General features: G+C 40.3%; 3 protein-coding genes and 1 non-coding gene across 4 annotated transcripts in view; all 4 read right to left on the reverse strand.

Moving 5' to 3' along the window:
- LOC113048716 (phospholipase B-like 1) overlaps positions 1-4,568 on the reverse strand; it is a 15,822-nt gene extending 11,254 nt beyond the window's left edge. Inside the window, exons 1-3 of the mRNA XM_026210538.1 lie at positions 4,112-4,568; positions 2,718-2,940; positions 65-148 (exon numbers count right to left, since the gene is read on the reverse strand). Coding sequence (XP_026066323.1) covers positions 65-148; positions 2,718-2,940; positions 4,112-4,172 — 368 coding nt within the window. The 5' untranslated portion in view covers positions 4,173-4,568. The remainder of the gene's footprint in view (positions 1-64; positions 149-2,717; positions 2,941-4,111) is intronic.
- Positions 4,384-4,456, reverse strand: trnar-ccu (transfer RNA arginine (anticodon CCU)). Its single transcript has one exon. It is a non-coding gene; the product is annotated as a tRNA-Arg (tRNA).
- Positions 4,569-9,108: 4,540 nt separating the features above from the next.
- LOC113048728 (PRKCA-binding protein-like) lies at positions 9,109-14,541 on the reverse strand. The gene is made up of 13 exons (XM_026210548.1): positions 14,407-14,541; positions 14,144-14,225; positions 13,794-13,905; positions 13,052-13,180; positions 12,228-12,297; positions 12,039-12,128; positions 11,709-11,762; positions 11,559-11,621; positions 11,299-11,432; positions 11,063-11,155; positions 10,924-10,974; positions 9,960-10,104; positions 9,109-9,888 (listed from the first exon to the last, which is right to left on the reverse strand). Exons 2-13 carry the CDS (start codon positions 14,182-14,184, stop codon positions 9,644-9,646), a joined length of 1,227 nt encoding a protein of 408 aa, XP_026066333.1. The 5' UTR covers positions 14,185-14,225; positions 14,407-14,541; the 3' UTR covers positions 9,109-9,643.
- Positions 14,542-38,962: 24,421 nt separating this feature from the next.
- LOC113054083 (interferon-induced very large GTPase 1-like) lies at positions 38,963-48,003 on the reverse strand. The gene is made up of 3 exons (XM_026219397.1): positions 47,572-48,003; positions 45,968-46,726; positions 38,963-43,840 (listed from the first exon to the last, which is right to left on the reverse strand). The coding sequence occupies exons 1-3, from the start codon at positions 48,001-48,003 to the stop codon at positions 39,032-39,034; spliced, it is 6,000 nt and encodes a 1,999-aa protein (XP_026075182.1). The 3' UTR covers positions 38,963-39,031.
- Positions 48,004-72,089: the final 24,086 nt, after the last annotated feature.

Here is a 72,089-nt window from a genome sequence, read left to right on the forward strand (position 1 = left end):
CTGTCAGAAACACGTCCTGTACAGAGGAGATGAACACACACACACACACACGAGCCTCACTCACCCCATGAAGCGCTTCACGGGCGCCAGCACTTTGGGATTCTGTATCACCTGCGGGTACATGTTGGCGTAATGATTGAAAATCTGCCTGAAACACACAACACAAAATCATTGTCATTAATAATAGATATAGTGAACACATGTTCAACATACTGTTCCTGTGGCTCAGTGGTAGAGCATTGTGTTTGCAACGCAAAAGGTTGTGGGTTTGATTCCCACATGTTAGGTAATAATTGTTAGCCTTAAAGCACTGAAAGTTGCTTTGGATAAAAGCAATTTTCATATAAAAAAAAATATTTTGATGAGAACAGTTTTGTATTAGTATCACTTACATACTATATTATTTTATATAGTATATATAAACATTAGTTTGTTGTAATTTTGCTGTGATGTTATTTAAAACAAAATATTTCAATATAGTTTTAATTTATTTTAGTTTTGTGTTTTTGTCACTTAGTATTTTTCTTATAAATATTACAATTTGAGATTAATGCACTTTTTATTAAAGGTTGCCGTTTAGTTCAGGAATGGGAAAAACAAGTTTTGAATAAAACACAAATAAAAATCATTCATTAAATAATTTTTCATTAAAAGTATGAAATATTGTATAAATAAAACAAATTCCTAATGACTTAAACATCGAAAAATAGTTTTATAGTTAAAAATCATAAAAAAAAACTGTTTTAGGTTTTTTTTTCAGTCATTTTAGTACTTCAAACTAAATGTCATTAAATAATATATTGATATAATATGAGAATTTCACAGATACATTGTCAGAATTTCTCACCTAAAAACACGCATTTGATGAAGTGTTGATGCAAATTTAATGCAAATATAACTTGTTGAGAAGGGTGTCATTTTAATATCATTTATATAATATTATATAGCTCTTTTACATATACTTAGCAGAAACAGTCAGTTTAAACAGTAAAGGTCAGAAAGGTGGTATTAAATGTTCGTGAAAAACTGAAATGATGTTTTTTTTCCTACAAGTAACAAAAATTATAAAGTGCACTTCATAGAAGCAGGAAACAGTGGTTTAGCGGAAAATTACTTCTGAATAAAATTAGGAAGCGACTGGCTTTCACAACATCTAGTTCTAGTTCTAAAAAAAAAACACAAGACTTTTTTAAACTGTTGTTGTAAAAAACAATTTAAGGTCACACCTTAACCAGCTCGCAATGCAATTGTTCATACACTTCCCCATTTTATCTGTATTACTGACAAATGCTTTGTTAATAAATATACTTGTATGTGCTCTATGTATGTTTTTGACTCAACTAAAGCATAAATTACCATAATATGTTTGCAGATATTTCAGAAAAATGCTACAGTCAGTTATTTTACTTTGAAGATTAATGCGGCAGCAAGATTCATTTTCAAAGTCAGGTCAAGTCAAGACACCTTAATTTATGTAGCACTTTAAACAAAAAACAATGCGTCAAAGCAACTGAACAACATTAATTAGGTAAATAGTGCAAAACGGCAGTTAAAGGCAGTTCATCATTGAATGAGCTGAAAAGAATACATATCACACCTCTGTTTATCAATTTGCACTAGATACAATAGCTGCTCGCATAAAATTCAAGGCGTTGAAAGAAGCCTCTAGAAGCTTGTGTTCTGCAAGTGAACGTCACTTGATTGTTCATCCCAAAGAAGCACTTTTTCTCTAACCATTAGGCCACAGCTGCCCCATTTTTAGCCTAGTGATTTTATAACTGTTATTTTATACTTGCAAAACATAAAGGAAAAGTAGCTTTAAATGAATGTCAATAAGCTCCCAACTGCTCCCCGGGCTTTAATAAAATCTAGTGAAATATTTTATTTACAAATAAAATTGGACAAGTCTAAAATCTGGTAAAATGTTACACATTACTCTTTGTATTGTTGTATATGTATATGTTCCCTAAGAAGAAACGGTTAAATCGAACAATTCGTTCAGCAAGCGTACATCACTACTACAAAGGAAAAGATACTGATACATGGTTATATCTGTGCGTGGGGCTCAACAATAACAGAATAGTACAAAGCTCAAACGAGCAGCGGGATTTTTTAGCTTTCGTTTCGTTTGCCATTTAATGATTTTCATTTTGACAAAGATGGCGAATTGAACAATGCAGCAGTCACGCCAGTGCAACCTCGCACAAAAGTTACTTGCACCGGCCGAAAAAAGGGTCGCAAAATGCAACTATTTGATGGCAGTCTGGAGCCCTGAAACATGTTTATCAAGAGTGAGCCAGTTATCCAAAAGAACACCAAGGTTCCTGACACACTTTGATACAAAGACTGTAGTTAAATTTGAAATTGTGAGATGGGCCAAAGACAATAACCTCAGTCTTGACTAGCCAACTAATGTTTTACCCCATCAAGACATGCAAATAAGGCTTGAATGGCTGAGGGGTTGTTTATTTTAATAGGCTGATAGAACTTGTATATCCACAGCATAAAAGGGGAAAGAAACACACTGCCTTCTCAGATTTGAACCTAGGAGAAGCATGTAGAGAGAGAAGGGCAGAGGTGCTAGGATAGATCCCTGGGGTACACCAGATTCGAGGTGGGCAGCAGAGGGAGTTAAGTTGCCAATTCTGAATGAAACAGGTTGTTCAAGGCATGAAGGTCTGAGAAGATGAAGATGGTCTGGTGTTACAGACACTCACGGCGCAGTGAGGAAACCCTCCAGATATCCCGCCGTGAACATGGTGATGGTGTCCGGCTCCGCCGTGTGTCCGTATCCAGCGCGGATCTCCAGCACGCCCCATCCCGTCGAAGACAGCGTGTCATTATAATAACCGTACGCGTCGCCCTGCGGGTCCAGGACACCTTCCTTCAGCAGAACGGTCTTTTGGGTCGAATCCCAGTACACTGTGGCCTTCAGCAGCTCTGGATTAAAAACACATCAAAACACATGACATTAAACAGAATAAGGTTGTGATTCTTATGACTCATTTGGGTGCCTGTTACTTCTTTAAAAATACTTTATGCCATTTTTAAACACAAGAGGAACTTTTGAGGATGTGAGAAGAGAAATTAATACTCAACATTTATTATTTTATTTGCAGACACTCTGTAAGATATTAAAATGAATCTACATTCAATCAGTAAATTTAAAATAAAAGCTATAAAACAATAAAACGCACTAAGTTTGTTTTCAAATTAAATACATTTTTATGTTGTCAATTTAGTTTATACAAAATATTATATTTAATTTTTTAGATAAATTAGTAAAATTTTAAATAAGATACATTAACTAACTAACTAACAATGAGCAATATATTTGTTACAGTATCTTTGTTAGTATTAGTTAATGAAAGTACAAGTGTCAGCTGAGATGCATTACATATTAACAGAAACTAAAAAAAAAGTATTTTTCATTGTTAGATAATGTTAACTAATGTAGCTACAGTACTTAATGTTAACAAATAAACTTTACTGTTAAGGTGCCAACATTTGCACACTAAAGTTTTTCTGAAATTTTCCACATTTAAAAGTAATATGTAACATAAAATGTAAAAATATTACTTTAAATAAACACTTTTAAATAAATGTAATGTAAGTTGCTTTGGATAAAACCTTCTGCTGCTAAATGCTTACATTTATGTAAAATATAAATCTTAAAGCAATATGTTTCCAAACTCCCATTTTTTTTTTTTTTTTACAATTCCTTTAATAATATTAGTATACTACCTTATAACTTGATCTCTTTAAGTAACCATAAAGTAACTGGAGTCTCATATCAGTTTCAGAATGTGTTTCATAGGATCATGTGATTCACCAGTCTGCTCAAACAGACCTGCAGAGACAAGTCCATTACTTCACTTGTACACTTATGAGAAGAAAAAAAAAGAGAGGGAAGTGTTTTAAAGAGATCAGACTCAGATTTGCCCTGAACACATAGTCAAAGTCGAAATCATTAACTTTATTGTCAGGATTGACATTCCCTGGTGTAAGACACCAACATGACCCAGACAAGTATAAAAAAGAACAACATTCACTTCAAGGTTTATAAACAGGAGCTTTATTAAAGTCAAGGTTAAAAAAGTGGGCTACTTACTGCCGCTTCTCGCTGTTGCAGCAAAACAAGCGATAATTAAAACACAAATGCTGTTGTTCATCGTGTAAGTTTCGATGTCCAGTCACATGCAGCACAGAAACTGAAAACGAACTGGGAAACCAGTCAGCAAAGAGCTTCCTTTTGACAAAACAACAAGACTCACTGCCAACGCGATCCTCACGAATAAAGACGAGATAACGTAAAACTACGTTTATACGACGCGACTCACACCCACTGGACACCGACAGAAGCCGAAGTAAAACAACTACCTCCACCCCAGATGGGACTCGAACCCACAATCCCTGGCTTAGGAGGCCAGTGCCTTATCCATTAGGCCACTGGGGCAGCCTACGCCAAGGAAGGGCGAAAACGGTTATAAAGGCGTCCAATCAGATTCCAGAGAGATATCACATGACCAACGCTGATGTTCGACGTGGAAGCGAAGTCAAATTATTAAAAATTACGTTACTCAGGTTTAACTGAAATGTCAACGACCAACTAATTTCGCTAGGCCACTGCTGCTAACCCCCGCCTGCGTGGCGATCACCGATGTTTAGGCGGCATTGTGAAACGTATGAATCGAGCTTGTTCCTGAAATGAGACGCTGCTTGTCTCAGTATAAAAATGAATGGCGCGGTTAAACTCAAGCTGGCGGTGATTGATTTCAGCGTCTGCGTCTCAGTAGATGAGTGACGTCACATCAAATTCATGTCCAGAGTCACTTCACCGCTCTACACCGTTTACTGAAACTGAAAGCAAAACTAAAAGTCCTTCACGACAACCGTCAATATAAAAGTCCGACTTTATTTTTAAATTATTACACATATATTACTGTTGTATACTAAAATTTTATTCTCAGGGAATATTAATAATATTAATTTTAAAGAATATCATACAACCAAAGCAGGTGCGGGTCTGGAAAAATATTGATGGGGTGGCGAGAAGGGGGCAGGAATTTTTGAGGGGTGGCAACATATGGCAGACGTATATATACTAAATTTAGTCACAGTTATCACAGTTTGATGATAAATATATGTGCACACTACAAAAGGACACAGGCTATCATTTACAAACTTAATATCATGCAATCAATGTCTTGCATTTGAAACAGTTCATATAAGGAATAAGTGACGATACCCCATAAGCACCACACACTCACTAATGCATACAGTATGCATCGACATGTAATTAAGAGCATTATAAAAGTTTCAGTGTTATCAAAATGTCAATGTTATTATAAGAAACAAGACTTTAACAGCCAATGACATTTACAGATGGGGAGACTCAACTGATTTTCTACTGTTTAGTGTTAATCATCATCTAACTCAACCAGTTAAGAGCTACATTTAGCCTTAGATGTTATATGAATATGGTCCTGAAGCATAGCTTTTATTTGCTGACAATAATAATAAACAAATAAACATTATAGGCACAAATACAAATGTACTTTTAGAAATTGTTTTTTAAAAATATGGTGTTATCATTTTGGCAAGCTTAAATTAAAACTTCAAGGAAAACTTGTGTCATATTCCTTTAAAATAATGTTTTAGTATATCTTTTAAAAAAAAAATATATTTTACTGTGCAATTTCTTACATAACTTCTTTGAGTTAGACCAAACTTTTATTTTGGTGGGTTGTAGAAAGAGTTTCTGTGTTTTTTAATTAACTAATATTATTAGCTAATAGGAAGTATAGCATATCAAATATGCTAATACTTGAAGTATATCATACTCTACTGTGCAATAGTACTATATTTCTGTTTGAATTTCTTCAAGTTATACCAAGATTTTATTTTGACAGATTGTCATAAAGACATTGCTGTTTCTGTCAGTCTGTGTATACGATACGAATGAATGACGATAGTTTTATCAAATGAGAAATCCTCTCATAGCGCGCTGACGTGAACATGTGTAGCCTACATCATGTGTTAATATAGTGAAGAGCTGAAAACACCATGCGTGTTTCAGTGTGTGTGTGTGTGTGTGTGTGTGTGTGTGTGTGTGGTAGAGCACACATTCCCAGAGACGTGTATAACAACACCTTCAGGGCCGCTGATGGCCGAATGGGTGTCCTGAGCAGGATTGTAATGTTGTGCCCCCCTTCCTCAAATATGATGATGGAAGGTTGAAAATAGCACTTTAATCAAATAAAAAATTAAATTAATAAATTATTAATTATTTACAAATCACAATTGTAGCTCTTGACATTTACCTATGGCTAGAAATCATGCAAAAAGAAACTAAGCAGTTTTACTATGATAAAACCATGGTTTATTTTTGTAAGGGTTGTGATATGCACGTTTTTTGTTGAAGAAATTATAAAGTCTGTGTCATCTATAGCAAAAAGGTGGCCAAAAATGAAAGATTAAGTGAATATGAATTAAATGTGAATTAAATGTTTGGTCAGTAGCCTAAACAAGGATTTGATTGTCCTGTAAGAGTAACAGCAGAAATTACATGGCATTTGGCTCCCTTTGCAGGCATTTGTAATAACATGTACATAAATAGTTTCTTTTGTATTTGCCTACATTATGTATTTTAACAGTGTTATTATTAAACAATCATTATTGCCTCATTATTTTTTTTATATAATGCATTTTAAGTCATTTTAAAGGCTATTGGTGGCTTAGGTCTGTTTTTATAGCGACAAAAAATATTGTAGACTTTTATATTGCAGACACTAGTCCATATCGAGATTTGATTAAATGCTCTACTTTTGATTTATTCATTTAAAAATGTCCGAATTCTGTGACGTTCTGCTTTATTCAGCAAGTTCCATTTCCGCGATTCAATCCCTGTCACTTTTCAAACACAAACGGGGTGAATTTATGAATGAAAGTGTGAAAGTTCTGACACAAACCGAAGTTGTTACGTATCCTCACGCTTTTTAAAAGTGGGTAACGTATCACGCAGTAGACTACACCACTGTAACTTTAGTTATTTATCATCTCAAAGTCTGTGCTTTCATTAAAGCTTCATTTATTGATAGTTAGATATTCAATTTTTATCAAAATTTTCCTCCTGAGTCTAAGGCCGGTGACACACTGGCTGCGTGTCGTGAGCGTGGCGGTTCTGCTGCGTGGCGGCTGCTTGCGTTTTCACCAGAATCGTGCCTGACGCGGCGATGGCGCGCTGCTGCTGCTGTAAGTGACATAGAGGGAGGTCGCCGACAGACCAGGATCTCAACAATATCTATACTTCATGTTGAGCATAAATATAAAGCTTACTGATAAAGGACACCGTCAACAGTATTGACGGCAAAATAGACTATGTTTGACAGGTGCAATATTTGAAAATCGAAAATTATTAATTTATTTTATAAATTAGGGGAGAGTGGGGTCGAAAGAAACTTGGGACGAAAGTAACAAAGCGATTTTCTCTGAGCTTCTTTCTGCATTTGCATTCCCAGCTATGACAGCATATTCAGCATGCAATCCTGAGAAATATCACGTGATTTCCTCATCGTTTCCCGAAGTTAGGTCTGTAGAACTGTTTTCGAGTACAAAAAGTAAATTATTGAAGCGGTAATTTTTATTAGTCATGTTGTTTTTCTTGTTTCATGTGTCACAGTAATGATCAATCTACAGGTTATTTAGTGCTTTAACACATCCTAAAGTTTGCATTTTCAATTTTTTTTAAAATATAACATTAAATCGAGTTTAAATAACAGCCAACCGATGGGGTCAAAAGTAACAATGTGCAACTTATGTTCAAAGTGAAATTATACTGAAGTCTTTCTAAATTTCTACAAAATACCACCTGGTATTGTTAGACCACACTTCTGAGTTACTGGCCACAGCAGAAATATATCTCTTTATACAACATTATCTTTTAAAATGATGTTTTTTTGAAAAATGGGTTCGCGAATCATTTGAGTCAGTTCGAGTTTGGAGCGGGATCGCGAAGGAGTCAGTTCGGGAGTTCGGAGCGGGATCGCGAATCATTTGAGTCAGTTCGGGAGTTCGGAGCGGGATCGCGAATCATTTGAGTCAGTTCGGGAGTTCGGAGCGGGATCGCGAAGGAGTCAGTTCGGGAGTTCGGAGCGGGATCGCGAATCATTTGAGTCAGTTCGGGAGTTCAAATCGGGTTTACGCGAATCATTTGAGTCAGTGGGGATCGCAAATCATTTGAGTCAGTTCGGGAGTTCGGAGCGGGATCGCGAATCATTTGAGTCATTTCGGGAGCTCGAAGCGGGTTCGCGAATCATTTGAGTCAGTTATTGGGATCGCGAATCATTTGAGTCAGTTATTGGGATCGCGAATCATTTGAATCAGTTCGGGAGTTCAAAGCGGCTTCGCGAATCATTTGAGTCAGTTTGGGGATCGCAAATCATTTGAATCAGTTCGGGAATTCGGAGCGGGATCACGAATCAGAAAGATGTATGCCCCTGAACCATGGTTTTGTCTCCTTTTCTGTTTGATTCAGTCACAGGAATCTCACTCCAGCAACTCTGTTCAGACGCTGTTTTTATGATTATACTTTACATTCTCATAGCACTGTAAAATGCTGAAGTCCAAATCTGAACTGGTGACCGATTTAAATTATTTCAATTAAAAGTAAACTAATTGAACCTTTAAAACATGTTTTATTTATTTATATATATATATATATATATATATATATTTATTTTTATTTTTTTTTAAGAAAGACTAAATTAGTTTTAGTTTTCTTTTGTTGAATACTTAAATAGGTACACCACAGTAATACAAATTTAAAACTCAAACGCCTGATAAATAAAAACGTGCAGCTCATTTGGCTCATGAAGGGTGTTACACACATTTTAACCCATTAATAATATAACCAATAATGTTAATGAGTTTTTTTTTAAAGTCATTAAACAGTAACTTTGGGAGTCAAAACATGTTTAAAAGCAGAGATTAAAAAAAGTGCTTATGAGTACATTTTCAAACCTTAAGTTGTGCAATTTAATCATTAAACCTCTGATTCAGACATTTAAAGGGGTTAATCCACTACAAAAGAGGTTAACACTACAAATATTCCTGAAGCTCAGACGTTTAATGAGAAAGTCCATCACATTTTTACTCACAAGGCAGTTTTTTCTTCATCAAACCTTTTGTTTTATACATTTCAAGACATCAGAATCTTATTAGGATGTACATAAACTTCAGTTACACAGCTGAAATTAAATCATATAACCCAAAACCAGCAACACACAAAAAAATAACAACAAAAACAGTATTCATCCAGTGTTTCAAAGGCATAAAAAAAGAAAGAAAAACACAAAGTAGTTGTGCAAATAACTTCAGGTCCTGTTCATTTGAAAAGTTTTAAAGCAAAACGTGTTTGTTTACAAGTTTGAGTTCTGTCAACATTCTATTCTAAAGAGCGTAACCTGGCAACCAGTGATTCCGTTTCCCTTTGATCAGTGATTTGAATTAAAGTGTAGTTTATCAATATAGAACTATTAAATATCTCATATATAATGTATTTATTCATATCATTAATCATCTTTCATTGAACACACACTCTCTCCTCTGTCCTTCTCAGCTGATAATTCCTTCGTTCGCTCGCTCACTCGTCGTCGATGAGTTTCTCGTCTCCGTTCTCAGCCTGTGGAGCATCTTCCTCTCGTCCTCCCGTCTCGTCCTCGTCCTCTTCCTCGTAGGAGAGGCTCTGTCCGCTGTAGTTGATCATGGAGCGGGACAGATCCACCTCGATGGGGAACACGTCAGCCTCCTTCAGCACGCCGTAGCAGTCGTTGTAGTAGTGTGACATCCCCGAGACGAAGCGCTGCAGCTGGAACACGATGTCCTGGACTGAGAGGAGAACGTGAAGGGTTAAACCGGCTGTAAAACAAACATACGTGATGTTTCTCAGCTAAACAAACCGTGCTTCTGGTCCAAGAGCTCGATTTTCTCCAGAACATCTTTGCGCATCTTGGCGAAGCGTTTGCGAGCGTCCTGTCGACAGCGCAGGATCAAGCGGTACTCGTAGTTACCGGTGCTGACGCGGTACAGCGGGTCGCCCAACGCCTGCAACATACAGACACACAGAGGGTTACATAAGCAAACATTATTCATTTCCATTAAACAGTTTTTGCTCATTTTCACATTATTAACAGTGATACATATTTAGCAAAACCTGGCTTTAGTTAGTATACAATAACACATATTAAACATGTCATATGCATTCATGTATAACAGGGTGAATGCATTTGAACTTTTATACATGCTTTCTGCATGATCATTCACACATGATTTACAGTATTAAACAGTTATTATTTGTGCATGCAACATATTTATACAATTTGGGTCTTTATCATGATTAGCAGTAATGCACTTGTGTAGAATCATAATTATGTAAAATAATCTGCCACAACTGTAAAATTATCTAACAACATTACAGAGTGCATTTTAATTATCTTTTATATATTTATCTAAATTTTATTTCTTACTTTTCTTTATCTGGCCATAACGGACTAATTCCTTTTAAAACTTAAACATATTTATCATTAATATAATCTAATTTGTGTATCTTTTACACTTTGGCATCAGAATAAAGAATTTTGTTTTCAATGCATATTAAATTGTAATTTAAAACTTGAAATCTAAATCTAGGATGCGTTTTAATGTCTCTATTGCAGCATTTTTGTGATTTTTTGAAAATATATATATTCCTGATCAGTGTGAACTGTGACTGTATCAGGGTCAAAGTTCAACACTTCTCCTCCAAAACACTCATTTCAATCAGTAAACAGGCTCAGGAGGTTTAAACAGTAACAACACAAGAAGAGTCACATGATCTGGAGCTGATCTGCTCGTGGACTGTTGGTTCGTTAATGAGGAACTTACGATACAGCTGTACTCTTCATCATCCATCTCCTTCACCTTCAGACAGTACGACTGAATGAACACAGAGACACACATCGATCATCTTCAACAGAAACACTCTTATTAATGCAGCAGCTCATTTCAGCAGACTGCCTCGTACCAGGTACTCAAACTTGACGTCCAGGTATTTGCGGATGGTGAGTTTGGTGTCTGGAATGGCTTTGTTAAGATACGTGTTCAGATCATGCAGCATCTGCCAGACGAACAGACAGAATCTCATTAAATCAGGATTCACTGTGTTTTCAGCTGTCCTACACCATTAATGATGTCTCAGCTGCTCTACATTCATCTCTATGACGGTTAAGAGCACAAACTGGTTCAGATCTGCTCTCTTACGGGTTTGATGGTCTTCAGCAGCCGGATGCCGAACTTCTCCATGTTTCGATGAGCTTCAGCAAACTTCACGAAGGCTTCGCTGGCGGCGGCCTGCGGCTCACGGACACCGATGACGGAAAACACGTCGCCAAACGCTGAGAGAGAAAAAACAAACATATCATACACCACATCATGGAGTGATCTGAAAACACATTGCAAGAAGCAGCTCATACTGAAGCGTATTATGATCACGGATCGAGTCGATGAATGATCTACTGTACCTCTGTGAGTCTGCGAGAGCTCATAGAAAGCTCTTAACAGTCTCTTCGTGTGCTCCATCAGTCCTAAACACACACACACACACACTCAGATTATTTCCAGGTTAAACTCTCAGTCACTGGTTTAATGCAGTAACAGTATGAAAGAATCACCTTTATAAAGCTCAGCCGTTTTCTCCAGCTCCTCCAGCCTCTTCACCAGACCATCTGCAACACACACACACACACACACACACACACACATTTCTCATGTCACACGTTATATCCTCATATGAACCTGTCAATATTCTCAATAATGATGCTGTTCCCAAACAGAGGTTATATGATGCTACACATCTCTTCCTCATTATTTAATGACTCTGAATTATCACGGTGCTGTATTCATTAATCTGCTGCTGTAGTTAGTTCTTGAGACGTCTTTTTAATTAGTGCAGAAACCTGTGTTGTAATGCATTAGAGAAGAAACATAGGTAAGGATCTGACCGTTGCACAGAATGGCTCGGCTGAGTCCCAGAGCGTCTGCGGTTCCTGAACTCATGTTCTCCACCAGACGATGCTTCACCTTCTTCAGCACTGACACACACACACACACACACACACACACACACACACGAGTGATCACTTCTGCATCCACTCAAACACATCAAGCTGCTATAGTTTGACAGTTTTTACCGATGTCCAGAGATTTGCCCTGCTTGGGGTCGGCCTGTAGTTTATTATACTGGATCACGACCGGATCATCCTGCAGATCACACACACACTCATCAACAACAACTAACCTTTCTACTGCGAGAGATCATGTGATGCTGTGTAAGAACAGAGGAAAACAGCTCTGTGACAGAACAAGACAATGATGAAGTGTGAATATCGCTGCTCTTGAGATCCCTGTAGCGTTCAGTACTGTAATGTGTAACTTCAGACGTCACGTAACCATTAAAAACTATAAACATGATTTACATTTCCTGCATTTAACAATGTAAAACAAGTCTCATCTGAAGGGCTTTCACATTGATTCTTGCATTATTGACACACTGTTTTGCTAATGAATGTTGTTCAGTTGCTTTGATGCAATGTATTTTGTTTAAAGCGCTATATAAATAAAGGTGACTTGACTGATGTTCTCAAAGTTCACTAAATTAACATGCTATATATGAACTATACAAATGATGTGCAATTTTAATATTTAACAACACCGTTATGACCTAACCCTTCAAAAATAAAAAATTGCAATCAATCTGTCTGACAGTGTTGCAAGCTTTAAGTGAACCGAATTATACATTATAGTAGTTTTACTATATTATGACAAAATTTGAAGATATTTCCAAAAACAGACTGAACTGATACGGACGGATAACTTCACAATATAACACTGTTACATGTCAGTAATATATCAGCTCCACATGAAAACGGCCCAATCATCCAGCTCAGTGTGACTAAGATGTCAGAAACAATGAGATTAGTAAACCGTGATGACCTGAGTTGTGCTTCAAGTGTACCTGCACGGCCTGGATCATCTTGGCCACCTCGACTTTAGTCTTTCCCTTCACCGGTCGGCCGTTCACTCCTGTGATCTCGTCCCCGGCGGCCAGAGTCCCGTCCAGAGCGGCCGCGGTGTTATCAAACACCTGAACACACAGAAACCACCACAGGTCAAACACTACACCGCCGGCAGGATCCATGCACATCCACTGAAGATTCAAGACTGAAGCTGACCAAAACAAAAACATCCCGAATACAGCACACTAAATTATCTCATTCAACATTTAATACAGTAAAATGATGAATTTAAGACATGCTATTCCAATTTAACTGACCAAATAACAAATTCAGAGCCTGGAAAGCATATTGTATAACAGACTGAAGCCTTCTGATGCACTTCAATAAGACAACAACAACATTTGACCTTTCTTGTGCATTTCATTAAATAATTAAAATACTTGCATCCTTTCACAAACATACAATACAAATACTTATATAAGTCATACGCACACAGACTATTTTATCTGGGTAAAACTTAGCAGATAAAGACACCGGGTCTCATTTACACATTTCAAAAGTCACAAATCTTCAGTAACATTCATATTTAAAAGTGTAGAATCAATTGAGAAGTGTGTGGAAACAATGGGAACTGCACAAATACATATTTTTATAGTTTGTAAAAAATCCACACATGTATTGAGTGTGATGCATTGATTGAGAGGATGATGATGATGATGATGATGATGATGGAGGTCTGACCTGTACGATGTAGAGACACGGGCAGAACTGAGCTCCACCCCCAATACTGATCCCAATCAGCTTCTGCGAGTCTTTCTTCAGAGTCACTGTCCCGGGAACTGTGGGAATCCCACTGGACACACACACACACACACACACACACAATACTCTCTCACATCAGTTTATATTTCTCTCTAATTGAAACGAACACTTGCTCGATGCAGATTCTTTCTGTAGTAAAGTGTATTAGTGTTTGTTAGCATTCAGACATTTATAAGTGTAATTAGCACAGACACACGTCTATGTTCTCCCCACCGGAAGTGACGTCATGTAAACCGCTTGTAATTGAAGTATGTTGTCCTGACACTCACAGTTTGTCCTCCTCGAGCTCGTAGTCCATGTCTGTGAACATCACGGATCTGACGATCAAACCTCTTCATTCATTCAGATGCTCTGAAATACAGCAGCCTTCATCAAACTCACTTTAAATCATCTGCACTCACATCATAGCACGAGACTTTTTAGCGTTTAAAGTCGCTCGGTGTTATCCCTGTCATCTTTATTATTATTATTATTATTATTATGACTGGCGAGAGGTGTTTAAGAAGATGAATAACGCAGGTGTGTCTCTTACCGTTCCGTCGATGAAGAGCTGCGGTATAAAGATGCTCTTAACATGCGAACATATTAAAACAATGTTTTAGTCTTATTTTACCTAGATATTTGGATAAGCTTTCATCTGAACACCAGACTGTAGGATGTCGTCTTCTTCTTCTATTAAGATTTATTGGCGGTTCCTGGTGCATTACCGCCACCATCTGGACTGGAGTGTGGAACAAAAGTCTGGCTGAGAGTAATACCAGGATAAAGAAGAGAAACAAAGGACAAAACTCCTACTATTATTTGATATTCATATTCGTTTCTAGGAGACCTGTCTCTTTCAGATATTTTTCCTTAGTGCTGTTCCAAGTATATTTTCCAAAGTAAATTTAAATTTAAATTTTTCAAATACTTATTTTAATATTATTCTCTTAATTTCATATGCATGAGATTGAATTATTACAGATTTTACTGATTCAGGTTGATTACAATGTGTACATAAACCATTTGTGTGTTTATTTATTAAATGCAGAGTCTTATTGAGCCCTTTGTGTCCTATTCTGAGACGAGTAATGACTGTTTTTACCCATTTCTCTTCCTTACACCAACTTTGCTTTGAATATTATAAAAATGTCTCCCTGTACCATTAATATCCCAGTATTCCTGCACTAGATTTTTTGCGTGTATCTTTATTATGGTCTTGGCTTCAGCCTTACTTAATTTAACCTGTAGATCATTATTTGGGATTTGAAAAGATCTACCTCTTCATTTCCTTTAACACCTACATGCACAGGAACCCAGATACATTCGTATCATATGTAATCTAATTATTATGTGATATATTTAATTTTAAATGTCAAATCTACAAGATTTCTCAGATCCAAACTTATGAGAGCAGATAAACTATCAGATGCTTCTACTACATTATTTTTATTTCTTCATTCTATCTATTTCTATAATCTATATTTCTATTTCTATTTCTACTGTATACACCGATTAGTCATCCGTTGATCTCTTTTTAATATTTTCATTGCATTGTGTTATGTATACTGCAGCACCTGTTGAGACCATTTTCATAGTTACTCCATTTATTTTTTAATTATTCTATAAAGTGGGGCAGTTCTAACTTTGCAAGGACAGTCTGTCACTTCTGACTCACAGTCTGTAAGTAAGTTTTTATATTTAAAGAATTTGCCACTGTAGAGTAGTGCTTGTTGTTTGTTATTTCTCCCGTAACAACAATAACAGCCATAATATCCTTTGCCATACCCATTTAACCCTCACTTCTGACATGCTTAATGATATACATATATAGTTCAAAAGAAGTTAAATAAAAAGCATGCATCAATAAAAAAAGTGCATCACACGGCTCCAGGGGTTAACAAAGGCATCATGTAGCAAATTGATGCATTTTTGTAAGATAAATAACCATATTTAAATAATACCTTAATCACTTTAATCTAGCCTGGGCTCACTGTTGTACAGGGAAGCAGTTCTGCAGGGATGACGTATGAGGACGGCAACACCCACTGTGTGGCATTAAACAGCTTGAAAGATCAAAGACCATTTTTTATATAACTCCAACTGGATTCGTCTGAAAGAACAAAGTCATATACAGGTGAACCTCAATAAATTAGAATGTCATGGAAAAGTTCATTTATTTTAGTAATTCAACCCAAATTGTGAAAATCGTGTATTAAATAAATTCAGTGTACACAGACTGAAGTAGTTTAAGTTTTTGGTTCTTTTAAATGTGATGATTTTCTACTCACATTTAACAAAATGTGGTTTCCTGAGCTTTCCTGAGCCTTCAAAATGGTCCCTCGGTTTGGTTCACTAGGCTACACAATCATGGGAAAGACTGACAGTCGTCCACAAGACAATCATTGACACCCTTCACAAGGAGGGTAAACCACAAACATTAATTGACAAAGAAGCTGGCTGTTCACAGAGTGCTGTATCCAAGCATGTTAACAGAAAGTTGAGTGGAAGGAAAAAGTGTGGAAGAAAAAGATGCACAACCAACCATGATAACTGCAGCCTTATCAGGATTGTCAAGCAAAATCGATTAAAGAATTTGAATGTACTTCACAAGGAATGGACTGAGGCTGGGATCAAGGCATCAAGAGCCACCACACACAGACGTGTCCAGGAATTTGCTGAGACACAGACAACGTCAGAGGTGTCTTACCTGGGCTAAGGAGAAGAAGAACTGGACTGTTGCCCAGTGGTCCAAAGTACTCTTTTCAGATGAGAGCAAGTTTATTATTTAATTTGGAATCCAAGGTCCTAGAGTCTGGAGGAAGGGTGGAGAAGGTCATAGCACAAGTTGCTTGAAGTCCAGCATTAAGTTTCCAAAGTCTGTGATGATTTGGGGTCAATGTCATCTGCTGCTGTTGGTCCATTGTGTTTACCAAGTAATCTTGGAGCACTTCATGCTTCCTTCTGCTGAGCAGCTTTTAGAAGATGCTGATTTCATTTTCCAGCAGGATTTGGCACCTGCCCACTCTGCCAAAAGCACCAAAAGTTGGTTAAATGACCATGGTATAAGTGTGCTTGACTGGCCAGCAAACTCACCAGACCTGAACTCCAGAGAAAATATATTGGGTGTTGTCAAGAGGAAGATGAGAAACAAGAGACCAAACAATGCAGATGAGCTGAAGATCACTGTCAAAGAAACCTGGGCTTCCAGACCACCTCAGCAGTGCCACAAACTGATCACCTCCATGCCACGGCGAATTGATCCAGTAATTAAAGCAAAAGGAGTCCCTATCAGGAATTGAGTACATGTACAGTAAATGAACATACTTTACAGAAGGCCAACAATACACTAAACATTTTTTATTAGTCTTATGAAGTATTTTAATTTGTTGAGATAGTGATTTTTTTTTTGGTTAAATGTGAGCCAAAATCCTCACAATTAAAAGAACCTAAGACTTAAACTACTTCAGTCTGTGTGCGTTGAATTTATTTAATACATGAGTTTTACAATTTTAGTTGTGAAAAGTAATTTTTCCACAAGATTCTTATTTATTGAGATGAACCTGTACACCTAGGATGACTTGAGTTATTTATGATGTAATTTATTAATTTAGCATTTTTGGATGAACTAACCCTTTAAAACAGGGGTCAGCAAGTAAGTTTGGCATTGGGCCAAAAAAAAAAAATTGCCACTAGTTGGTGGGGCAGAACATAGTCAAAGGATAATTTAAGAAATGAAATGATTCACGCAGCAAACATATTTGGTTTGTTATCAAAAAAATATCTACTCTAGAGGGACTTGGCTGTTGTTATTCATTCTATTTGGAAGTCTCCCGGAAGTTAAGTTAAAGGGTTAGTTCAGCCAAATATAAAAATTATGACATTAATAATGTAACAGAAATGAGTCGAACCAGACAAATTAAAGGGGGGGGGGGGGGGGGTGAAATGCTATTTCATGCATACTGAGTTTTTTACACTGTTAAAGAGTTGGATTCCCATGCTAAACATGGACAAAGTTTCAAAAATTAAGTTGTACGTTTGAAGGAGTATTTCTGTTCCAAAAATACCTCTTCCGGTTTGTCACAAGTTTCGGAAAGTTTTTTTCGAGTATGGCTCTGTGTGACGTTAGATGGAGCGGAATTTCCTTATATGGGTCCTGAGGGCACTTCTCCCGGAAGAGTGCGCGCTCCCGTATAGCAGAGCACTGAGAGCACAGACATTCACTGATCAGAGCAGAGACATTCACTGGTCAGAGCGAGAGCGTCGTGAAATGTCACAAAAGAAGTGTGTTTTTGGTTGCCAGGGCAAGACAACCCTGCACAGATTACCAAAAAAAAAACAGCATTAAGGGACCAGTGGATGGAGTTTATTTTTACAGAGCATCAACGGAGTTGTGCAAGTGTTTGTGTTTGTTCCCCTGCATTTCGAAGATGCTTGTTTTACAAACAAGGCCCAGTTTGACGCCGGATTTGCACATCGTTTATTTCTTAAGGATAATGCAGTCCCAACGAAAAAGGGTCACGATCGTGTGTTGGAACCGCATGCGGTGAGTAAAACTGCTTCAAACATCTCTGTGTTGTTAACTTAGCTATCGGCGCGTAAGCACATCAAGTAAACAACATGCAATGTTGTCATCAAACTGCACTTTCCACATGTACACCTTAAAAAAAAAAAAAAAAAAAAAGGACGACAAAGTGGAACTTAGTCATTTTCCAAAACCGCTAAGCAAATATATACAGTTTCAGTACATACCACATAGAGACGTCGTTGCTGATGCTGCTCTTGTTAAATTTCAGCCTCTGGATCTGATTCTGGATCATAAGTAAACGGCTGAATCTGACTGTTAGCCATAGTTTGTTTTGGATGTTTTTTTCCTCACGGTAATGTCACAGCTTCCAAACGCTCTCAACGCAAAAGCCTACTGGCGCTCGTGATTCTTTAGCTCCGCCCACACGTCATGCCTCCAACCGGTCGTGTTTTTCAGAGAAAAATCGGTACAGACTATCTTTCTCTTATGAATATAATAAAACTAAAGACTTTTTGGAGTTATGAAGGATGCAGTACTACTCTATAGGTACTCAAGATTAACAGGATATTGAGTGAAAACGAGCATTTCACCCCCCCTTTAAAGAGTCTATCAAAGCTGTGTCTGAAACACGGAGCCAAATTCCTCAGGAAGTCATAAAACATTATGTGCCACAAGTCCCAAGCAAGATGAGCAACCAACTTGTTAACACAACAGCTTTCAACATTAACACCACTAGAACAATTATTTACAATTTCAATTCGAAGGAGAGAAATTTTGTGTCAAATGTGTTGTTTCTTAATGGAAATGCAACGCTGGACATCACATGTAAACCCATGAGATCTAGTTAAACACTTCCCCCCACCTAGCAGAACCAGACTGAAATTCCTAAGGGGGTAGGGCTTTGGACCAGAATGAACTCAAAAAGACTTATAAATGAATCAGTCTATCGCATCACTCCATATTCATTTATGTGTAACCCACACATTTGACTATCATGTTATAATCACTTATTGTGTATGTTTTTTTTTAATAACTATGGCATAGCTTAACGATTCATAATTGTGTTTGGTATTTCTGTGATCGAATCTGCTTGCTTGAATTAATACAGATAACAATTTTTTTGTCCCATGTATCATATTCGTGTTATAGGAATCATGTCCAAAATTAGACCCTGCCAGAGCAGGAAAATTCGGACCACATGCTTGGTAAGATAAACATATGATTTATGATACCCCCGAGCCAAGACAATATCTGATTGGTCAAGACAACATTTGAGGTGTGGCCAACAGGCCAGTTTAAATACTTAGGACACCATAAAATCTTGCTTTTAGTCTCTAGCTAGGCTGCTGCTATTAGTTTTATTTCTAGTATTCTCTTTTGGGCTTAATTATTTTAGGAATGAATAAGCTTTTAACTTTGAAAGTTTAAGTAAACTTATTCTACTTAATTTATTTATTACCCATCTGAATATATGCTATTCAGACCTTTACTTATTTGATTGCGTTTTACCCCTCTTCCTGTTTTGGTTATACACTTAACCACTATTGTTTTGATTTCCTCTATTTAATTTCATTTTTGCATATTTTGCCCATTTATTATTTTTTTTTAATTTTTCTTTTTCTTACCATTTCTTTACTTTGTGTATCCTAGCTTGGGAACGACACACTCGAGCCCTAAAAGGAGACATTGTTATCCCTCACTACGAGTTCAAATAAACTAGAAAGACAACTCTCTTTCACTTAAAGTTTATTTTGTTTGATTAATTGTATAGCAACTAACACAACGCTCTCCTTGTAGTTGAGATAACCGCTATTGAGACTTACTGTCTCCGTCCTCTCTCTCCTTTACTTTCCTCTTCTCTTTTTACATTTATAGGACATGTAAGAAGACGACAAATCATCCTTATGAATTTTGATTGTAATCAACCTCTCCTTTGTTCTTCCTAACCTCCCTACATTTGGAAACGCAATCCAAGTTTTAGCATCTCATCCAACGTTGAGATCAATTTAATAGAGATACGTGTTGAACAACTGTCGCCTTCGCAGCCTCCCCGGTGAGCGGTCCAACTATAAGGTGTACGGTGTCAATCCTGTCAGACTAAGAAAAGAGGTATAAGAATTATTATTGTATTCTTTTGTCCAAAACAAGAGATTTAATAATATTGTTTAACTTCTTGATAACATTTAATTGGGAAAAAATAATTTTCCTCATTTGAAAAACATAAATTTTGGCTTGTAATTGAATTTGTTTTTCACCTCTGTCTCTCTTTTCATCTTCCACATTAGAGTGAAAAAGTCTTCGCATCTCTAGTCTACTTAGACCCCCTAAGACCAACACAGTCATCACCACATTTCACTAGTGGTTCACAATCACTGATACAACACTTAGTTGTCCCACCACACAAAGGCTTTTACTCCACACAGATCTGTGTCAGTCTCTCTTCTTCCCAGCGTGCCAACATGCAGCAGACTGCAGACCCCATTGCCCATGGGGAAGATGTGAATATTTGGCTGAGAGGCATGACAGACAGCCTCACCCCAAAGACATTTGAACTGTTATTATTTTTAATAATAATCCTAATCCTGAGAAGATTCCTGACACAAGATTCAAGCCAGAACAACAACCACGAGGAGCTAGTCAAGATCACGAGCTCACTAAGCTATGCCTTCACAACCCAGCTGAAACTGAGCGACAAGCACATCACCCACCTTCAAGAGGAGCTGACACGTGCTCAACGTCGCATAGACAAGCTGGAAGTGAAAGTTCAAGATCAACTCAAAGCACCCAGCGAGAGGGAGCAGGAAACAACGGAACAAGTTATGAAGCTCCAAGCAGCCCTGGCAGCAGCTCAGCTCCACCAGCAACATACAACGGCTGCTCAGAAAGACCTGGTAAACAGACTCCAATATGCCGAACAGCTACTAGAGAAAGCCAAGTTAGACATCAGAAACAAGAATTCTGAAATCATTGCTGTGAAGGACCACCTTGAAAGGTACAGAACTGAAATGGACAATCTGACCCAACAACTAGACGATACCAACAATGAGCTCTACATGGTCAGAAAAGAACTCCAATATGCTTACAAGCACAAACAAGAGCCAAGGAAAGAGAAACCTCTCTTAGCCTCATCACTGCTGAGCAGAGCAGAGTCCCACGTCCAAGAACTGGCATATGACGAAAGGTGACGATGACGATTTTCATCTGGAAGTGAGACCTCATGTGACTGACAGAGACTGGTTATACCTCCTTAGAGCCACGTCCAGTCCCGAGGTACGAAACTTTCTAGATCGACAGCCCAGTCAAACCAAGTCAAACTACCAGCGACTTCGTGAGGTCCTGATTAAAGAGTTTACAGACCCAGAGTCTGAACATGGACTGTTAACTGCCTTGGAAACCAAACAAGGTCGTCGAGAGACTCCACAAGCTTACTACAACCGACTCCGACAAGCCTACTTTGGTGCACACAACCAACCTGACCTTGAAGAGGATGTGAACTTTAAAAGCCTCTTTCTAAAGAATATGCACCCTGGAGTCAGTCACCATCTAGGTGTCATGGCCTTTCCGAACTCCATGACCATTCAACACTTGCGTGACCTTACACAGAAGGCCTATAACAAGCAGAAGATGGCCTCAAAGAAAGGTAACAGAACCTCCACACTCTTGAACTCTGTCAACAAAAGCCTTGCACTGGACGACACCCAGTGGCATCACAACGCCAGAGTCTTCCATCAAGAGCATAGAGAGCGTGACACCCATATCCACAACTGTTTTTAGCCCAACTGCTGGAAAAATCCATGGGACCAGCCACGCATCTCAAGAAACCAAAAGGATAAGAACATCCGGAATCCTAACCAGATATCCAAAAGTAATCACCCGACTCATCCAAGAGCAACACGGGTGGGTAAGCGACAACAAAACCCACCTCAGCACCACTCAGACATGCACAGTGCTGAGTATGCACAAGAACATGACAGATTACCATCAGAAGACATGGAACAAGTCATGAAACAACTGAGAGAGTTCTTTCAAGACAATTTACATGCATATGACCACAAAGTTGAGTCATGCTCGCTGTGACCAGCGACAGAACGGAAGGCCAGTGATCACCTGCTACACCACATCAGAGATGACAAGCACATGTTCAAAAACGACCCGTAACGAACAAGTCTTTCACGGCCAACCGTTGATGAAAAATCTGAGGTATCAAAGGACATCACCTCAGTCACCTAACACAGTCACTAACAAACTGTCAAATTAACTCCAACTCCAAGAACCACATTCCCTGTCTTTGCAATAGAAACCACCAGAGCACAGAAGGTCAGAAAGTCTACTACAGCCAGAAGGCACCACAAGAAGAATGCAACATAGGAGACAAAGTTTTGCAACCCAGCTTCACACAGCCATGCCATACTGCCTCCAACTGTCTGCTAAAGAACTTCCTGGCTAAAGATCACCTAGCCATGCTGTTTAGTCATCACTGTTTGAGCGCGGTTCCAGCGTGCTTCGGCCTGCAAGCCTGCTGCTACTTAGCCATGATGAGAAGGAACACAACCTTGTCTCGTCAAACTTTATTTATTTTCTTTTCCGTTTGAGAGTTTTGTTTTCTGAGTTAAGTTTTTTAACGTCTAGTCTCCGACGCCTGACCTCGGGTGCCCGTTCAACTTCAACCAGCGCACATGACTCTGCACTTTCAGCCAACGCCTAACAACCACGGGCTTCCCAAGACGTCACTTCAGCGACTACTGAACTTCCAGCCAATCAGCGATACCGGGATACCCCTTTCAACGGGACTCCCTTTCACAGGAAACCAAGGCAATGTACCCTCAGACATTTGTGCTGGTGTATCTAATATAATTTTAACCCCATTGAGGAACTCAATGCGAGCGTTAATTAAGTGATTGATGGTTGTTCATGTCTATGCAATTTAAAGGTGCCATATGCAAAAATTTAGGTAAAAATATCCATAACATGACCTACACTCATCAAAAGAATGAGAAGAAATAAAGGCGATGATGTCATTAAAAAAATGTGAAGTTATAGTGCTGCAGAGATATCAACCTTAATTAGCATTAGCATTACTAGCCCCGGCCCGACAGGTGTCGTAATACCAGTTTCGGCCATGGGAGGCGGTATGTGGGCAACATAACCACCAGTCAACCTGCAATACACGAATAACTCGCACGGCTTGTCGGCGTGCCTTAACCTGATGTCAATCATGTGGAAAGTACAGCCCACTACATCCCTTCAGTTCAGGGAAGAGAGAGAAAGGATGACTGAAGCCCTTGGCAAGAGACCACCACCGCGCTCGGAATCACAAATCAAATCCGATAAGAAAAGGAGCCGAACCAGAGTAAACATCGGCACTGCTTTTAATCGCTGGAGACAACTGATGAACCTGAAAAGAATGAGGTTCGACTCCGAACTTGCAACATTTCTTTTGCATTGGTAAGTTAGATTCTGTTAGTATTTCGCTAGAAGTTTGTTTTATATGTTTGTGTATTTGTTTTCGGGAAGTTATAACATAGAAATGTATCGAAGGCTGTTCGATAAACGTGCTAATGTTAGCGATGGCTAACCGTAGCTGCGTTTGATAATTAGCTAGCTATAACTTAACATTACCCATTTTATTATATCATAACTAACCTGCTCTGTCTAGTCTGTTGGTCTCCGTGTCCTCTTTGCTTCGTGGCTTTTCTGTGTGTGAAAAAATTGATGTGTGGCGTGAAAGCGTTTGAAAAGAGTCAATTGCGTGTGTCTCACGCTGAATGCTTGAGAGTTGGCACATTATTTCCCAAGCAGAATAAAGGACAGGTTGATTATTGCTGTTTAGCGTTTGTATTAATCTATGATGTGTTCCTGTTTGCTTACAGTTACGAATCCGCTTAAATCACCACTGGATTGTCCTTTTGCCTTATTTTCGGCATTTTTGTCAGTTAAGGTATCATAGTAACCTATGCTACCTAGGCATAGGCCTACATTTTTCACAGACTGTGAAAATGTCCAGAAAAACATTTTCACTACAAGGCCTTGGCTATAAATAAAAAGTTTGACTTGACTTGATAAAGGCTAGTTTCAGTTGGAGCAATGCATAGGCCTATAGGCTATAGCTGAAATAAATCGTTTTAATGATTAAAACGCATACTAAAACAACGTGAACAAAGTTAACAAACACAGAATTAATGACCACGAATTCAAATATTTAATTATAAATATCGAACAACAAAGTCACGAACAAAGTCAACAACAAACACAGAATTAATGGATAAAAAAATGCACAGGCTATAAACACAACGTGAAAAAAAAGCACTTAAACAAAATCACTAGGTGGTTGCTGTGGCAGTCTCTCCTGTCCGCCAAAAGGGCAAACCACCTTATAGCATGCCTCCATATTTCAGCTTCTGTTGCAGTTGCTGTCAGTGAGCATTTGCGCACTGCACCTGGAAAACAGCATTACTGATTAGGTTGAATGAGACATTTGGATCAGTGCTAGTCCTACTTGACGACAAAACAGGCAGACGTATATTGCATTTGCTCAAAATGAAGATATGCCCATCCTTCTCGGCCTACTTCTATAACGGTTTGTGCATTAGTTGATGGAACTGTAATAAAATAATAGCTTAATAATAATAAAAAACTGGTCATGTAAAACTAAATAAGACAAATGAACTATATCTAACCATTGAGGTTAAGACGTAGCCCCAATTAGGCCTAATAGTAATAAAAAGAATAAGAAGAATAAACATAAGGCATTATTGTTGGTGTATGCTGTTTTACGAAGAAGTCAAAACTGGAAGAATTTAATAAATGGAAATCTGTGCGGGAAGGATCGATTGTCTTCCTCTTTTGTAAAGGTAGCCTACTGTATATGTCGTTTATCCTCGTACTTCCTAGCAAGTAAAAGTAGGCTACTTCACTGATCTCCCTACAACTAGGGCTGTCACTTTTGTGAAAAAATAATTTTTGATTTTTAAGACATAAGGTTCATTGAATCGATTGTTTCCTTTTTCAACATCAAATAACGGACGAACGTAAAGAGAGCGCTAGAAACGCACAAGTCAGCAATATTTCTTATTTATTGGAATGAAGTTTCGTGCAGAATAACAGCAACAGGAGTGCAACATTCTCTAAAAAATATATATACAGAGGGGACGGCTGCCATAACAAAAGAAAAACATAACTGCTGGCTTCAACCTGGCTGCATTTATGATTTAGGCAATTCAAAAATCTCCAAGATTATTTTAAATAATGATTCATTTCAAACAAGTTCAAAAAATGAAACTTGGACTTGAGAAACAAGCCATGTGTGTTTTTTTATTGAACGTAACCGACACTTAGGCTAGGTGCGCACTAGGCAAGCATATTGAAATGCGCAAAAAGTTTTTACTCGTCTGGACATCGCTAAGACTAACTTTTAAAATTCAGCACATTAGCGCAAATATATGCTATGATATTAAAAAGTTAAAAAGTCTATTCTGTGCTACACTCATAGGCTATTTGTATAGCGCAGTAGCGCTATAGCAGATGCGGCTTTAACATAACACAGACTGGTGCGCAAATAACAGCCTGTAACTGCTATCTATGAAGCAAACAACATTTCACTTGCACGTTTAAGTAATAGAAATTAAATTAGAATAAACGCATAAAAATAGATGTATATAATAAACACATAGAATAGACACATAAAAACTTACGTGTGGTAGCCTAGCTGGTCAGATAAATTTCCGTTGACAGCTTGGTTTGATGATATTTTGTATAATTTTTTGGCGCTTCTGACTGAAGTCCGTAGTACGGATGTGGACCGTATCTGCAAGACGACAGTCAAGCGAGACCCAACGTTCACTTGGCACTTTTGGCGCTGTCGTAAAATGGACCTTTGCTGTAACGGACCTTATAGCATCACAAAATGTTGCTGTATAGTTTTTAAACACTGAAAATATTGTTCAGCTTAATGCATTTATCTCATGGTCTAGATAGAAAAAAAAATATGCAGACAGGTAACCATGTTGTTTTGAAAATGTTTATTCCACGGAGTTCTTCACACAGTTTGAGAAAAGTATTTCGGATGTGGTCCACATCAGGTAGTCTCTGACAGTCTATGGTCAAAACAGTGTTGGCTCAAATCCGTTTTTGCAGATATGGGCCAGAGCAGTTTTTAGCCCTTTTTTAAATGCAGTCGGCTCAGATATGTATCACAGATTTGGGCCACACCAGTGTAGCCTATGTGAAAACAGTATCGGCTCAGATTCATATTGCAGATCTGGACCAAATCAGTGTCAGACACAGCTAATGTCTTTTGGTAACCTATGGGAAAAGTGATCTGGGCCAGATCTGTAAAATGATATGATTACTGAACTGATGGCAGTTACAATGTTTAAGCTGAAACCTTTATCTGGCACAGATCTGGTTCACAATCAGAAAACGTCTCTAAGATAGAAGCGAGGGAAGGGGCTTAACACGGATCCGGGCCAAATGTAATTGCTATCTGGGTGATATCAGTTCCTTCTATTAAGTATCTCAGTTCTCAGTCCCGTTACACATATCAGTTCTCAGTCCCATATGGAGAAAAAAAAACAGTCTCTGTGCAGGAAAAGTTTTACCTTGAGCAGGGAAAAAATGAAATCAAGTTACTCTCTGGGTCCTTTAAGATGAATTTTCTTCTTTCTCGTCCAGTATCCAATTAGGTTGGCTCGCCATCAATGAGAATCAACTCCACACAGAAAAAAAACCTGACCACATCTGGATATTCACTTTCCAGCAATTTGACGATGTAATTAACCCATCGATCGCAACAGGCGTAAAATGACTACAGAATCCACTCAATATATTCCTCTTTCAACTATTTTAAAGAAGTGTAAATACTATTTTTGTAGTTTTACTAAGTTATATCTCAGTTTTTCTCGATCGCTAACTAGGCAACTTCTCTCAGACTTCTCCACTCTCTGGTCTCATGCATCTGATCAGAGGGCGGATCCTATCAATAGAGTTCTGATTGGCTGAACCAATTACTCTAAATATTACAAATTTTTTTTCCCACACAATTTATTTAATGGAAAGTATTTGTTAGCATCACCAATCTTTAATTATTTACGGTTTTGTGAACCCCATTAATTTATAAAAAATATATTTTATAATACTGATTTAGTCTGGGTTACATCCTCCCCTCCTAACTGTGCATGCCTCGTGACACAATAAGGGGTGACTAAACATTTCACACATCCTGTATTGAGGATATCTCAGCTAAACTCTTCAGATTTTCAGTGCCACTCAAAACATTAACGAAAGCAGTGTTTAACCCTTGAAACAAGGGACTGCACTACATGGATCAAGGGGTTTCCAAGTTGTGGATAGGTAAGTATTTTAGGCCTCTCTCTTCGTCGAACAGATGGTCTGGGTAAATCTTCTGAAAGCTAATTTCTCTCTCACAACTCTGGTTGTGTCCACTACATTCATCTTCAGCATTTTCCCGGTCATTAACTGATATTTCATCAGGTAAATTACTTGCTTCAGTGTATTCTGCGACATCAGGTAAGTTTTCCACTTGAGCTTCAACAGTTAAGTGTTCCCCTACAGCTCCGGTAGGTGAAGCTTGCTCTTGCACATCTACAGGTAAAGTCACTACTCTCAACCCTCAGAGCAGCATCATCTTCTGAAGTTGAATGGAAAACATCAAGGTTACGAAAGTCTTCCTTCAGATTAGTCGGCTTAAGAACTTTATAAACAGTAGTAAACCTTGATTCATTGACTGGATGTATACATTGTACAGGATCAGGATCTGTCTCAAGTGCAGAATCCAGACCCTCAAGGCCTTGTGAATCAGGATTCAGCCGAGTCCTGCGCCTTGTGAAGGGTTTGCTCACAGCTGGTTCTGAGGTTTCAGGAATGGGTAGGAACCCACAAGGAAGCAAAAGATTTCTATGAAGAGTGCGAAGCGGACCATCCTTTGTCTCTGGACGGACAGTGTAAGTCAGAAACGCGTTTCACAATGACATAGACTTCAGATTCCAATCTGTCTGCTAACTTATGCTTCCCACGGATACGGACATTCCTGACTAATACACAATCTCCAACTTCCAAAGAAGAATAAGGGTAAGGTAATCCCAAAGCAATATCAAGTGGCAACCGAGGTTGATGGCCAAACATCAGTTCATACGGGGAAAATCCTGTGGCTTCATGCTTGGTGCAATTATATGCATGGACCAAAGGTTTAACAAAATCCTTCCAATGACTTTTGTCCTTTTCTTCCAATGTTCCGATCATGTTTAACAAAGTCCGGTTAAACCGTTCCACAGGATTCCCCCTAGGATGATATGGTGTTGTTCTGATTTTTTGGATCCCAGCAATTGCACAAAGTTCCTTGATGGTATGTGACTCAAAGTCTCGTCCTTGGTCACTATGTAACCTCTCAGGGAAACCGTAATGCACAATAAATTGATCCAATAGACACTTTGCAACGGTTCTTGCTCTTTGATTTTGTGTTGGTATAGCCACTGCATACTTGGTTAAGAAGTCACTAATCACCAAGATATCATGAGTGTTGCTTTTATCAGGTTCAAGATAGAGAAAGTCCATATAAACAAGCTGTAAGGGTCTTGTGGCTTCGATGTTTACTAAAGGTGCACTTTTCTGAGGCAGTTTTTCTGCGAACACAATGATTGCAGGTCTTAACTTTATGCTCTACTTCAGCTCCCATCCTTGGCCAATAGAATCTGGAGTGGACCAGATCCAGCATCCTTTCCATTCCCATATGACCCATTTGATCATGTAAGCTAGTCATAGCAAAACTTCTGAAATCTTCTGGCAAAACCAATTGGTGACTGACAGAGTCCCCATCTTGTCTCCGCCTATCCAGAACTCCATCCATCAACTCAAGACGGTCCCATTCTCGTAGTTAGAAGGGGAAATCTGGATATTCCTTTCTTAATGCATGTGCAGGTTTCTCACCTGATTCCAGGCACACTATCACCTCATGAATCACTGGATCAGATCTCTGCTTTGCTTTTAATTCTTCCTTCGTCAAATCAGGTAAAGCAGGTAATCCATTTAAATTATTTTCCTGCTCATAACACTCAGGCACTGCATCAGGATGAAACGCAAGGGACTCCACCCAAGGTAACACCAGAATCATCAGTCTGTCGGATAGAATGTTTTTCGCAGGTGGCTCTGATTGCATCATTATCAGTACTCTGTAAGTATTCAGCACCCGTTGTATGGTACTGCACACACTTCTGGATCCTCTCATACTCTTTGAAGACAATTGATCCTCTGACTGCTCTTTGTGGGGTCGCCTTGACAAGCTGTCTGCATCAATGTTTTGTTTACCAGCCCGGAACTGCAGCTTAAACGAGAATGTGGAAAGTGCAGCGAGCCACCGGTAGCTAGTAGCATCAAGCTTAGCGGTTGTCAGAAGGTAAGTCAATGGGTTACTATCTGTTACGGCAGTAAATGTGCTGCCATAAAGATAATCATTCAATTTCTCTGTTACAGCCCATTTAAGCAAGAAACTCAAGTTTATGAGCTGGATAACGGGACTCACTTCGGGATAAACCTCTGCTAGCAAATGCAATCACACGTTGTTGCCCATCCTGCTCTTGGTACAGTGCAGCCCCCAGTCCTGTGGTGCTGGCATCTGTATGAACAACATAAGGAAGTTTGGGGTCTGCAAAACCCAAGACAGGAGCAGTGGAAAGCTTATCAACGAGGGTCTTGAATGCTTCTTGGCAAGCAGTCATCCAACAACCACCAAAAGGCTCTATGGGATCGTAATACTGATGTTCTTTATCAGTCTTCTTAGAACTTTTCCTCAGTGGTGGATAACCAGAAGTCAGGTCATTCAGGGGTTTTACTATGTGTGAGTAATCTTTAATAAACCTATGATAGTAGCCTGAAAAACTAAGGAACGACCTAAACTCCTTAAGGTTTCTTGGACATGGCCAGGTTTTTATAGCCTCTATCCTCTCAGGATCCATTTCCACCCCACGCTCAGATACCACATGCCTTAAGTATCGGACAGAAGTCTGAAAAAAAAAACCAGCACTTTTCTGGCGGAAGTTTGAGCACGTATTCTTTCAGGTGAGTTAAGACTTGCAGCAGCCGCCTCTCTTGTTCCTCTAGGGTTTTGGAGAACACAATCAAATCATCCAAAAACACAACCACTTCTTTTAGATGGATGTCTCCCATGCACCTTTCCATCAGCCTTTGGAAAGTGCTTGGTGCATTGGTTACCCCCTGTGGCATTCGATTCAATTCACAAAACCCCAACGGGCACACGAAAGCAATTTTGGGCTTGTCCACTTCTGCAACTTCAATCTGGTAATACCCAGATTTCAAGTCTAAAACAGTAAATCACTTTGAACCATTTAAAGCTGAAAATGTTTCCTCAAGGTTTGGCAAGGCATATGCGTCCTTAACCGTTTTAAGATTTAACTTCCGATAATCTATACAGAGTCGTACATCGCCATTTTTCTTCCTGACCACCGCTATCGGCAATGAGAAAGGGGATTCCGACTCACGTATGACTCCGCTTGAAAGAAGCTCCTGAAGGTGTTTTTTTACTGCTCCAATGTCTCGTGGATGGATTGGTCTAGCGCGATGCTTAACGGGGTCTCATCATGTAATTTAATGGAATGTTTCACTTTCTGTGTATGTCCAAAGTCCAAATTGTGTTGAGCAAAGACTTCTTGCATCTCACGAAGCTTTTTGGTGATTCGATCCTTCCACTCCTGGGATAGTGGAGAATTGCCAAAATTCAAAGTGAACAATTCCTCTTTGAACAATGTATGCTCACTACCTTGAAAAGTTGACTTGGATACAGCATTGTCAGATCCAAGCACTGACTCCAATGCATGGATTTCTGCAATAACACGCGGAATAGTGATGTCATGATCGGTTTTCATTTGTGAGAACTACAGGAAGATAGCAATTTTTTTTAGAAGGAAGGGTGAGTTAGCAGTTTTTTACAACAACTACTCCAGGTAAGGAAGATATGGAGGGGTGTTCCACTACAACCCACTTATCAGTTGAAGTTCCACTTACATGAGCAATCCCTTCTAAAAACGACAGTTTGGCCAGCAGCCATAACTTTAGGCACCCAGGCCCCTCAATCCAACATGACCGAGAACACCAGTTGTGCCATATTCATGCCGCAATCTGAGGGTATTCAGAACAGACCTGTAGCCAAACAAGGAAGGTTGGAATGTGGTAGAACTCACTTTCAAGTGTTCCTCATAAAGAGTGTCCAAAGTGTTTGTACCAATCAGGACTAAAGGCCTGGCGTGGGAATTTGGATCTGGAACCACCAAAGCAACGGTGGGTACATCAACACTTGTACCAATGAAGTCTGCAGGGAAGGTTATAATCAATTTTATTTACCCAATGTAGGGCACAGAAAGACCATTCACACCTTCAACCTCCAACAAATCAGAAAGGGAATTGATAGCAGCCATATCACCCTGGAGCCCAAGACTGGTTGCCCACTGAAGCTAAGCAGGGCTGAGCCTGGTCAGTACCTGGATGGGAGACCTCCTGAGAAAACTAGGTTGCTGCTGGAAGAGGTGCTAGTGAGGCCAGCAGGGGGTGCTCACCCTGTGGTCTGTGTGGGTCCTAGCGCCCCAGTGTAGTGATGGGGACACTTTACTGTCAACAAGCACCGTCCTTCGGATGAGACGTTAAACCGAGGTCCTGACTCTCTGTGGTCATTAAAAATCCCAGGATGTCTTTCGAAAAGAGTAGAGGTGTGACCTCGGCATCCTGGCTAAATTTGCCCATTGGCCTCTGACCATCATGGCCTCCTAACAATCCCCATATCTTCTGATCACTCTGTCTCCTCTCCACCAGTAAGCTGGTGTGTGGTGAGCGTTCTGGCGCACTATGGCTGCCGTCGCATCATCCAGGTGGATGCTGCACACTGGTGGTGGATGAGGAGATACCCCCTGGCTATGTAAGCGCTTTGAGTGTCTAGAAAAGCGCTATATAAATGTAAGGAATTATTATTATTATAGGATATTCTGAAAGACATTGCTCGTAAAAAGACAAAGGAATAGTGGTAACTTGTGAGCCAGTGTCTATCAAACAGTTGAATTCCTGCCCTGACATAGTAACTTGTGCTATACATTTTTCGCCAGTCAAACCCTTGGGCAATCTGGACATCTGGGAACAGTGATTTTGTGTGGAGGCTTTGGTTTGAAGGGGACACTTCAATATTTCAGTCACTGGTTGTCCCACAACAGGAACTGATTCTAGTTTAAAGTGCCTTTTGTGGTGTTGTTTTGAAATTCCCACTGGGATTGTTTCTCCATCAAGAGTTTCCGCTTTTCAGCCACCAGGGTTGGGTTGGATTCTGACTCACAGGAGGAGGCAATGTGGCCATCCGCACCACATTTAAAGCAATACCATGGCCTAGGTTTCTCAGTTTGCTTACGATTCACAGGTATTGTGGCTACAGCACTCTGTTTTGATCTTTTCTCTGTGAAAGAAGTTTTCCGATCCACTGCTTGCAATGCAGATTTCTTTGGGGCATCAGCTTTAGGTGTAAGTTTAGCTAGTTGACTCTGGAGAGTTGCTATCTGTTTTCTTAGCTCTTTAGCTTCTGTAGGCAAAGACAGCACAGTGGAGGATGCAGTTGGGTCAGTTTCATCAGACACCCAGGCTCTTTGGGTATGCATCAGTGCTCGTTGCTTAGTACCACCTAGATGTTGTTTCATACGCATAGTTTTTGCAGGATGTTTATCTTCCTCAGTCCATAGCATCAACAACAACTGTGCAAAGGGTGGAGGATTATCACGTTTTTGTGCCAATTGCAAATCAGTGATAAACCCATCATCCCAGCAGCCCCGGCAGAACTGCTTCAAGAGATGCCGGTCTGCTTCACTGGGTGAAACACCACCATGCTTAATTGTTACACCCAAGGCTGCCTCAAGTCTAGACAGATAAGCTGAAGGTCTCTCCCATGCATCCTGCAAGGTATTCGTGAATTTAGCGAAGAGTTCGTCACCATCTTCTATTGTGCCAAAAGCAGAATCCAGTAATTGCAGGGTAAGCTGATGGGGAAGCATCCGGGCTCAAGTGTTTAATAACATCAGCAGCCGGAGACAAAAGACTGTCCAGGATCTTTCTTGATGCATGTAGATCAGATATTGCAGGATCTTTCAGAATAAGATCAACACTAGAACGCCATGAGTCATAATCAGTTTCATTGGTAGGTCTAGGTTTTCTCCCAGAAAATAATCTGAGTCGCATAGGTGCATGTACCTGAGCAATACCTTCTCCACTCCTCACCACATCTTCAACAACCAACCTCTGAACTTCAGGTGGGTTAAGTATTGTGGGCGAGGTAAGAACTGAGGTGTCAGCCACATAAGAAGGAGCAGGGTAGGTCTGCTGGGTTCCTTCTTTGAAAGGCTGAGCAGTAAATGGAGTCGCTTTGCCTTCATATGGTTCTTGACCAGATTGTCTAATTGGGTCTTTATCAGCAGCTTCAGATGTAGTGTTTGCTGAGAGAACCACAGCACTCATTTCTGTCAGCATTTCACTTAGCATCACCACTGAGTTTTGCAATTTCTTTTAACCCTTTGAGGTAAGATCTAGTAGCACTACCCCCCAATTGTCGGGTGTAAACACTAGATAATGATCTCACTATGTAAGTGACATTTGGATTACTGGTTAGCTTGTGATTAAATGGCAGCATGGGCTCTAACGACTGTAAAGCACTGCCACTGTCAAACTCAATAATTAAGTCACGATAAAACTCAGATTCAGGGTCCTGGATTTTGACTGACCTATCAATAGAACCATATCCTTGCAGAATTTTTATCAGTTCGTCATCATCTGTTGTTCAAGTTACCCCACTAACTATTACAGCATTTGGGATTTTAATACCTTCTTGGTCAATTACATCCATTTTGACAATGAACTGGTTGATTTGTCTGAGCACTAAAATTTCAGCTGCCTGTCCTCAGCAACACAGTGCCACCTCCTGGCTGGCTCGCCAATGTTATGTAACAGGTTATTACTTATAAATATTGGACTTCACTTTATGGACCAATTAGAAATTCAGAAGATCACTATGTTCGACTACAGAGGTGGAGGGCAATTGCTGAGGGATGACAGAAGACCACAGTTAAGGTAAGTATAACTTTTATAACCGTTTGTTCCAGTGCACAGGCCTTTCCCCTTTTTAACACAATAAAATAAAATAAATAAACAATTAAAGTGTATTATTTCAATTCAATGAAAAGAAATAAAATATCAAATCACTGAGCAAATCACTGTCTGTTTCACACTAGAAATACATTAATCATGTACCCAAAGATGAATAGACATCTTATAAAGTCTGGGTCCTTTAAGATGAATTTTCTTCTTTCTCGTCCAGTATCCAATTAGGTTGGCTCGCCATCAATGAGAATCAACTCCACACAGAAAAAAAAAACCTGACCACATCCGGATATTCACTTTCCAGCAATTTGACGATGTAATTAACCCATCGATCGCAACAGGAGTAAAATGACTACAGAATCCACTCAATATCTTCCTCTTTCAACTATTTTGAAGAAGTGTAAATACTATTTTTGTAGTTTTACTCAGTTATTTCTCAATTTTCTCTATCGCTAACTAGGCAACTTCTCAAAGACTTCTCCACTCTCTGGTCTCGCGCATCTGATCAGCGGGTGGATCCTATCAATAATGTTCTGATTGGCTGAACCAATACCTCTAAATATAACAAATTATTTTTTCTACACAATTTATTTAAAGGAAAGTATTTGTTAGCATCACCAATCTTTAATTATTTACGGTTTTGTGAACCCCATTAATTTATAAAAATATATTTTATAATACTGATTTAGTCTGGGTTACTCGCAGTAACGTTTGTTTATGTTGTTGCCGTTGAAACCGTCTATAAGTGGAATTTTCACACTTAATTCATGCAATATAACATGATTTTATTATCATAATTTTTACTTTATTCTTAATATATTATAAAGTCAATCTTATGTGGCCCAAAAATGATGCCGTATAGGCTACTAAATGAAAACACAGTGGCCCAAAAAATAAAATAAATAAATAAATACATAAAAAACAAACAAAAATAAATAAATAAATTAAAATTAAATAAATTAAAATAAAATAAAAATAGCGAAGGGATATTTTAAATATTTGTTAATAAACCAACTTCTTCTGAGTCAATGTTGCAAAAATTTATGCTCAACTCACTGTCTGCCAAACATATTTCTAAATTAACTTAACCATTTAACTGCCTGCTCGACCAAATTGTTGAGCACATTTTGAGACAATAAATTTTATTGAGAGGAGTACCTAACTTGACTCGAGCTGATTGGGCCATCTCTACCATCTGGTTGATGTATGTTATGCCAAAAAAATCCATTAGATGTCAGAGTGTCAATCAACAGCACTTGTCACAGTCCTTCTTCTGAGATGGATGACAAAGAAATCACCCCTTCCATGTCAGCCCCTCTTGGTGAAATTTTGCAAGTTAAGCATTTTTTTTTTTTTTTTACATATTATACCGTAAGAGCCCTAACTTTACAAAATTATGTTACTTGGTGCCATGAAAAATCTTTAGTATGTTTTTAAGAATTTTTTCTAAAACTTGCTCAACTAAATGGTTGATTTGTCACTTTATGGTAAAGTTAGAAAAGCTGTGCTAATGTTTTGAGATCATCCATTTCTGCAGTCAGAATGTACAAATTGCTGAGAAATATGAACCTCTGATCATTCATAGCTATGAATATGACACAGCTCTTGTTATTTTTTTATTAATATAATGAGAATTAAATTTCTTTCGCCACTTTTAGATATTTTTTGAAGTAAATGTAATGAATTCATAGAATTAATGTGTGGAAATCATAATTATCAGAGGCAATTACTTATTAAATGACAAATGCTGACGTACTAAAATTAAAAAAAATGTAAGAGAATGTTATTTATTTGTTTGTTGTTGTTTTTTTTTTTTTACAATTACTAGATGGATGTCAACAGTTTCTATGGTACAAGAACTTCAGGCCCATGTACCAGAAAACCCAAGGACTCTGATGCTGATCTCAGTTATCTTGATGACCCAATAAAGTTCTCAAACCTGTCTTGGAGTAACCCCAGCCCTCCACATTTTATGTCTCCCTCATCTATCACACCTGAGTTAACTCATCAGCTCATTAATGGAGACTGAAGTGGGTGTGTGTCAGATATAGGGAGACATACAAAACATGCAATGCTGGGGGTACTTCATGGAGAGGTTTGAGAACCACAGAAGGATCTGGATTATTACCCTGTCTGAGAAGAGGTAGCTGGAGACAGTCCTTTTGAGTCCCTGGATGAAGATGATACTCCTTCAACAAGCACATCCTCTACTAAGCTTCGATGTTAGAAGAGAAGAAAAGGCAAACACATTCTAAAACTTCTGGTTTCCTTGAAGGAGCCAGAGGATACCCCTGGCTCAAAACTTACACTGCACAGCATTGCTGGTTTCCAAAGAAATGTTCATTTATCTACAAAAATAAATAAATAAACCTGTTGCACTACCACACTTGACATCGTGTTTCTTGAATCATAAAAGCATAAAATGCAATTATATTAGTTTTTGAATGCGGAAAGAATGTTGGTTTTGTTACTTTTAGTTATTTCTGTTATTTATTTTTGTTTATTGTTTAAAAAAAAAGAAAGTGTATCATTTTCTGTGTTAAAATTAAATCCTGAAATATTTTATGGGATACTTCAATAAATAAAGAAGAGACAATATACAAAACTATTTTATTTAGATTATATTTGAATAAATTAGTATTATAGGTCACATTTTCTGATCTTTATAGTATTTGAATGAATTCCGGCATTTTTAACATTAAGTGACATCTCAACCATTTTGTAGAGGCTGATATAACAAAAATTATGGGATGTTCTGAAAAAAACAAACATTTAATTTGGAAACTAGCGAAATAAGAAGACAAGAAAAAAAGCTATTGGACAAGGGTCGGGCCCAGAGGGCTCTATTCGTTCCCTCGTTTCAATTAAAAGTTCCCCCCAGCTTGGCGTGCATACTTGCATACCCTACGCCACTGGTCTAAATATACAGTATAATTACTTTTCGCATACCATTTTCCTCTATCCAGTAAAGGGTAGCTATTATAACCATCAACAATCAACTGTATATATTGTCAGGTAATCTGTAGTTCTTTTCTTCATTGCATTTGCAGTATATTCATGATAAATCATGAAATGTAATCAAGAAAAAAACAGGCTATGTTTGAGAGATAACTAGTCTTACCATATACTAATAGCAATAAAATAATTTTATATACAATTTGATAATATAAATATGAAAGATTACAGAGAAATGGTGCTTTATTGTGAGCAACACCACGGCCACTGCCTATTGGCTATTTCTGTCAAGTGACTTGAGGTTTTATTGATGAATGGCATTTCCATCAGCTATATTGGTAAACATTTTGAATTGCTAAATCATTTTTCGCAAAACATTTATTGAATGGAAACCTAGTTAATGACACAGTCTACACTGCACAATCTCAATCTCATATCAAAGTTATATCAATGTGCTTTTATGCCTTTAATGAGACAGGACAGCGCAGAGCTGAGAAGAAAGCATTGAGTGCAGGAAGCAAGATCAGCAAAGGAGCTTGAGATTGGAATGATTTGCTTAATGAATCAAAATCGGGTCACCGTGAGCACAGTTGCTTTGTATGTCTGCACAGTAACCATGAGACTTTTGGCGCCAACACAATGAATTTCTTATTTACATCATGTTTGCAATGTTAGTTATGATGAAAGCATTTCTGAAAGTGCAAAAATCAAGATGCAGATCACTGCATTTGTGAGCTCAACAGTCTGTCTATCTACACGTAATGCAGTAGAATAGGTTGTCCCGATCATAATGAAATTGCTTTGTAATGACATGATTTGCAATGAAGGCCCAGATTTTTAATGAATGAACTATAACTTATAGACTGTATGTATAATTTTATTACATTTAATATTGAATATATCTGTCTAAATTAATTAAACAAATCTGTTAATAATTGATGTGATAGGCCACAGAGAATTGGCTGCAGAATCTATTTTATCCAGAAACAACAGGATAAGTAACATATAATTCTACAATGCAATTTTTTTTTATATGAATAGACTTTTGCTGGTCATGCTGTGAAGTTGAATCATATACATACATACATGATTAATGATCAAACAAAAAGGAGAATTCAAGATCAGCATCATAAGACACACACGCACACACACAAAACACTCAGTGTGCACTAAACACAACATTTTATTTCTAATGTTATCACATTTTTAATGCAACACAATTTAAATCAGTCCCCCCCCCCCCCCCCCCCCATTTAGGTAATTACTAAATATAATGTACTTTAGTTTTCATAACTGCAAATTTACCAAAATGTTGCAAAGTGGAATCAAACTCTTTTAATTTCTCATAAATTAAACATATTATTCCTCCATCTGTTGTCTTAAAATATAAATCTGTGTACAAGAACTGCCACAATATTTTACAACACTTTTAAAACACTTAAATTCTGATGTATTCTATGCGGTTTTGGATGATTTCAGAATTGATAAACACAACTCTTTTCAAACTGTGTCCTGTGAGTTAAAGACTTCGCAATAACATATTTGCTCAAATGTTATTATCCAAACTCTCAATAGCGTCCTGTTTTGAGTATTTTTTCCATTCATCTGGTATCTTACCCTGTCCCTCAAATGTTTTTTTGTGGTGTTTTTCCAGATCTTTCTGGAATCTGCACACAAACCACTTCCAGTAGGGCAGTTCAGAGAAATCAGGGGTGATGCTCCAGTCTGCAAAAACTCCTCCTGCTCTTCTGTAATCTCTCCAGGGGAATTTATCTTCTGAGTCAATGGGATAAAAATGTAAATTGATATTTGCTACTGCTGATGTGCAGATGTGGACAGACAGGTTATTTGTACTTGCGTAATGTATTCCGGTTAGTCCAATAACCTGATGAAAAGGAGCACTGTGATCTCCATCATGGTCTTCTATGGCGTTGGTGCAGGTGGCTCCACAGAATGGACACTGAACCCAACAGCACTGACAGAAGTGATCAGCCAGAAGATCATCTGGTCTGAAGTTATTTTCTAACTTTACTGGAAATGTATTTGTGTTGAATATACTGCTGATGTCTGATATTATAGCAGGAAGTTCTTCTCTAATGACATCTTCTAGGAGGTTGAAATCCTCAACATCATCATGTTTGACTCCACTGAGGTCTTTCTCAGAGAAGATCAGCTCATCTGAGAGCTTCTGTGTGAAGTTCTTCAACCACAAACCAACATCTCCACTGTTGACTTGAACATGTTCAGTGGATTCATGAGCTGCTTTCATGATCTTCTGCTGCAGGAGTTTAATGTTCTCCTCCATCTTGGGTAAAACACTGAGACTGAACTTATCAGTGATGTACCGATTGACTTCATCTCTGATGAAACTCTTGTAGTGATCTTTAGTAGTTTCAATGTAGTTCATGTATTTGTTGAAATCCTCTTCTTCTGCCAGTGTCTTCAGAACGTGTTTCTCCAGATTTAATCTGTTTCCATTCAGTGATTGACAGTTTGATCTCATTTCATCTGTCAGATCTCTGGCTGTTTTCTTGTAGACGCTCTGCTCAATGGGCTCTTTCAGTTTCTGACAGATGATCTTGCCAAAAACAGCAGTTGATGTTGCTCCGTGACAGTATTTCTGGAAAATACTATAGTACTCTTTTCTCTTTCTCTCCAAATAATGAACAGCATTGTTGGATTCCCTGAACAGTCTGTGTTCTTCAGTGATCTTATCGTTTGCTTTCTTACAGATGGAAAGAACCAAATCCCTGAAGAATTCATTCTTGAACACATATTTCACTGGTCCTTCCTTAAGTTCTGTTACTCTTTTATTGATATAATCTATGTTTTTTTGAATGTAGCTGATATTGTAGCCCATCTCTGAAATGTTAAATGACTGAATAATTTGGTCTGTCTGCTGGTCAACATCTGAGACTAATGATCTAATTTGATCTTCTTTCTCTGGAGACAGAGGTTGAGCAAATCCAAATGTTTCATTTGCTGTTTTGCAAGCATCTTTTTTAGCCTCTGTGCTCTCTGTTTCTGTAGAACTTTTCAAAATAACATATTGAGAATAACTCTTCACCATGAAAATATTTTTGTACTCAGAACCCTCTTCCCAGTGGTCTACAGGGAGATGTCTCTGATAGATTTCAAAGAGACGTCGTTTTCCATCTCTTAATATATCAATGTTTTTGATTGAAGTTTGAGTGTCTGTGATGATCTTCTTCATACATTGTTCCCAAAAGTAATCAAACTCTCTTACCAGTGTTTCTTCTTCATTTGCTTTGTCTTTGAATTTCAAAGCAAGTTGTTTGCTCTTTTCATAGAGAGTGTTTTCATGATCTGTCCTCTGATCATCAATCTTTTTCTTCAGGTCTCGCTGCTGAAGAATCTCAATTAATTTTCTCTTTGCTTCTCTCACAATATTTTCCTGAAGCTCTTTGATCTTGATTTCAAATGATGTTTTCCATTGAATTAGTTTATCTGCATATGTGTTGTTCTCAAAGAACTCTGACATTGATTGTTCTACTTCTTCACTTGTCTTCTTCAGTTCACTTTGAAAATATTTTTCCTCAACTTCACGAATTGCTTCATTTTCTATTTTGTTGTGTAGTTTGTTCTCAATTTCCATCATGGCACTGCGCAGACTCCAGGACCACTTGCTGTATTCAGTCTCCAGTTTCCTGTAAGCTGAAATCTCCAGAGTATTTCTGAAGCTGAAGACGAATTGTTCATTCAGTAAAGCTTCCCAGAGATCTTTAATACGATCTTTTAAGTCTTTCAACATCATTCCATGTGATTTGGCTGCATGAGACATAATGGTTTCATTTAGTTCTTGAATGTTCTCACAGTATTTTGGGTTTGGTGGTGCCATTGGTGGGTTTCCCTCCCAAAGATGAGAGAAATACTTTACATCCTTCTGAACATCAAATCTAATGACATCACTGAAACGTTCTGCATCACAGTCTTCCTCTTTAGCAGCGAGCCTTGTCATCTCATCCAGTTTCTCCAGTAGTCTTCTCCTTCCCTCCATGTTTTTCTCTCCAGCTGTGACGTCTGAGACGTTCTGATGCACAAACACACAGCTGGGATTCAGTCTGACCTTCTTCATCCTCATGAAGGCCTGACAAACAATCTGAAGAATGTCCTGCATCTCAGATGGGTTTTCTCCAAAGATATTGATCAAGGTCAGATTTGCGAGACCAACAACAAATGTTGCCAGTTCATTGTCATGATCTCTTGTTGATCTTCCAGCCAGTTCTAGAGCACGAAGACCCTCAGTATCTATAACCAGAATATAGTCAAAGTTCATCTGTGTTTTCATCTCGTCTGAGACTCTGATCAGCTGCATGAAAGCTCCTCTGGTGCACCTCCCAGCACTGACGGCAAACTCAAGTCCAAACATGGCGTTCAGCATGGTGGATTTCCCAGAGCTCTGGATCCCTAAAACTGACAGCACAAAGACTCTCTGGTCTCCCAGTTTCTGGACGAGTTGATCTAGAACAGCAGAGATCCAGATCACAGGAACATGAGCAGCATCTCCATCCATCAGCTCCAGTGGAAATCCAGAGATCATCATCTCAGCTGCAAGACTCGGGAGAGAAGAGAAGTGAACCTGCAGGTCTTTCTTGTTCTTCTTCACAGATGAACATGATTCATAGATCTGACCAATCTCCCTCATCATGTGCTCCAAACCAAAGCCTGCAGCTTGAAGATCCTCAGATATTCTCTCAAGTTCTGCTTGTTCAGCCGAGAGTTGTTCAAATTCATCTTTATTCTCTTTCATTTGTAAGACAGTTGACCACTTTTCATTATACTTGTGATGTAGAGCAGAAACGTCACCTGAAATATATTCATCCATTAAGATTTTGAGCCATTTTAGAAAATACATATTTTTATTTTCATCATCATTTAACTCATCATTTGAGTTGATTTCTTTAATGAAGAACTTAATAAACTGACTGACGTCAGATTCATATTGCTGTTCACAGATTTTTTTCATTTCTGTCTGTTTTCTGCTGATGTCCATTTCTGTCTCATCTGCTCGAGGTCGATGTAGTTCTTTGTTCATCTGACTCCACTGATGCCACAGTTTCCCCTGATGAGGCAGAAATGATTCTTTGATTTCTGTCAGATCTTTCTTCTCCAGTAAACTCATCATCTGCTGTGCTGCTTCTCTTCCTCTCCTGCAGTCATCATCATCTTCCTCATCTACTCTGATGTCTGAGTGTTTGGACACATCTTCAAGTCTGAAAGTGGAAGATGATTCTGAGAGACAATCCTTTATTGCTCTTCTGAGTTCTTCAGATACTTCTGACTGATTTCTGTCCTTCAGACCAATTTTATATTTTCCTTTTTGCATCACCTTGAGAATTGAATCATCCTCAGTAAATAGACAAATGAGTGGCTTTTTGTTCCTGTACAGGTTTAGTATCTTTGCTGCATGTTTGTCATTCCTTTCCAGTTGTGGTAGAAGGACAACATTGACTGAGCTAATTTCAGTGAGGATCTGGAGCTGTTTCTCATGGTCTCCTGCGTCACCGTGTAGATTACAGAATGCTACACACTCAGTGAATTTATCTGTGTCTCTTCCAGAAGGGCAGAACCAGGTGATCTCCACCACCCCAGCCAACAGGACTCTGTTTTTGCTGCTCCCGGGACAGTTCCTGTGGAAGAACGTGTTGTGTTTCTCATTGATCAGACTGTTCATCAGCTGAGACTTGGATGAAGACACAGAGCCAAACCTGAAGAAAAACACCATTGGAGTTTGTGCCTTGTAGATTGGCTGGGTTTGACTGATGATTTCATTGTTGGTGTTGGTCATCTTCCAGCTCTTGTTGATTTGTCTGAACGTCCAGAGAGGAAACTCAATCTGTTGAGTGAATGGATCAGGAACAAGCAGAGGCAGAGCGTACTGACACTGGGACAGTTTAGTGACCATCAGCTGCTTCAGGAAACCATCAGCACAATGAAACACTGCCATCTGAACATCCATCGGGTGAATTTTCTTAGATTGGCCTGTTTTTTTATTAGACGAAGTAATTTCATGAAAAATATCACATTCATCTTCAGATCGGTCATTGTCTCCTTGTTGTTCATGAACTTCCTCATTGTTCTCTTTAGCTTTCATGTATCTTGCTCTGTAGTCCATCATCAAAAGTTTTTGTATGAAAGTCTCAGCCAGTTCCTCTTCAGTGCAAGACTCATGGGACTGTAATGATTGTTTGGTTATCTGAAGAACATCTGCAGCTCTCAGTCCTTTGTGGTCCATGTCTTTGAGATGAAGTATGTGAATTAGATGCATTTTTAATATTTTATTATTTTCCTGGTTCAGGGACTGTTCTAGTCTGATTAAGTCTTTGTCTTCCTCCTGTTGAAAAAAAAACAATAACAAAAATGATTTTCTTTGAACAATGTTTACAAGTAATTCAATTAATCTTAACCTCATTGAACTTTGAACATTTTTAAAATAATTGATAAAATATATTTATATCCTGAAATAAATGTACAGTCAAAATAAAGGAATATTGTAATGTGCAGGCAGAGAACACATGCTGAGATGTCGTTCTAGGCACAAGGTTTCTAATGAATGAAACCAAACAAATAAAGAAAAGCACAAGGGAATAACAGCAATACAGGAAACAATGACTGATAAGGACAAGTTAAACACCCTGGGCCCTATTTTAACGATCTGAAACGCAAGTGTCAAAGCGCGAAGCGCAAGTAACTTTGTGGGTGGGTCTCGGCGCTGTTGCTATTTTCCCGGCGGGATAAATGGCTCTTGCGCCCGGCGCAAATCTAAAATGGGTTGGTCTGAAGTAGCTTTATTATTCATAGGTGTGGTTTGGGCGTAACGTGAAATAAACCAATCAGAGCGTCATCCAACATTCCCTTTAAAAGCAGGTGCGCAAGTTCCATTATGGATTGCTATTATTATGGCGTATTTACCAGGCGCACGCCAGGAGCGGTTCACAGCCGAGGAGACTGATGTTCTTGTAAGAGCAGTGAAAGACAGAGAAGTTGTGTTGTATGGGGATGGGAGAATAATTAGCCTGAATAATTTGTAAGCTAGATTTATGCCTATTTTTTTCACATCTTCGTGGCACACCACAATGATTTCCGTCATCTCATTTGTTAATATTTTTAGTGTAACAATTTATGATTTGCAAAAATAACTGTTGCATCTGTAGATTACATGAGCAAAGTGTATGCGCGTTGTGCACGCTTTACATTATGGTCAAGCATGCGCCCTTAAAATAGCATAGCCTAATGAACAACGGGCCACTGACTTTAGACTATGTTTTTTCTGGTCAGTGGCGCAATTGTTTAACGGAACAGCAAAATAGCACCAGGGATTGTTTGCGCCGGAACACGCCTCCTTTTTTGCGCTGAACCGCCCAGGGAACGCAAGTTCATTCACTAGTTTAGCGACGTGCTTCTGTGGAGGGAAAAGCGCGCTTTGCGCGGGTGCAAAATAGGAATGACACATGCGTCGGTGTACAAAGTCAATTGCGCTGGGTGCAAGATAGGGCCCCCTATATATACAAAGGGGAATAAAAGGACCAATTATTTGCTATATAAGCAAATAAGAAATGGGTGTGGTCAAATGAAAGACTATGACAACTAAAGAAAGTAACTATGGAGACAAACAAGGCAAAGAGCAAACAGGGCAAACAGAACATACACAGGGAGCATGTAACACTGCCTCCCAGCTTCGAGACACTCTAAAACAAAAACCAAGAACACACAACCGAAGGGTTGTGGAGCATAGGCTGAATGGGGGAGGGATGATGGTACGGGCCCATGGAGTGGGAGAGGACCTGGATCAAGTAACCAGGGCAGAGCAGGCATCCAAGGTAGAGCAGGTGACCATGGCAAAGCCATTGTACTTTGCTCTTTACATAGAGACTGTTTTCAAGGTGTCTCCTCTGAGCATCAGTCTTTTTCTTCAGGTCTCGCTGCTGAAGAATCTAATTTAATTTTCTCCTTGTTTCTCTTAAAAAAAAAATTCCCTGAAGATTTTGATTCCAAATAATGTTTTCCATTGTATCAGTATATTTGCACATTTGACTTTTTCAAATAATTCAAAACTTTATTTTTTCACTTTTTCACTTGTCTTCTTAAGTTCTCTTTGTAGTCAGTTTTCTCAACCACATGAATTGTTTCATTTTCTATTTTATTGTATAGTTTGCTATGTTTCCATCATGGTACTGTGCAGACTCCAGGACCACTTGCTGTATTCAGTTTCCAGTTTCATGTAGACTGAAATCTCCAGAGTATTTCTGAAACTGAGGATTAAATGTTAATTCAGTAAAGCCTTCAAGAGATTTTTTATATGGTCTTTTTAAGTCTTTCAGTCCCATTCCATGAGAATCTGAGGCATGAGACAATAGATTTCTTGAGTAAATTTCCTGAGTTCTTGAATGTTCTCACAGCAGTTTGGGTTTGGTGGTTCAATTGGTGGGTTTCCCTCCCAGAGATGAGAGAAATACTTTACATCCTTCTGAACATCAAATCTAATGACATCACTGAAACGTTCTGCATCACAGTCTTCCTCTTTAGCAGCGAGTCTTGTCATCTCATCCAGTTTCTCCAGTAGTCTTCTCCTTCCCTCCATGTTTTTCTCTCCAGCTGTGACGTCTGAGACGTTCTGATGCACAAACACACATCTGGGATTCAGTCTGATCTTCTTCATCCTCATGAAGGCCTGACAAACAATCTGAAGAGTGTCCTGCATCTCAGATGGGTTTTCTCCAAAGATGCTGATCAAGGTCAGATTTGCAAGACCAACAACAAATGTTGCCAGTTTATTGTCATGATCTCTTGTTGATCTTCCAGCCAGTTCTAGAGCACGAAGACCCTCAGTATCAACAACCAGAATATAGTCAAAGTTCATCTGTGTTTTCATCTCGTCTGAGACTCTGATCAGCTGCATGAAAGCTCCTCTGGTGCACCTCCCAGCACTGACGGCAAACTCAAGTCCAAACATGGCGTTCAGCATGGTGGATTTCCCTGAGCTCTGAAGCCCTAAAACTGACAGCACAAAGACTCTCTGGTCTCCCAGTTTCTGGACGAGTTGATCTAGAACAGCAGAGATCCAGATCACGGGAACATGAGCAGCATCTCCATCCATCAGCTCCAGTGGAAATCCAGAGATCATCATCTCAGCTGCAAGACTCGGGAGAGAAGAGAAGTGAACCTGCAGGTCTTTCTTGTTCTTCTTCACAGATGAACATGATTCACTCCAAACCAAAGTCTGCGGATTGAAGATCCTTAGATATTTTCTCAAGTTCATTTTCTGTATGAGTTGCTCAGATTTTTCATTGTTTACTTTCAGTTTTAAGCATATTGATCATTTTTGATTATACATGTAATGTAGATCGGAAAGGTCAGCTGATGTATATTCATCTATGAGGATTCCGAGCCAATTAATGAAAAAAAAACATCTTCTGTTTATTATGTGAGTTCAATTCTTTAATAAAGAGCTTCTTAAACGTACTGACGTCAGATTCGTGTTACTTTTCACGAATCTTCATCATCTGAAGAGTGTTTTCTACTGATGTCCATTTCTGTCTCATCTGCTCGAGGCCGATGTAGTTCTTTGTTCATCTGACTCCACTGATGCCACAGTTTCCCCTGATGAGGCAGAAATGATTCTTTAATTTCTCTCAGATCTTTCTTCTCCAGTAAACTCATCATCTTCTGTGCTGCTTCTCTTCCTCTCCTGCAGTCATCATCATCTTCCTCATCTACTCTGACGTCTGAGTGTTTGGAAACATCTTCAAGTCTGAAAGTGGAAGATGATTCTGAGAGACAATCCTTTATTGCTCTTCTGAGTTCTTCAGATACTTCTGACTGATTTCTGTCCTTCAGACCAATTTTATATTTTCCTTTTTGCATCAACTTGAGAATTGAATCATCCTCAGTAAATAGACAAATGAGTGGCTTTTTGTTCCCGTACAGGTTTAGTATCTTTGCTGCATTTTTGTCATTCCTGTCCAGTTGTGGTAGAAGGACAACATTGACTGAGCTCATTTCAGTGAGGATCTGGAGCTGTTTCTCATGGTCTCCTGCGTCACCGTGTAGATTACAGAATGCTACACACTCAGTGAATTTATCTGTGTCTCTTCCAGAAGGGCAGAACCAGGCGATCTCCACCACCCCAGCCAACAGGACTCTGTTTTTGCTGCTCCCTGGACAGTTCCTGTGGAAGAACGTGTTGTGTTTCTCATTGATCAGACTGTTCATCAGCTGAGACTTGGATGAAGACACAGAGCCAAACCTGAAGAAAAACACCATTGGAGTTTCTGCCTTGTAGATTGGCTGGGTTTGACTGATGATTTCATTGTTGGTGTTTCTCATCTTCCAGCTCTTGTTGATTTGTCTGAACGTCCAGAGATGAAACTCAATCTGTTGAGTGAATGGATCAGGAACAAGCAGAGGCAGAGCGTACTGACACTGGGACAGTTTAGTGACCATCAGCTGCTTCAGGAAACCATCAGCACAATGAAACACTGCCATCTGAACATCCATCGGGTGAACACTAGACCCACTCATTTCTTTGAAAAAATCAGCATCAGTCTGGTTATCATGTGAATCATTTGTCTTGTGTGTGGCTATGCTGATTGGTTTTAATGTCTCTTGCTCTGTAGTCCACCATAAGTAGGTTATGTATGAAAGTCTGAATCAGTTCCTCCACAGGACAAGAGTTATGAGAGCCTTCAGGACATAGTTTGTTAAAGAGATGCTCCATTTTTTCATTAATTTCCTGTTCTGATCTTGTACATTCTTTTGAATAATTTTTATCAATTTCTACAGTGCTCGTAAGGTGACTTGGTTGGTTTACTTAGTTTTGTTGTGGCCACAACATATTAACTTGTGGGAACATGATAATATGTCGTGGCCTCGAGATTTTATGTTGAGGGAACGACATGTTTTTCTCATGTCCACGAGTTTAATGTGTAAACAAACCTGAAAAAAACTAACCTTTTTTTATCCATCCTTCAGTCTTGTAAGTCTATTAACTGATAGTCTTCCCCTGTAATATTTGTACATTATTATTATTATTATTATTAGCCTATTATTATTGGTTTTTTAATATTTTTACTTAACGTTCTGAATACTTTTTCAAATAAGAGCGTACTGTAAATGCTCGACATGTACATACAATCTCACGAATGCATAAAATGTTAATGCAGAAAATTTCTATGCATAAATAATATAATAATTTCTTAATTTCAAAATAAAATATAAATGAATACATCTCTGATAATCCCGGGTTGCTATTGTCACACAGGTTTGTTTCATACTAAACTTGTGGCCACGAGAAATTTATGTCGTTCCCGTGACAAAATGATCTCGTGGCCACGACATAATATGACATTCCCACGAGTTAATATGACGTTACCACAAATTAATATCTCGTGGCCACGACATAATATCACATTCCCATGAGTTAATATGTCACGGCCATGACAAAACTAAGTAAACCGACCAAGTCACCTTACAGGCACTGTACATTTCCCATGAAAGAAACAGCACAGTTGTTAAGCAGGTCCCTGAGAAAAATCTGTGAGCAGTGCAGTGCTACAACTAATGGAGGTCACTTTAGAAGTCTGTGAATGATGATCACACACACCAAACACTAACTCTAATCCCACTGTACTGAAAGGCAATTAAGATATCTATATGAAAACATTTATCCTGAATTTGTGAGGCCAGCACCTACCTTGTTTAAAACGGTGTCCCCTGTGCTCTGCATATTGATTGTGTATTCTTCTAAAAAAAAAAAAAAAGTTAAAGATAAAAACAATAAAGTAGATATTGTTGCAAACAGCAATTAAGGAGCCAACCAAAACAGTGGTAAAATTAAAAGTCTTTAATTACTCAGTGAAAACCAAGGTTATCCATTCCTGCTCCCGAAGAGGTACTTTCCTGCAGATTTAAGTTACTACAAAACTCAAAAAACCAAACAGGTAGACATAAGAAAATAAGGTATCGTTTGATTCAGTATGCTGAATCTAATAAGGCCAATCTTATGATTTTTGGCCAAACTGGTAAAACATTGCAGAGATACAGCCTCATCCATTTTTACACAAACTTCATCAAATTTGATTCCAACTCAATCCGAACATCTTCAAGAATTGGATTAAAACCCATCTCTTTCATCTTTATTTGACCCTGTAACTTTAGCACTCACTATTTTAATTTTATTCTTAAAAAAATCTAACTACCTTTCAAATCTTTTTGTATTCTATTTTCTTTTCATTTATTATGCAATTGTGTGTATGTATGTATATATGTATGTATATGTATATTGTGACATGCGTCCCGAGCGCTCGTCAGCGTCGCCCTGGCAACACAGTGGAATCACCGGCACTAGCTCGTCACGGGCTGAGCGGCCGCACCTGCAGCTCGTCAAGCGGCGCCTACTTAGGCAGAGGAGGAAAGCAGTGTGGTGAGGAATGTCTCCTGACGAAGACACTAACCCTTGCCTCCTCTGTTTCAGAGAGCAGCGTGTGACCGTCAGCCCCAACCAGGAGAGCACAGCACGGGATCCACCACTCAAGACACAGAGAGCACGAGGGACTTGGAGCACCACGGAGAGCACCGCCTTCACTCAGAGCACCATTCATTGAATAAATCCACCCTTCGGGGACTTTCTCTGTCCATCAGTTGTCGTGTAGTTCCTCACCCCGCCACACTGGTGGAGAATGCGGGCAATAGTGTGAGGTGGACACCGACAACCGACCCCCGAGGAGATCGTTAAAGTCACCCGTTTGTTCTTTTTTTTTTTTTCCTTTTCATTTGTATCTGCTCTGTTTCCACAGGCGGCCGCTCCTCCCCCGGCATGGATGAGCTGCTTAAACACCTCACCGAGGTGAGCATCCGCCAGCAGCAGATAATGGAGCACATGGCCTCACGTCAAGGAGACGCCGAACGTGAGCTCGCCGCCCTCCGCGCCGCCGCCCACCGCACGCCGCTGCCTGACCCCCGTGTCCAAGCCGTCCAGCTGATACCGCGAATGACGGCGCACGACGACGTGGAGATGTACATTCAAATGTTTGAGGCCACCGCGGTCCGGGAGGCATGGCCAGAGGACGAGTGGGCCCGACTCCTCGCGCCGCTGCTGACCGGGGAAGCGCAGCGGGCGTATTTCACCATGACGGCCGAGAGAAGCCGGAACTATGGAGAGGTGAAAAAGGAGATCCTGAGCCGAGTAGGCCTCTCCCCAATCTGTGCGGCGCAGCAGTTCCATGACTGGGAATATCGAGCTCGACAGCCCGCTCGCGCCCAGGCGGCCGAACTAACCCGGTTGGCCCAACATTGGCTGTTGACAGGGGGTCCCTCCGCACACAAGGTAGCTGAGCGTGTGGTGATCGACCGACTCCTCCGCGCCCTCCCCCGCGCGTTGAGGCAGGCGGCTGGCATGAGGAATCCCACCGTTCTCGACGAGCTCGTGGAGGCCATTGAGCTGGCGGAGGCCGCCCAACACCGGGAGGTAGGGGAGCGAGCGCCGCCTTTTCCCCGAAGGGTGGTCCAGGAGCGACGCTCGCCAGAGGGCACCCAGCGACCCGTGAGCAGGCCTGCGGTTCCCGGCCCCCAGGACGAGCCGATGCCCACCGAGCCGCCGCGTTCCCCAGGACGGACGTGGCTAGCAGGCTGTTCAGTTCACGGTCCACTGCCGAAGGCACCGCGAGCCAAGGTGCGCATCAATGGCCGGCCATTCATCGCCCTCCTCGACTCGGGCTGCGGGGTAAGCCTGATACAACCGACTGTCCTTCCGCCCCGAACAGGTTCCAGAGCCCGGCTGACGATAACGTGCGTGCACGGGGATACCAGACATGTGCCGGCCCGGCGAGTGACCATCACCGCGACCCCTGGTTCCTGGCCCGTCGAAGTGGGAATCCTAAAGAACCTGCCGGTACCCGTTCTCCTATGCCGGGATTGGCCGGGGTTCGATCAGCTCCTCACCTCCAGCCCACAGCCTGCTAGCCTGGACGGGCCCCGCACTGCTGACGTCGGACAGCCCTCGAGGAGGTGAGTCCCCCTCCCAAAACTCTAACCTGTTCTCTGATGTCTTCCAGCAGATAGCGGGGCGGGGGGGGGGGGGGGGGACGCTCGCAAAAGAGCAGCGTGGGGACGAACGCCTCAAGCATTGCTGGTCTCAAGTGCGGGTGGCGGAAGGAGAGGATCTACAACCGGCTCCCCACCCCACGCCCCACTTCGTCATCCAAAACGGCCTGCTTTACTGTGTCGGCCAGCGGAGGGGGGAGGAAAAGACGTTGCTGGTTGTACCGCGAAGCAAAATCCAGGCGATCTTGGAACTCGCCCATGCCCACCCGATGGCTGGCCACCTCGGTGCTCAAAACACTGTGCAACGGATCCGGGATCGCTTCCACTGGCCAGGACTGGAGGCAGATGTCAAGCGGTACTGCCAAGCGTGCCCGACGTGCCAACGGACCTCGCCACATACTCCTCCCCCTAGCCCGCTGATCCCGCTGCCGATCATTGAGGTGCCCTTCGAGCGCATCGGGATGGACCTGGTGGGGCCACTGCCGAAGTCCGCCCGGGGGCATGAACATATCCTAGTTATCGTGGATTATGCCACCCGCTACCCAGAGGCCATTCCCCTCCGCAAGGCCACCGCCAAGAACATTGCACAGGAGCTCTTCCTACTGAGTAGTCGGGTTGGCCTACCAGCGGAGGTCCTGACCAACCAGGGCACCCCTTTCATGTCCCGGATCATGGCTGACCTCTGCAAACTCCTCAAAGTCCGACAGATCCGGACCAGCGTGTACCATCCACAAACCGATGGGCTCGTGGAACGTTTTAACAAGACCCTTAAGCAGATGCTGCGGCGTGTCGTGGCCGAGGACCAACGCGACTGGGACCAAATGATCCCGTATGTGCTGTTCGGGGTCCGGGAGGTGCCCCAGGCGTCCACCAGCTTCACGCCCTTCGAGCTCCTCTTCGGCCGCCAACCCCGAGGGCTTCTAGATGTCGCCCGGGAAGCCTGGGAGCAACAACCTGCGGTATGTCGGACCACCCTCGAGCACATCAAGGCCATGAGAGAGCGGATCGACAGGGTCATGCCATTGGTCCGGGAGCATCTGTCCAAGGCCCAGCAAGACCAGCAGCGCCTCTTCAATCGGGCCGCCCAACCCCGGGAGTTCCAGCCGGGAGACAACGTCATGGTTCTGGTCCCCACCTCCGCCTGTAAATTCCTGGCACGCTGGCAGGGCCCATATACGGTCACCGAACGGGTGGGACCCGTCACCTACAAAGTGCGCCAACCCGGTCGCCGAAAAGAGGAGCAGCTCTATCATATAAATCTGTTGAAGCGCTGGGTGGGGACCGGGCCCCAGCTATCGGCCCTCGCCACCACCTCTCCCGTGGTTGTGAAATGGTCTTCCAACAGTCTTGAAGGAGTTCCCCGAGAGATGCTTAGCACTTGTTGGCCCCATATGGCCTACGCCGCGGCCTACCTCGACGACGTGGTCATCCATTCAGAGACCTGGGGGGAGCATTTGGAGCGGCTCCGGAGGGAGCTGCTGGACCTCCGCCGGGCGGGGCTCACTACCAAGACCCAGGTACGAGCTTTTTTGGGGTTGGCGGGATACTACCGCTGTTTTATCCCTAACTTCTCCTCCTTAGCCTCTTCCCTGACAGATCTGACCAGGAAGGGGCAACCCGAGAAGGTAGCCTGGAGTCCAGAAGCGGAAGAGGCGTTCCAGCAGGTGAAGTCAGCCCTCACTACTGAGCCAGTCCTGCGAGCCCCCGATTTCAACTGCCCCTTCCTGGTGCAAACCGACGCCTCGGACACCGGGTTGGGAGCCGTTCTCTCCCAGGTCCAGGACGGCGAGGAACACCCGGTGATCTTTATTAGCCGGAAGCTGACCCCGACCGAACAACAGTATGCCGCCGTGGAGAAGGAAGCATTGGCCGTCAAGTGGGCAGTCCTGGAGCTTCGCTATTACCTCCTCAGCCGCCGGTTCACCCTGCTGACAGATCATGCGCCACTGCAGTGGATGGCCCGCGCAAAGGACACCAATCCCAGGGTGACCCGGTGGTTTCTTGCGCTCCAGGACTTCCACTTTACCATACAACACCGGGCGGGGACAGCCAACGCCAACGCGGACGGCCTCTCCAGGATAGGGGCAGCTTTCGCAGGTCTGTCAGGCTCCACTCCCCACCCTCCCCATATCTCCCCATTGTCCCGCAGGCGCAGGTCGACGCTTAGGGGGGGGGAGTGTGACATGCGTCCTGAGCGCTCGTCAGCGTCGCCCTGGCAACACAGTGGAATCACCGGCACTAGCTCGTCACGGGCTGAGCGGCCGCACCTGCAGCTCGTCAAGCGGCGCTTACTTAGGCAGAGGAGGAAAGCAGTGTGGTGAGGAATGTCTCCCGACGAAGACACTAACCCTTGCCTCCTCTGTTTCAGAGAGCAGCGTGTGACCGTCAGCCCCAACCAGGAGAGCACAGCACGGGATCCACCACTCAAGACACAGAGAGCACGAGGGACTTGGAGCACCACGGAGAGCACCGCCTTCACTCAGAGCACCATTCATTGAATAAATCCACCCTTCGGGGACTTTCTCTGTCCATCGGTTGTCGTGTAGTTCCTCACCCCGCCACAATATATACAGTACAGACCAGAAGTTTGGACACACCTTATCATTCAAAGAGTTTTCTTTATTTTCATGACTATGAAAATTGTAGATTCACACTGAAGGCATCAAAACTATGAATTAACACATGTGGAATTATATATGGAATTATATACATAACAAAAAGTGTGAAACAACTGAAAATATGTCATATTGTAGGTTCTTCAAAGTAGCCACCTTTTGCTTTGATTACTGCTTTGCACACTCTTGGCATTCTCTTGATGAGCTTCAAGAGGTAGTCATCTGAAATGGTCTTCCAACAGTCTTGAAGGAGTTCCCCGAGAGATGCTTAGCACTTGTTGGCCCTTTTGCCTTCTGTCTGCGGTCCAGCTCACCCCTAAAACATCTCGATTGGGTTCAGGTCCGGTGATTGCACCCACTCTAGTGAGTATGCTGGTCATGCAAGAATTGGGATGTTTTTCAGATTCCAGGAATTTTGTACATATCCTTGCAACTTGGGGCCATGCATTATCATGCTGCAACATGAGATGATGGTCGTGGATGAATGGCACAGCAATTGGCTACAGGATCTCATCACAGATCTCTTTGCATTCAAAATGGCATCAAAAAATTGCCATCAAATCTTTGTCCATAATAACGTAGGCATACATTAATGCCTTGAATTTTATGCAAGCAGCTATTGGTAGACAGTGCAAATTGATAAACAGAGGTATGACGTGCATTCATTTCGGCTCGTCAAAAATGTATCTTGCAGCAGCATTCTGAATTAATTGTAAAGGTTAAATAGAACTTTTACTAATTACAGACCAATCTCTCTTTTGCCTCAATTCTCAAAAATTTTAGAGAAACTCTTCCATTCTCGAATTGAAAAGTTTATTGAGAAACATCATGCAATTAATGATGGTCAGTATGGCTTTAGGTCCAAAAGAACTACCTCAATGGCAATAACTGAAGCTATTGAAGAAGTCACTAATGCACTGGAGCAAAAGAAGTATGCAGTTGGTATCTTTATTGATCAAAAAAATGCCTTTGACACTATTAGGGGCTGTTCACATATCGCGTCTTTTGCACGCGCAAGTTCGTTATTTTCATAATGGAAGCGACGCGTCGCGCCCGGTTTTTCCAGGCGCGCCGGCACCGCATCGAGTTAAAAACATCTCAACTTTTCAGAATGCCGCAAGCGCACCGCGGCTCATGTGACAAGAACTAACCAATCAGCTTCATCCTTTTCCTCAGCCAAGATGAAGGAACAGCTGTAGCTGTATATGGATTGCCATTTTGAAATAAATTTAGTAGCAGAGCTACTGCGAGCGATTTTTAGTGCTGCAAATCCATTTATCCTTTGCTGAAATTTCGGCGTCTTCATGGAGAGAGCACGTCATGGTTGCGTAGAAAAGGCAGACGCCTCAGGAGCGCTTCTGCCCGATCGCTTTGGAAAGAAGGAAAAAGCAGCGCCTAGCGTTTTCCACACGTTTTTAGGCGCGATATGTGAACGGCCCCTTAATCACTAAATTCTATTAAAAAAGATGGAAAGATATGGAATTAGGGGGCTGGGTAGAGATTGGTTAAAAAATTATTTAACAGGGAGGTCACAGTTCATCAGATACTCTTGGCATTGTTTATGGTGTCCCCCAGGGGTCAGTATTAGGGCCAAAACTGTTCAATGTGTATATAAATGATATGTATAATACATCCAAAGTACTGAAATTCATACTATTTGCAAACGACACTAATATATTTTACAGTAGTGATGATTATAATGAGCTCGTAAATACGGTAAACAGGGAACTAAAGATAATAAAAAAGGGGATGGACACAAATAAATTATCCTTGAATATAAAAAAAACAAAGGTAATGATGTTCGGTAATTGCAACAAAATGTCTGAACAGAGAATAAGTATTGATAGTGTCACGAAGTGACAGGCAGGGAAGAACTAATGTCCCGGGGAATGTTTCCGGGTGGGGGTTGTTTTGGCGGAACACCGGGCCGATTCTGGGGTTTCCTCCCGTGGATTTTATCCAGACGCTGTAATGTAATGAAGAGATGAGTTGCAGCTGTGCAATGGGAGGGAAGTTGACAGCGATTGGGTTGCAGACTGATCAGGGGAATATAAAAGGGACATTGTGATCGAAGCGGAGGAGAGAGGGGGAACGGGGGAAGAACAGAGTGGGAACAGGAACAGGATGGAACGGACAGATTAATGCCGCAGGGGTGAAGCGGAAGCGGCAGGACCAAGCAGAAAGGACAAAGCGGGAAAGACAGAGCAGGAAGGATTAGCGCGGCGGGACGGGATGAGGATTGGGAAGTGGCTGAACACCCTTATCATCTATAGAGCAGTGTGGGAGAGTCAAACCTTAGATGGCAGAAGTAGCCGGCGGCGACCGTGAGTGAGGGCTGTATTTGCTGTGAGTTTGTGTGGACTGCAGTGACTAGTGTGAAGTGAATACGTGTGATTCTCTGAGGTGATTAATTGTATACACGAGTGTGGGTGGATATTCTGCTGTCTGCTCTGAAGGAAAGCTGCTGTGTGTGAAGATCTTGTACTACTGCCCGTTCCATAAACTGTTGTCAAACTTTGAAGAGAGGCTGTGGAGGGAGATGATTTGATCATTGTCTGTTTGAAGTTCCGCTGTGATGTCCTGAAGTTAAACTTCTGTGAACGGTCTCTTGTTTCAAGTGTCCCATAGTCTGCCGCTGCCCTCATGGAGGAGAAGCTGTTGTCTGTCGTGGTCCGCCCTGAGGAGAAGCCGTTTGTCCACTGTAGCCCTGTTGAAAGGAAGGCCACTGGGTGCCGCTCCTTTGCCGCTGAACGTTCCACTACCTGCTGGCAAACCTGGAAAGGAACTGCTGGGTGAAGTATTCTATCATTGCCTGTCCTATATTCTACTGTCATACCCCGGAGATAAGACGTTGTGTTGAGCTCCTTCTTATAGACTGTCACAGTACATCATGCCAAAAGCCCCACTGCTGCTGGACTGAGGAAACGGAGCTGGAACTCTTCCATCTTGTGTTTTTTAGTATTCAGGATTTTAACTTAATAAAATTTGTACTTTTTATACCTACCTGGCTGTCCGTCTGTGGTGTGTCTGTAATAAATCCTCGTGGTGGTACGTTGGGTACAATAGTATCCAAATTAAAATTGTGAGTGAGACTAAATTTTTGGGAGTAATAATTGACAGTAAATTGTCATGGAAACCCCATGTCAGATACATAAAAACAAAAATCTCAAAAAAGCCTCTCAATTATAAATAAAGCAAAACTTTACCTTGATGAAAATGCACTCCGTCCTTTATACTGCACCCTGGTACTACCATACCTCACTTTTTGTGTTGAAGTGTGGGGAAATACTTACCAGAACACAATAAATCCTCTGATTATATTGCAGAAAAGATCATTCACAAGGTTGGTTTTCTAGAACATACTCATAATCTGTTTACGCAGTCAAAGTTGCTAAAATTTGATGATCTTGTAAAATATAATACATCAATAGTCTTACATAAAGCATTTAACAAATTATTACAACCTAACTTACGTTTTTTTTAAACTCCAGTACGAGCTCATAACTTGAGAGGTTTTGGACATTTTTCATTACCGAGAGCCCAAACCACTCGTAAGTATTATTGTGTGTCTGTATGTGGAATGAAACTCTGGAACAAACTGGACTTGCAACAAAAACAATGTCAAACTGTTCATCAATTTAAACTGTTATATAAACATTGGGTCTGGTTAAAATACAGAGATGAGGGTCTTTAATTTAAATTGCTGTTGTATTCTGTCTTAGTGTGAACATGTGCTCAGTGTTTCCTTACCATCGTTGGTATATTGTCCATTACCATCGTTGGTATATTGTCCATTACAATTGTTGGCATTGTTTAATTCTATTACATTGTAGTTAAATTGCTGTTGTATTCTGTCTCATAGCGTGAACATGTGCTCAGTGTTTCCTTACCATCGTTGGTATATTGTCCATTACCACTGTTGCCATTGTTTATTCCTATTACATTGTTGGTATAATCTGTTGTTATAATAATTACTTGTTACTTGTGGTAACGCCACCATGATATAACATTTGTAAATAATCCGTGAGCAAAATAACAATGAAGCTCAATTATTAATTACTAAATGGGGAACTGGGGTGGGATTAAATAAGTTGTCTTCTTCCCACTCCCTTTCAGGCAGAATTCGATCGTCATATTTGAATACCTTTTTTTCTTTAACTATATTTGTCTACCTTGTACTTTTTGTGCCATTGCCTGGAATAAACAAATAATAAAAATAAAATAAAAAAAGACCTGCCAAGAGAGCATTGCAATAGTCCAGCCTGGACAGAACGAGAGCTTCAACAAGAAGTGAAAGAAAGGGCCTGATCTTCTTGATGCTGAATAAAGCAAATCTGCAGGACCAGGCAGTTGAAGCAATGTGGTCTGAGAAAGTCATGTTATTATCAATCATAACTCCAAGGTTTATGGCTGTTTTTGAAGGAGTAATGGTTGATGTGTCGAAATGGATGGTGAAATTGCGATTAACCTATGGTTTTGATGGAACCACAAGCAGTTCTGTCTTGGCAAGGTTGAGTTGAAGTCATGGTCCTTCATCCAGCAAGAAATGTCTGTTAGACAAGCTGAGATGCGAGCAGCTACCGCTGGATCATCAGGATGAAATAAGACATAGAGTTGAAGAGTGTGGTTCCTGAGATGCCATTTGCCAATAGGGTTGACAGGAGGATAACAGTGTCAGTGGTTGACAGTGTCAAATGCAACAAACAGATCCAGCAAGATAAGTATTGAAGATTTGGTGTCCAGTCTTGTGAGTCTTAGGGCTTCAACAACTGAGGGCAGTCTCGGTTGAACGTCAACTTCTGAAACCAGACTGGTTACTGTTGAGGAGATTGTGAGAAAGGTAGAGACTTGGTTTAACACACCTCGTTCAAGTGTTTTGGCAATGAAAGGAAGAAGGGGAAGCTGTCTTTAGTTCTCTAAAAGAGATGGGTTAAGTGTGGATTTCTTAAAGGGAGCATAACACAGACGGTTTCACCCAGTCTCATGTTTATCTTAAAGTCTTTAGTTTTACCATATTCATAAAAGAAAGATACAGCTTTACGATTATCGGAAATAGCCAAGGTCCTGAAGGTGTGCCACGGGCAGAGCTAAAGAGGGACGAGCACTTGAGTACCGAATGTCAATAAAACAAAACAATTTATGCCGTTTTACTTAACGTCTACAGTTCTGAATTATGAAAGGAATCTTTTATAGCTGGGACCACTCCATCTTTCAGTAACAAATGATGTGTAAATCCAGCGTTGAACTGGGCCTTGTTTATAAAACGTTTGCCAACAAACACACTTGTGAAATTCTGTTGCTGCCCCGGAAAAAACAAACTGAATCCACTTTTTTACATAACGCTGGATTCTTTAGGATGCTGAATAAAGTTATCTTTCCCTTACAACCAAAGATTCACTTCTTTGGAGACATCTTTCCCGAGCAAGTCCCATGCAGCGCTGCCGACAGATTAAGCAAGTTGTCTGTGTGTGTGCATTTTTCCAGGAAAATGCACATATAAGGAGTTCCATCCTCGTCTACATCATGAAGAGACACCATTAAAAAAAACAACCTTTGAAACTTGTACAAAACCTGAAGTAAAATTTTTGGCACAGAAGTACTCAAAACAAATTGTTTTTTGAAACTTTTTCCATGCTTCGCACGAGAATCCAAATCTTTAACAATGTAAACAACACTGAATGCATGAAACAGCCTTTAAGTAATGGGGTTATATGAGCCTGCCTAAATGCTAAGGGAAAAACACCAGTGTAAAGGGATGTGTTAATGATGTGAGTGAGTGAAGGTACAACTGCAGGATAAATGGTTTATAAGAGATGAGATGGAATAGGATCAAGCGGACAAGTAGTAGGATTGATCAGAATGGATGATTTTGGAGACTTCTGCCTCAGAGAGTGAAGAGAAGGATGTGAATGAGTGTATGTCTCTCCCCTGACAGACCTGACCAGGAAGGGGCAACCAGAGAAGGTCCCGTGGAACCCGGAGAGTGCGTTCCAGTGGGTGAAGGCCGCCCTCACATCCGAGCCCATGCTCAGGGCCCCTACTTCAATCGCCCCTTCCTGTTGCAAACGGATGCATCCGACACAGGGATTCCCAGGTCCTCGAAGGTGAGGAATACCCGGTAATCTATATCAGCCGAAAGCTGACCTAAGCGGATCGACGGTATGCAACCGTCGAGAAGAAGGCACTGGCCGTCAAGTGGGCAGTTCTGGAGCTCAGCTATTACCTCCTCGGCCACCAGTTCACCCTGATTATGGACCATGCCCCTCTCCAGTGGATTGCCCGAGCGAAGGACACCAACGCCAGGGTGACTCGGTGGTTCCTCACACTCCAGGACTTCCAGGAGGACACGGACTACATGAACCCACACAGCACTGCACACCGAGAGAGGGAGAGGGCGGCCGAGCTCTGACCACTGGAAACCCCTCACGTTGGCTACTTTACCCCCACGTTTGTCAATAAAAATCCACCCTTCGGGGAACTCACCTTGATCCTTGTGTCGTGTATTTCTTCACCCCGTCACAATATACATATACATACACACACACACACACACACACACAAATATACACATCTCAGTAAATTAGAATGTTGTGGAAAATTTTATTTATTTATTTCAGTAATGAAAGGGAACGACATGTTTTGAGTTTAATGTGTAAACAAACCTGTGTGACCATAGCAACCCGGGATTATCAGAGACGGATTCATTAATATTTTATTTTGAATTAAGAAATGATTATATTATGTATATATAGAAATTGTATGCATTTACATTTTATGCATTTATTAAATTTTATGTAAATGTCGCGCATTTACAGTACGCTATTTACAAAAGTGTACAGCACTTTAAATAAAGAGATCGAAATTGAAGCAAAAAAATTTAGATAAACAAATAAAAAAATATAACCAACAATAATGGGCTTATAATAATAATAATAATAATAATAATAATAATAATAATTAAAGCTGCAAGCAGCCTTTCTGGGGCCAAGCCCTTATTGCTCTTTGGCTTTTAAGGGTTTTTCAAGCAACTTTTTCAGCACTTTTTACAGAACAGATAGATTCAGAATTACAGATAAGGTGAAATCAGAAGGTCTGATGAGAACGAACGCAGAATGAAGTTACAAAAACACACTTATTTTTGATCCCATTTTAAGAAACTTTAGTACAGCTCTTAACCATGTAATAAAGGAATTGAAATGACAACTTTATACCCAATTTCAAACTTTTCCCATACAGGTTTCGAACCCACAACCTCACAGGTTCAGAACCAACGCCTTAGCTAAGTGCGCCACATTAGTTGACACACAATTTGCATGTTACAGAAGAGAGGTTAAGGTGTGAGAATGATCTCTCACAAGCCCGAAGTAGCATTTTAGCCAGATTAGCATGCTACGCTAAAAAGTGCTAACATTGTCAAAGTTAACCAGATTGCTCAAGAGACCCATTAGAGTGAATAGAAAAGTGTTAGCATTTTAGTTAATTAGCATGCTAAGCTAATTAGCATAAATAAACAAGCACAGGCACGGTCAACTTTGGAGCCGTACATCTCTGGAACGGGATTGAATATCAAAAATCTGTTCGGTCATTTCTGTCAGGCCCGGTCTGAAGTTCATCTGATAAAACTTTGAACAAAATTGAACAAGATTTCAGGGAGGAGTTGCGAAAAAACTGTATTTCATTCCATTCAATATGGCGGACAGACGCCATGTTGGAAAATGACAATTGAGACATCCTCAGAATCGGCATAACCAAAGGAATAAAATGACATAAAAATAACAAAAATCGATCAACATTTACAGTAGTTATAAGGGGTTTTGCAAGAATCGTTATATTTCTTGAACACTAGGTGGCGCTGTCTTCCAACTTCCGGGGTACTTCCAGCACATGGTGTTGATGATGCCTATCAATTTTTGTGAAAATTTGTACAGTAGTTCAAAAGTTATAGCAATTTTTGACAAATTTCAAAATGGCGGACGGGTGGTCCAGGTGGTCTTGACAAAATTGACATCCACAGATTCGAAATGATCTACAGAAACCATAGACATCAAGATCATAATTTTCTGATGAATTGTTCAGAAGTTATAAGCAAAAAAGTGCATTTTTGGTATCTCAACACCCATAGGTGGCGCTGTTCCCAAATTTGGCGTGGACCCCCAGATCATGATGTAGATAAAGAGTACCAAGTTTGGTTTCGATTGATCAAAGTTTGGCCGAGATACAGCATCTCAACCGATTTGAGGTCAACCTCAGTAAGTTCACAGCATCATAACTTTTTTTTCACTAGTGTTCAAAACATTCTGTTGAGTTATTTTTGTGCGGCTCAGTCCAAAGAACATCTGAGACAAATTTCAGAAGAATCGGACCAATTTTGAAGGAGGAGTAATGTTTAGACTGAATACTGTACTTTTCAAAATGGCTGCTACTGTAATGGGAGGAGTCTTAATGTAAGATATGGAATGGAATCTCCATGAAGAGACAAAACAGATGTACTAAGTTTTATTTTCATAGAATTAGTGGTTCAAGAGTTATTAATGTTTGAATGTTGAATTTTTGAGCTGGTGGTGGCGCTATAGAGTTTGGCCTAGAGACCCCAAAGTTGGTCAGATCACTTATAATGACCAGTTATACAAGTGTGCCAAATTTCATCATTTTCCCATGTTCCCTTCATAGGGCTGCCATAGACTCCCATTAGACGAGAAGAAGAAGAAGAAGAAGAAGAAGAAGAAGAAGAAGAAGAAGAATTAAAGCTGCAAGCAGCCTTTCTGGGGCCAAGCCCTTATTGCTCTTTGGCTTTTAAGGGTTTTTCAAGCAACTTTTTCAGCACTTTTTACATAACAGATAGATTCAGAATTACAGATAAGGTAAAATCAGAAGGTCTGATGAGAACGAACGCAGAATGAAGTTACAAAAACACACTTATTTTTGATCCCATTTTAAGAAACTTTAGTACAGCTCTTACCCATGTAATAAAGGAATTGAAATGACAACTTTATACCCAATTTTAAACTTTTCCCATACAGGTTTCGAACCCACAACCTCACAGGTTCAGAACCAACGCCTTAGCTAAGTGCGCCACATTAGTTGACACACAATTTACATGGCACAGAAGAGAAGTTAAGGTGTGAGAATGATCTCTCTCACAAGCCCGAAGTAGCATTTTAGCCAGATTAGCATGCTACGCTAAAAAATGCTAACATTGTCAAAGTTAACCAGATTGCTCAAGAGACCCATTACAGTGAATAGAAAAGTTTTAGCATTTTAGTTAATTAGCATGCTAAGCTAATTAGCATAAATCAACAAACACAGGCACGGTCAACTTCGGAGCTGTACATCTCTGGAACGGGAACGAATATCAAAAATCTGTTCAGTTATTTCTGTCAGGCCCGGTCTGAAGTTCATCTGTTAAAATTTTTAACAAAATTGAACAAGATTTCAGGGAGGAGTAGCGAAAAAATTGTATTTCATTCCATTCAATATGGCGGACAGACTCCATGTTGGAAAATGACAATTGAGACATCATCAGAATCGGCATAACCAAAGGAATAAAATGACATAAAAATAACAAAAATTGATCAACATTTACAGTAGTTATAAGGGGTTTTGCAAGAATCGTTATATCTCTCGAACACTAGGTGGCGCTGTCTTCCAACTTCCGGGGTACTTCCAGCACATGGTGTTGATGATGCCTATCGATTTTTGTGAAGATTTGTACAGTAGTTCAAAAGTTATAGCAATTTTTGACAAATTTCAAAATGGCGGACGGGTGGTCCAGGTGGTCTTGACAAAATTGACATCCACAGATTCGAAATGATCTACAGAAACCATAGACATCAAGATCATAATTTTCTGATGAATTGTTCAGAAGTTATAAGCAAAAAGTGCATTTTTGGTATCTCAACACCCATAGGTGGCGCTGTTCCCAAATTTGGCATGGACCCCCAGGTTATGGTGTAGATGAAGTGTACCAAGTTTGGTATCGATTGATCAATGTTTGGCCGAGATACAGCATCTCAACCGATTTGAGGTCAACCTCAGTAAGTTCACAGGATCATAACTTTTTTTTTACTAGTGTTCAAAAAATTCTGTTAAGTCATTTCTGTGCGGCTCAGTCCAAAGAACATCTGAGACAAATTTCAGAAGAATTGGACCAATTTTCAAGGAGGAGTAATGTTTAGACTGAATACTGTACTTTTCAAAATGGCTGCTACTGTAATGGGAGGAGTCTTAATGTAAGATATGGAATGGAATCTCCATGAAGAGACAAAACAGATGTACTAAGTTTTATTTTCATAGAATTAGTGGTTCAAGAGTTATTAACGTTTGAATGTTGAATTTTTGAGCTGGTGGTGGCGCTATAGAGTTTGGCCTAGAGACCCCAAAGTTGGTCAGATCACTTATAATGACCAGTTCTAAAAGTGTGCCAAATTTCATCATTTTCCCATGTTCCCTTCATAGGGCTGCCATAGACTCCCATTAGACGAGAAGAAGAAGAAGAAGAATAATAATAATAATAATAATAATAAAACGTACAGATACAATAGGGGCTACAGCCCTCTGGGCTTGGCCCCTAATAATAATAATTAAAGCTGCAAGCAGCCTTTCTGGGGCCAAGCCCTTATTGCTCTTTGGCTTTTAAGGGTTTTTCAAGCAACTTTTTCAGCACTTTTTACAGAACAGATAGATTCAGAATTACAGATAAGGTGAAATCAGAAGGTCTGATGAGAACGAACGCAGAATGAAGTTACAAAAACACACTTATTTTTGATCCCATTTTAAGAAACTTTAGTACAGCTCTTAACCATGTAATAAAGGAATTGAAATGACAACTTTATACCCAATTTCAAACTTTTCCCATACAGGTTTCGAACCCACAACCTCACAGGTTCAGAACCAACGCCTTAGCTAAGTGCGCCACATTAGTTGACACACAATTTGCATGTTACAGAAGAGAGGTTAAGGTGTGAGAATGATCTCTCACAAGCCCGAAGTAGCATTTTAGCCAGATTAGCATGCTACGCTAAAAAGTGCTAACATTGTCAAAGTTAACCAGATTGCTCAAGAGACCCATTAGAGTGAATAGAAAAGTGTTAGCATTTTAGTTAATTAGCATGCTAAGCTAATTAGCATAAATAAACAAGCACAGGCACGGTCAACTTTGGAGCCGTACATCTCTGGAACGGGATTGAATATCAAAAATCTGTTCGGTCATTTCTGTCAGGCCCGGTCTGAAGTTCATCTGATAAAACTTTGAACAAAATTGAACAAGATTTCAGGGAGGAGTTGCGAAAAAACTGTATTTCATTCCATTCAATATGGCGGACAGACGCCATGTTGGAAAATGACAATTGAGACATCCTCAGAATCGGCATAACCAAAGGAATAAAATGACATAAAAATAACAAAAATCGATCAACATTTACAGTAGTTATAAGGGGTTTTGCAAGAATCGTTATATTTCTTGAACACTAGGTGGCGCTGTCTTCCAACTTCCGGGGTACTTCCAGCACATGGTGTTGATGATGCCTATCAATTTTTGTGAAGATTTGTACAGTAGTTCAAAAGTTATAGCAATTTTTGACAAATTTCAAAATGGCGGACGGGTGGTCCAGGTGGTCTTGACAAAATTGACATCCACAGATTCGAAATGATCTACAGAAACCATAGACATCAAGATCATAATTTTCTGATGAATTGTTCAGAAGTTATAAGCAAAAAAGTGCATTTTTGGTATCTCAACACCCATAGGTGGCGCTGTTCCCAAATTTGGCGTGGACCCCCAGATTCATGATGTAGATAAAGTGTACCAAGTTTGGTTTCGATTGATCAAAGTTTGGCCGAGATACAGCATCTCAACCGATTTGAGGTCAACCTCAGTAAGTTCACAGCATCATAACTTTTTTTTCACTAGTGTTCAAAACATTCTGTTGAGTTATTTTTGTGCGGCTCAGTCCAAAGAACATCTGAGACAAATTTCAGAAGAATCGGACCAATTTTGAAGGAGGAGTAATGTTTAGACTGAATACTGTACTTTTCAAAATGGCTGCTACTGTAATGGGAGGAGTCTTAATGTAAGATATGGAATGGAATCTCCATGAAGAGACAAAACAGATGTACTAAGTTTTATTTTCATAGAATTAGTGGTTCAAGAGTTATTAATGTTTGAATGTTGAATTTTTGAGCTGGTGGTGGCGCTATAGAGTTTGGCCTAGAGACCCCAAAGTTGGTCAGATCACTTATAATGACCAGTTATACAAGTGTGCCAAATTTCATCATTTTCCCATGTTCCCTTCATAGGGCTGCCATAGACTCCCATTAGACGAGAAGAAGAAGAAGAAGAAGAAGAAGAAGAAGAAGAAGAATAATAATAATAATAATAATAATAATAAAACATACAGATACAATAGGGGCTACAGCCCTCTGGGCTTGGCCCCTAATTAAAGCTGCAAGCAGCCTTTCTGGGGCCAAGCCCTTATTGCTCTTTGGCTTTTAAGGGTTTTTCAAGCAACTTTTTCAGCACTTTTTACAGAACAGATAGATTCAGAATTACAGATAAGGTGAAATCAGAAGGTCTGATGAGAACGAACGCAGAATGAAGTTACAAAAACACACTTATTTTTGATCCCATTTTAAGAAACTTTAGTACAGCTCTTAACCATGTAATAAAGGAATTGAAATGACAACTTTATACCCAATTTCAAACTTTTCCCATACAGGTTTCGAACCCACAACCTCACAGGTTCAGAACCAACGCCTTAGCTAAGTGCGCCACATTAGTTGACACACAATTTACATGGTACAGAAGAGAGGTCAAGGTGTGAGAATGATCTCTCACAAGCCCGAAATAGCATTTTAGCCAGATTAGCATGCTACGCTAAAAAATGCTAACATTGTCAAAGTTAACCAGATTGCTCAAGAGACCCATTAGAGTGAATAGAAAAGTGTTAGCATTTTAGTTAATTAGCATGCTAAGCTAATTAGCATAAATCAACAAACACAGGCACGGTCAACTTCGGAGCTGTACATCTCTGGAACGGGAACGAATATCAAAAATCTGTTCAGTTATTTCTGTCAGGCCCGGTCTGAAGTTCATCTGTTAAAATTTTTAACAAAATTGAACAAGATTTCAGGGAGGAGTAGCGAAAAAACTGTATTTCATTCCATTCAATATGGCGGACAGACTCCATGTTGGAAAATGACAATTGAGACATCATCAGAATCGGCATAACCAAAGGAATAAAATGACATAAAAATAACAAAAATTGATCAACATTTACAGTAGTTATAAGGGGTTTTGCAAGAATCGTTATATCTCTCGAACACTAGGTGGCGCTGTCTTCCAACTTCCGGGGTACTTCCAGCACATGGTGTTGATGATGCCTATCGATTTTTGTGAAGATTTGTACAGTAGTTCAAAAGTTATAGCAATTTTTGACAAATTTCAAAATGGCGGACGGGTGGTCCAGGTGGTCTTGACAAAATTGACATCCACAGATTCGAAATGATCTACAGAAACCATAGACATCAAGATCATAATTTTCTGATGAATTGTTCAGAAGTTATAAGCAAAAAAGTGCATTTTTGGTATCTCAACACCCATAGGTGGCGCTGTTCCCAAATTTGGCATGGACCCCCAGGTTATGGTGTAGATGAAGTGTACCAAGTTTGGTATCGATTGATCAATGTTTGGCCGAGATACAGCATCTCAACCGATTTGAGGTCAACCTCAGTAAGTTCACAGCATCATAACTTTTTTTTTCACTAGTGTTCAAAAAATTATGTTAAGTCATTTCTGTGCGGCTCAGTCCAAAGAACATCTGAGACAAATTTCAGAAGAATTGGACCAATTTTCAAGGAGGAGTAATGTTTAGACTGAATACTGTACTTTTCAAAATGGCTGCTACTGTAATGGGAGGAGTCTTAATGTAAGATATGGAATGGAATCTCCATGAAGAGACAAAACAGATGTACTAAGTTTTATTTTCATAGAATTAGTGGTTCAAGAGTTATTAACGTTTGAATGTTGAATTTTTGAGCTGGTGGTGGCGCTATAGAGTTTGGCCTAGAGACCCCAAAGTTGGTCAGATCACTTATAATGACCAGTTCTAAAAGTGTGCCAAATTTTATCATTTTCCCATGTTCCCTTCATAGGGCTGCCATAGACTCCCATTAGACGAGAAGAAGAAGAAGAAGAAGAATAATAATAATAATAATAAATATAGCTGCAAGCAGCAATCCCGGGGCCAAGCCCTGAAGGGCTGTAGCCAGAGCAACGAGCGGGACGAAGCAAAACAGCCAAAATGGAACTTCCATCGGATCGACATTACCCACCCCGGATTCGATCCCACGACCTCTCGGGTCTGGGACCAGTGCCTTAGCGAAGTGCGCCACATTAGTTGACACACGATTTACATGGCACAGAAGAGAGGTTAAGGTGTGAGAATTAACTCTCAAGAGCCCGAAGTAGCATTTTAGCCAGATTAGCATGATACGCTAAAAATGCTAACGTTGCTCAAAGTTAACCAGATAGCTCAGGAGACCCATTAGAGTCAATAGAAACGTGTTAGCATTTCGGCTAATTAGCATGCTAAGCTAACTAGCATAAATCAACGAGCACAGGCACGGTCAAGTTCAGAGCTGTACATATCGGGAACGGGAGTGAATATCAAAAATCTGTTCAGTCATTTCTGTCAGGCCCGGTCTGAAGTTCATCTGATCAAATTTTGAACAAAATTGAACAAGATTTCAGGGAGGAGTAGCGAAAAAACTGTATTTCATTCCATTCAATATGGCGGACAGACGCCATGTTGGAAAATGACAATTGAGACATCATCAGATTCGACATAACCCACGGAATGAAATGACATAAAAATAACAAAAATCGATCAACATTTACAGTAGTTATAAGGGGTTTTGCGAGAATCGTTATATCTCTTGAACACTAGGTGGCGCTGTCTTCTAACTTCCGGGGTACCTCAGGCACATGTTGTTGATGATGCCTATCGATTTTTGTGAAGATATGTACAATATATCAAAAGATATAGCAATTTATGACAAAATTCAAAATGGCGGACGGGTGGTCCTGGTGGTCTCGACAAAATTGACATCCACAGATCCGGAATGATCTAAAGAATCCATAGACATCAAGAAAATAATTTTCTGATGAATTGTTCAGAAGTTATAAGCAAAAAAGTGCATTTTTGGTATCTCAACACCCATAGGTGGCGCTATTCCCAAATTTGGCATGGGCCCCCAGTTCATGGTGTAGATGAAGTGTACCAAGTTTGGTTTCGATTGATCAAAGTTTGGCCGAGATACAGCATCTCAACCGATTTGAGGTCAACCTCAGTAAGTTCACAGCATCATAACTTTTTTTTTCACTAGTGTTCAAAAAATTCTGTTCAGTCATTTCTGTGCGGCTCAGTCCAAAGAACATCTGAGCCAAATTTCAGAAGAATTGGACCAATTTTGAAGGAGGAGTAGTGTTTAGACTGAATACTGTACTTTTCAAAATGGCCGCTACTGTAATGGGCGGAGTCTTAATGTAAGATATGGAATGGAATCTCCATGAAGAGACAAAACAGATGTACTAAGTTTTATTTTCATAGAATTAGTGGTTCAAGAGTTATTAACGTTTGAATGTTGAATTTTTGAACTGGTGGTGGCGCTGTAGAGTTGGTCCTAGAGACCCCAAAGTTGGTCAGATCACTAATAATGGTCATCTCTACAAGTGTGCCAAATTTCATCATTTTCCCATGTTTCCTTCATAGGGCTGCCATAGACCCCCATTGGCCAAGAAGAAGAATAATAATAATAATAAATATAGCTGCAAGCAGCGATACCGGGGCCAAGCCCTGAAGGGCTGTAGCCAGAGCAACGAGCGGGACGAAGCAAAACGGCCGAAACGGTACGCACGTCAGGACAACCGATCGGTTCAGAAGTAGAGAAGTTTGAAATTGAACAGAACTTTAGATGAGAAAGACCAAAAACACATTTTTGATTCAAGGCAAACAGACTCAGGAAATGCAAAGGCTTGGACAGAAGCAACATTAACTGCCCTTGATCCAAACCCATGAACCCAGAAACAACATTATCTGTCCTGGATTCGAACCCATGACCTCAGAAGCTCAGAACCAGCGGCTTAACACACTGCACCACTGAGTCTTTACACATCCAGTGGGCTACAGAAGAAAGGTTAAGGTGTGAGGATGAGGTCACTAAAGAAAGTTGCCTAGCATTTTAAGGTAGTTTAGTCAATCCTGCCAAAATTTACATCCATAGATTCGGCATGACCCGAGGAATAGAAAGACACCAAGATCATGTTTTTGCAACTAATTGTTCAAAAGCTATAAGCAGACATGTGAATTTTTGGTATCTCACGACCCATAGGTGGCGCTGTTTCCAACTTTGGGATATATTCTCAGTTCATAGTGTTGATGAAGTGTAGCGAGTTTTGTGGCGATTGATCAAAGTACGGCCGAGATATAGCCTCTCATTCAATTTCGATTCAACACTATTAACTTCAGAGCATCATAACTCTTTTTTTGACCAGTAGGTCGAACAATTCTGTTCAGTCATTTCCGTGCGGCTCGGTCCAAAGATCGTCTGAGGAAATTTTGAGAAGAATTGGGCCACATTTGAAGGAGGAGTAGCGAAAAAACGGAATACTGTACTTTTCATAATGTGGGTTACTGTAATGGCTGGAATCTTAATATAAACCATTCAATGTGATCAGCGTGAAAAGAGGAATCAGGTGTACTAAGTTTTATCTTGATAGAAGAAGGTGTTCAAAAGTTATAAGGAAAAATGTGCATTTATGCTATCTCATGACCCATAGATGGCGCTGTCCCCGAATTCGGCATGTACCCTCAGATCATGGTGTTGATTCAGTGTATCAAGTTTAATTTCGATTGATCAATGTTTGGCCAAGATACAGCCTCTGAACCGATTTTGGGTCGACCTCGTTAAGTTCACAATTGAATAACTTTTGAACAAAGATGAATTTTAAAAATCTGTTCAGTCATTTCCGTGCGGCTCGGTCCGAAGATCGTCTGTGGTAAATTTCAGAAAAATCAAACCACTTTTGAAAGAGGAGTAGCGTTTAAACGGAAACACTTAATTAGCTTAATAGCAATTATTGTAATGGGTGGAAACTTAATGTAAGGTATACAATATAATCTCCATGAAGAGAGTAATCATGTGTACTAAGTTTTATCTGTCTAGACCAAAGGGTTCAGGAGTTATTAAAGTTTAAAAACTGAATTTTTGAACTGGTGGTGGCGCTGTAGAGTTGGTCTTAGAGACCCCAAAGTTGGTCAGATCACTATTGGTGACCATCTCCAGAAGTGTGCCAAATTTCATCATTTTCCCATGTTCCCTTCATAGGGCTAGCATAGTGATCGATTGTTTTTGCTCGAAAATTCTACCAAAAACAATCGCTAATATAGCTGCAAGCAGCGATACCGGGGCCAAGCCCTGAAGGGCTGTAGCCAGAGCAACGAGCGGGACGAAGCAAAACGGCCAAAACGGAACTTCCATCGGATCGACGTTACCCACCCCGGATTCGATCCCACGACCTCTGGGGCTCGGGACCGGTGCCTTAGCTAAGTGCGCCACATTAGTTGACACACAGTTTGCATGGCACAGAAGAGAGGTTAAGGTGTGAGGATGAGTTCACTAAAGAAAGTTGCCTAGCATTTTAAGGTAGTTTAGTCAATCCTGGCAAAATTTACATCCATAGATTCGGCATTACCCGAGGAATAGAAAGAAACCAAGATCATGTTTTTGCAACTAATTGTTCAAAAGCTATAAGCAGACATGTGAATTTTTGGTATCTCACGACCCATAGGTGGCGCTGTTTCCAACTTTGGGATATATTCTCAGTTCATAGTGTTGATGAAGTGTAGCAAGTTTTGTGGTGATTGATAAAAG

The sequence above is a fragment of the Carassius auratus genome, chromosome 3 (genome assembly GCF_003368295.1).
Source record: "Carassius auratus strain Wakin chromosome 3, ASM336829v1, whole genome shotgun sequence".
NCBI classification, from domain to species: Eukaryota; Metazoa; Chordata; class Actinopteri; order Cypriniformes; family Cyprinidae; genus Carassius; species Carassius auratus.

Bases quoted from the DNA above. Each gene is read 5' to 3' on its own strand.
- LOC113054083 (XM_026219397.1), bottom strand. From the start codon at position 48,003: ATGGATGTTCAGATGGCAGTGTTTCATTGTGCTGATGGTTTCCTGAAG. The intron at 46,727-47,571 runs GTAGCATTCTGT...TTCAATCCGCAG, and splicing joins CAGATAAATTCACTGAGTGT to ACTTTGGTTTGGAGTGAATC. The intron at 43,841-45,967 runs GTAAAGTATTTC...TTTTTTCAACAG, and splicing joins GATTTGATGTTCAGAAGGAT to GAGGAAGACAAAGACTTAAT.
- LOC113048728 (XM_026210548.1), bottom strand. From the start codon at position 14,184: ATGTTCACAGACATGGACTACGAGCTCGAGGAGGACAAACT. The intron at 13,181-13,793 runs GTCAGACCTCCA...CTGTGTGTTCAG, and splicing joins CGTGTCTCTACATCGTACAG to GTGTTTGATAACACCGCGGC. The intron at 9,889-9,959 runs GTTTGTTTAGCT...TTCTCCTCTCAG, and splicing joins GCTCTTGGACCAGAAGCACG to TCCAGGACATCGTGTTCCAG.